Consider the following 72,089-nt stretch of genomic DNA (forward strand, 5'->3'; position numbering starts at 1 on the left):
AATATTAAATTAAAATTTATATTTAGAATTTTTCATTCTAAATTGGAAATTTTAAATAAATATATATTTAAAATAAATAAATTAAATAAAGAGAATCAAAGAAAATACAACTCACTTTAAATAATGAGCTTGATTATTATTAAGATATTCGATCTCCATTGTTGGTCTTACAAAAGTTAAATGTTTTCAATATAACCTCGAGACGCTAGACTTCGTCCCTCTATGGATGGTTATTCGTTGAACGATTTTAACACCGTAAGATTTCATTTGATAAGTGTTTTGTGAGTTTTCGTCTCTCCCCTACAGTGACTACTTAGAGATAAACTCATAAAACATGAAACAATGGTGGAAGCTCATAAAATAAGAATAACCTTGACTCTCGCCTACCGGGACAACGTTGGATTCTTATTTTGATCGAATAAAAGGTTGCTAGAATGGTTTCTATTTTAGATGAGCTGACAACTGTTGGAAATTATTTTACCAAGATCTAGATTTACTAACAAGTATGTTGGATTAACAACCTAATATGAATTCTAAAACAATGAAAATAAACACATATAAAGCTAGAAAACCTTACAGTGGGTGCAGCGGAATAATATGACTCCTTCCGTTCAGATCTCTAGCCCTTGATTCCTTTCTATAGCAGAGCATCACCAAGATCTGAACCTGGATCTTCTTTTCTCCTTCTTTGATGCAGAAATTCCATAGTCTTACATACTATGATTGAGATACCACTTGATGTGTGTGGGCACTACTCATCTCACAAGGATTTCGAAATTTTCTCTCTTGAATTTCGTGGCTTATGGCTTCCTTGAGAAGAGAACAAAGGTTGCTTTATATAGGGAGAAGGGAGAGCACAACTTTCCAAATAAAACAGTTTCCTTAATTACTGTGTAATCGATTAACTGCCTTATTTAGTGTGATCAACCACTTTCCTATTTTTGCTAGGCTTTGATTAGCAATTACATGGCAATTAAAATTGAAAATAATAATTGGGAAACACACAAAGAGGTGCCGGCCATAGGGTGATATGGGCCTCACATAGATTTTGCAGTTTCCTCAATTTTATTTCAATTTCTCCAAAAATGCCATTTTTTCCAATTCTAATCATTTAAATGCCAAAACTAATTATTTAATAACTAAAATAGATTATTAAATAATATTGTCATTTAAAATAATTATTAATTAGACATACAAAGTCTCTTAATTAATAATTAAACCTAGAAACCCTTTTCTTTACGATTTCATCCTTAAACTGTGAGAATTCATAAAATAGACATAGTCTAACTTTTAGAATTATAATTGATTAATTAAAATTAATTAACTGAGTCTTACAAGCAGTATGGTCTCAACTAGTATGGGGACCATGGGTCTATATAACCGAGCTTCCAATAAGTCAAACCGAATTTACAAAGTAAATTCCCTAACTTATTAATTCCTCATTGAATCCACACTTAGAGCTTGGAATTGCACTCTCAGTCATATAAAAACGCTCTATATGTTCCACGATATAGACACGTCATTAGTTATCCATTGTTATAACCCTAATGTGATCAATGATCCTCTATATAGATGATTTACACTGTACAGGGATTAAATTACCGTAACACCCTACAATGTATTTTATCCTTAAAACACTTAACCCTGTATAAATGATATTTCACCTAAGTGAAATGAGATCTCCACCATTTATCTTCGTTTGGTTAAGCTCGAAGGAAATCATCCTTTACTTCTATTTGCCAAATAGAAGCTATAGATTCCATATTTATGTTAGCGCTCCCACTTAATTGCATTACCGTGTTCCCAAAATGTACGTATCACCCTGATACAAAACTAGGCTTAACTAACAAATCAAAGAACACGAGTAACACTCTTGAAATTGAGCCTAACCATATCAGGATTGAGATCATTTGATCTAGGATCAACAGGTGATATTGAATTGAATAGATATTACGGTAAGTTTTAACATATCTAATCAAAGTTCAATATCGGTCCCTTCCGATGTATACTCCATACATCCGATACTGGTAAACTTTGCCAATGTCCTGGAAAGGACATAACACTTTTCCAAGGTGTAAGAATACCTATCGCTGATTATACCATGTCAGTCTAAATCCAGTGTTCTGACAAATCAGGGAATCAACTTTTGAACATATAATTTAAGATTATATTCCACTGTGCTGACAACACTATAATCTTTAACCAACTCATATGTTCTGGACTTAAAAAGAATTCATACATTATATACAGATAATCATGAAATAAATCATGTGAACCATGCAACATAAAATGTTATTTCTGATCTTTATTAATAAGTAAATCTGATTATATGAAATGAGTTTTATTTAGGGAATAAAACCCAACAAACTCCCACTTGCACTAATATAAAACAAAAAGTGCATTTCAAATAATCATTAACACCTTGATATACCAATCAAGTGTAATAGTAGTAAACTCCTCGTAATGGGATCTGACAGGTTGAATTAAACACAACCTCTTCTCCACCATTACTCTTCCTTAATCACAAAATCCTTGATAATGTGAAATTCCTCTCTATATGTCTACTTTCTTGGGATACTGGATTCTATACTTTTGGGCAACTACTCTTTGGTTATTCAGGAAGTAACCCTAGTAGTTAAGGCAAGTTGGAACGATGCCACAAATGTATAGAACTTTCCTTAGACTGAATAAGTATCTTTCCTGCAACTTTTAACATTCGATCTCTCGGTAGACCAAGAGATTTCAGATAGGTTTTTACACTTCTCCAAAATCGCTACTCCACCCCCAAAGTAATCACCATCTCATCAGCAGACTTTCTAGCACAAAGGCAAGTCTTGAAATCTGATGTGGTGTAGTCTAAGAGTTTTAAACAAACACCCTTATTGACTAACATATAGTTCCTCTTCTTAATCTTAAGATTTACTTGATTGTCTTCCAATGTTCCTCTCCTGGATTAATCTGATACTTACTCATTACTCCCACTCAACAGCAGGTGTCTGGTCTAAGGCATACTAAAGCATATCTGAGACCTCTCACTGTTGATTCAAGAAATTCTTTCATGGCTTTATCTTCTCTGGAATAGTTGAAACTTTTCCTTAGATAAATATAATCTATGCTTAGAAGTTGTGAAGCTTCTATAGATTTCCATTGGAAAGAAAATGCATCAGCATCTCATGCTTGCATTAGAGTAAGTAATTACCAGGTATACCACAAGCCATAGGTTTAGATAAACTCAAACCTACAATACTAGGAACAGGAAGTTTTGTTAAGTCCATTGAATAGACTTATTAACGAAAATTTCCTTTCATGTCCTTGTAATAGAAAACTTTAGGTTACTCCATGTGAATGGATCAAACCATAGTTCTATTGGCTTTCTTCTTAGTTTCTTATCTTGACAATCCATTACTTGTTTAAACTCACAATGGATTTTAATCACTAGTGTCTTCCAAGTCATAAGAAGGTAAAGTTCCTAGAAACTCTCCCACTACAACAAGGTACCGTGAACTATGTCAAAGAAAACTAAATGGTATAGACCTCTTCAGTTGTGTTAAGACAACAGAGGCAGTGGGATCATCTTGTAAAATAAGATGATAGAACACTTTTGGAATCAAGAAAAAATATCTCCTTTATTTGCTACTTTATTTTCAGACTTAGTCATTTTCTTAGAAAAAGTGGTATTTGTTTAAACAAACACTTTCTTATCTAATGACTATGGGATGCTCTACCCCTAATCACTTAGAATAGCTAACAAACATGCAAACCAGGGTTAGCAGTTCTAGCTTTTCTTAAGATTTCGATTAGGTCATCCATGAATCTAGTAATGATTTACATAAAGTATACAACCATTGTATCATTCTGAAATTATATTTCCATAGAAGGATTTAGGCAACGACTAGTAACTAATCATCAATATGCAACTCGAATTTCTGGGGAGTTAAATTTGGATATAATTCAAAATCAATTTAATTGTAACGCCCTAATGCTAAGGCACGCTACAGTGCTTTTTCAATAATTGTGCAATCTTTGCTAATCAAAGAAATTTCTCGAAAAACGTGTCAAATTAAAACTTTTGCATTAAACATTAAACTTTGTAATTTAATAAAATATTTACAAGTGCCGGGATCCCGATTTTTAAAACTTTACAAACTTTACTTTTTAAGCATACATTCCAAAATATACAGATTTACAGGTCGCACAGCGACTTTCAAAATACAACTCCCAGATGTCCCGAGACCGAACACTCCAGGTCGCGCTGCTTGACATGTACAATCTCACCCGAGCTCAGGTTCACTCCTGTTCAGCCTTCGCCTTTCCTTTACCTACACATGGAAGCAGAAACTGTGAGTCAACAGACTCAGTAAGAAATGCATATAACATATCATATAATTTCAGACCTGTAAATAGGCGCCCATACACCTATTTACAGAGCTTAACAGATGAGTATGAACGTTCTAACTGGGACACGACCATGTACCATGTACCACATACACTCATAATACCTTCGTATTAGTGTAGGTAAGGTATGACCGCACCCTGAGTACTATCTAGTGTTGTACCACAGACACCTTGTACCTTCCCGTACAAGTGCTGGTAACACTATGACGTACTTTCAAGCATCACACACCTTACCAATGCACTCCGTACCACAACTGTACAAGTGTTGGTAGTGTATGAATCACAACAAATAAGCATGTATACATATTAACACATACATACATTCAGATAATCACATCATACATTATACACAGTTCTTACCTGTTTTCCGAATTCAAGTGTGCTAGCCGACCTGAACGGAATTTCTGTGCTAGATGGATGCCCTAATCACATTTTGAAACCGGGTAAGTCACATGATTAAAACTCTAATCCCGGGAACCCAAAACCAAAACCCTAGGTTCTGCTATACTCTAAAGGGATTATTCTAACTCTGGAAATGGGGAAACACCCAACCGAGGTACCGAAATGGACAAAAATTGAGAAAACGAAGTGTTCGGGAATCCTGCCAAAACCGGCAAGCCGGTTTTTGGGGCATGGCAAACCGGCTTGCCGGTTTGCACCAGTATTCCCAAAACACTTCCTTCTTTGCTCAATTTTCCACCAAATGATACCAAACTCTCCAGAGCTCCTAATCAAGGCATACACAATAAAACCCAGCCAGTATTTCACAGAAAAACACAATAAATATCAACTTGCCATTAAAGCTTAAAGCTTGAACTCAAAGCTTAGAATTGCTCAAAACTAACAACCAATCTCTAAACCAGCTACCAAGAACTAGAATTAAGCTAAACAAACCCTAAAATTCGAACTAAGCAAACCTTAAACCCTAACAGCCCCTATAACCCAAAATCATTTCTAAAACCAACATACAACTTCATGAACTTGAAAGAGAAAGGAGCTAGGGTTACCTTAGTTATTTTTCCTTGAATCCTTGGATGGAAATACAGAAAATTATGAAGAAAATTCTGGGTTTTCCTTCTGGTTTGAGAGAGCCGAACCCCAAGAGAGAGAAAAGAGAAATGGTTCTTGATTTTCTCTAATTTTTTAATTTCTTTTTCAAAATAAAATCCCTTTTCACCCAATTATATTAACATGAAATAGGTGCCATCACCCAAGGCTGCCACCTAACCCTCATTTAACCACATAAGAAATGACTAAAAAGCCCTTAAGGTTAAAACTTGGTTAATTCTAAAGCTAGGGGTAAAATGGTCAATTCCATAACCCCGCTCAATCCCGATAAAATATTTTCTCTAAAATATTTCTCACTATGAAATAAGGTTCTAAACTTACCCATGTGATCAATCTAGCCATCCATCGCATTTTCCGTTGTCGCCAAACAAAAATTACAAAAATAACATATTACACATATAAGCTAGATAATACCCCTAGAGTTTAATAAAATCTCCGAAATTGAGAAATTATAACTCTAATATTTATTTCTAAATATTGGGGTCCACATTTAAATTTAATTCACAAATAATAGTAAAATGATAAAAATTAGTGCTAATTGCCTTTTCTAATCCATATTACTAGAGCGGTCATTACATTAATGATCTTTGAACTGCATATCTACTAACTTTTTCTCCACCCCTATCAGTTCGCAAGATCTTTAACCACTTACCTTCACCATTGCTAGAAATTCATGAAATTTTTCAAACATTTCAAATTTCCTTTGCATCAGGTAAAATCTAGAGTGATCGTTTTAAGAATACAACGAAAACTCATATCCACCCCTGAATGTACATCCATCTGCGAATGAGATGAAATTACTTTCAGTGGATATAGGCATATTAACTCTTTGCAGAGAATGATCTTGTCAAAACCACTATGAACAAGATACAAATGTCATAGATTTATAAAATATGTGGTTGTATCTTTTGATGACTTTAGTTTAGTTACATCAAAGAGTTCTTAGAATAGTGCAAGTGGATTCTGGTCACAGAATACTAAACTCATACAGTTTGAATCCATTGATAGAAAATGGTTATGAAACACTTGTGAAAGTGTAACTGTATAATTAGTCATTCTTTCTTGGACCACCACTACTAATCTAACTCTATGATTTGCCTATACAAGTAGGAGATATCTAAGATTGAGGATATATATCATTTTGGGATAGAATTCCGGGAATATAATCATATGCGTCATCTAATTTCTTAAGAGAAAATATGACTTTATATGATTTGTAGACCATTCATCCAATGATATGTCATTAAGCTGATTCGAAATGAATAAGCTAAGAGGAATTAGGATAATTTCATTTTAAATAAGAATCCAACGATGCTCCAATTAGCGAGAGTCAAAGTAATCTTATTTATACAATCTTCTTGTTTCATATTGTAAAACACTAGTCTCAGGTGTCATCAATTGATGAACAGCTAGATGTTGCATTTACAATATTTATCTTTCGAGATCTAACACTATTATGTTAGTCTAATGGTGAAAATCCATTAGGGATTTATCTCATTAGAAAAACAAGCTAAGTTAGACCAACAATGAAGATTCGAAATTAAACTACAATTTAATAACAGAAAATAACATGGTTCAATACAAATGCATACACAATTCAGAAATTATCAAGCATATAGCAAGTAGGAATGACAAGTGAAAATACTAAAACATACAATCCTAAATAATTTCCAAGGTTTTCAACAAACTGATATCAGTGTCCCGTTTAGGCGAGAGTCAAAGCTACCATTCATTGAATAGAGTTGTCAGCTCATCTAAAATGTCAAACATTCTAGCAACCTTTTATTCGATCAAGATGTGAATCCGCGTTGTCCCGTTTAGGCGAGAGTCAAGGCTATTCTATCTTATGAGCTTCCACCATTGTTTCATATTCTTGCAAGTCTTATACAGTCGCCACCATTAGGGTGGTCATAAACTATATAAAAAAAACTTACAAGATTAATTATCTTTCGAGATTAAACGGTGCTAACTTGCTAATGAATGTTCCTCCATTAGGGAGGATTACTCACACTACACCAAAAATGATGTATAATAACACTTCAAAATGTCACAATTATATAATTTTAGTAACATTTATAGCTTTTGTAACATTTATAAAAAATGTAAGATATAGCAATGTGAGGATAGATAAAGTTTTACTAAATAGTTTACTTTAATAACATTTCAAATGTGGCTAAAATAATAATTAATTACATTTGCAAATGTCACTAATAATGAATTTATATATTTATTTTTTATATTTAAAATAATTTTAATGACATTTTAAAATTGTTACTAAAATATTAGTGACATTTAACAAAAATGTTACTAAATTATAAATTTGTATATATATATATTTGAAATGATAATTTGGCTGATTTGATAAAAAAAAATGTATTAATAATTGATATAAAAGTGTCATTTGGTATTGTTCAAAAAAACAAATCATTTAGTTTTTTTTTTTTTTTTGGAAACTATTTCCATTTTCAATTTTATAGATATAAATTATTTAAAATATATTTACACAACTTTTACCTTATTATATATAAACAAATTTATTCTATTCTCAAAACAAAAATATATATTGTAAATTATAAATATTACATATGTCCCGAAATAAAATGTCAATGCATTTTTTAAACAACCAATAATACAATAGTATTCTTTGATAAACATAAAAATAAACAAATACAACACAAACAACACCAGTATTATGAAACTTCAGTTACAAAGACATTGAAATAAACATTAACAAAAAAAAATATTTACAAGAGTTTAGAATACTTATATAACAATTAATTAGTCACACCATCGAATCATAAAATGGTTTGTCTGATGCCAACGGAATCTGTAAAAAAATATTGAACATGTAAATATTTCTACACATAAAATGATATTAAATTAATAGAAAACAATTATTCTTAAGCTATATATATAAATATAAAAAAAAACCATACCAGAAATGCCGTTGGCCATGCAATAGATGCCCCAACAACTTGACCAATTGTCTTAAAAAGACCATAAGGTTTAATCAATTGTTCATCAGGCTTAATAGAAACTTTAACAATAACTTCAAAAAAAGAGGATCCAATCTTTTTTCCTCCAACTTCTTTTGATGGATCATTGCTACAAACGATACCAATAGCAATTGTTTCAGGCTCACTAGTAACACTCTTAATATTGACTAGTTCTCCAACCTGCACATAAAAATTATATATAGAGATATATATAAGAAATATTAATAGATACATTTAAATATTATTAGTATACAATAGTATGTAGTACTATTTACCTCAATAATTGGAGTATCATATTGTGAAGATGAGAACCATTGACTTCTAGTTTCTTTTGCAAGTGCAGTATTAACATTTGTGTCCTGCAAATATACAATAAATTAACAAAATTAGTATGTAGTTGATTTGTTATATCAAATTAAAGTTAATATAATAATAAAAAAAACTTAAACCAGATGTGAAGATGTAGCTTTATCACTATGATGTATAGCCTGCACCTACATATATAAATAAATTTCATTTAGTACATCTTACAGGTTAATATTTAAAATGATTTGAAGAAAAAAAATTAGTAATTTAACTTTAACCTGAAGTGAAGATGCGCCATTGCCATTGTTTTGGTTGTTCAAAATAGTTTTCAGATTTTGAACTTCAGATTCTAGATCATCTACTTTTGCCTCCAGAACATCTACATATTCATTTTGATTTCTTTTCCAAGTTGATTTATCCTTCCACACATCTGATGGACATACTCCAAATCCATACATCCGTACTGATCCATGCTTTTCTCTGCCCATGACTTCAGAAAAAGTATCATTCATAGTCTTCTCTTTTGATGCATCTTCATTCAATTGCTGTTTTTCTTGTAGTTGTAGCTAACATCAATTCAATTAAACATTTTAATTAAGATTAAATTAATTAAACTAGCTAACAAGAGATAACACATTATTTTAAAATAATTGTCTCATACCATAGCCTCTTTTGTCTTCTCACTTATAACACTCTTTTTTTTCTTTGCATAACAGATTTTGAACATAGTTGCACGTGTTGGGGTACTTGCACCATCTGGTTTCTACAAAAAGATATTATTTTAATTAAAATACAATAAAAATCTAATTTTAAAACAATATTTAACTTTTAATGATAAATACTTCTTCATTTTACCTGTAATGCTCTAAGTTGTGCAAAACTCTTTCTGCCAGTTGTATGATTGTATTCTTTTTTTGCACGACTACTCTTATTTTTAGCACTTTTTCTCTAGAACAACATTAAAGAGTAAATTTGTTCAAAATAAAGTAAATACATGGCAAGTTAATTAAAGTTTAAACAAAAATACCTTTGCATTATCTGTTGCCCAATATTTGATCAACTCTTCCCATTGATCACTATACACTCGTTTGTCCTTGCATTTTTTTTGCTCCTCAAATGATAAGTGGTCTAAATAATAAGTATTTTTAAGAAAACATTTCCACTCTCTAAGCTTTTTACCAAACAGTCTAAAAGTCCAAGTCTTAGCATTAAGAGGAATGTCAAATTTTTCCTGCAAGAATAATAACACTAATTTTTAACACATTTAAAATATAATGAAATATGATAAATATTAAAAATACATAAATTTGGAACCTAAAATTTCAAATTAAAATATAATTAATACCTGTACGATTTTCCACATTTCATATTTGTATTTAGCAGGTACCTTATGCCAATTTTTATAATTAATTGGAGCATTTTTCCCATCTCGTACTATTGTTCCAATAAAGCTTGAAAGTTTGTCTGCATTTTCATCATGTGGCTGTCCAAAACTATTACATGTAATTTTTATCTTCACATCATCGCGATTTCCCCAAATTTTATGCATTTGTGTAGGACCTCGAGTCTTCTTTTCACTACTTTCATTTGTCAACATGTCTGTAAAAGATTCTACAGTATCTTGAGAGGCTAATCTGTATCGCATGTATGGATCCATAGTTTCACTATTATGACAAAAAAGAATTAGTTATCCATGAAATGGTTCATTCTAAATCACATTTGGATTAATGACAATTCTATAACATGAATGAAAACTCACAGTACCACACACGCATATAATTGAAGTATATTTAGTTTAAAGCCTAATGTGATAAGTAAGTTGTATTGGTGAATTGCTTTTAACTTTTCATTATTTAAGAAATTCTCATGTATGGAATAATTTTAAAGATGATGTTATGAGAATAGCAGAATAAAGGTTACCTGCTCCATAATGTGTATATATATCAAGCAACAAGGATCAATCAAATGAATAAAAAAAATAAAAAAGCAATATTGGTACTCTAATCAATTTTATATTTTTCTAAAATATGTAATCTTAAATAATGAACATCAGTTATTTTTAATTTTTTTAAATCATGTCTATGAGATATTTTCCTTATAAATAATGCAAACATTCACCAAATTTGCATACATTTGTGGTTAGAAATAGTTTTAACACTACTTATGAAAATTGTATACAAGTCTAAATGCATATATGTATGTGCCGCGAGATTTCAAAATAACAAAATTACACCAAAAGAATAATGAATAAAACAACTAACTATTATAGAAGCATATATCTCATAATCTTATTAGAGTTTTACCTTTTCTATTACAGCTTACCAAATGAATTCGTTAACCGAGCAATCAATATCTATGCTAAAATATCAGTACGTACCTAACCTAATAGCTACCCCAAACTCTCGAGTGTAAATATAATCAAAGCTTCCCAAATGAATTTAATTATTAGCCATACAATCAATACCTATGCCAATAATCTCATATGTAATGCTCAGTGAGAGAAAGAAATTGTATCATAATGAAATTAAAATAAAATATACCTGTTAGTTATTGCTCAACTAGAATATTGATCATCAATTTTCTCTGTAATTGAATGTAAGTGGGTAGTGAAAGTGTATAGGTGAGACAGAGTAGTGAAAGTATATAAGTGAGAAAGAGTGGTAACTTCCATTTTTCATTAGGCGCTATTTTTTTTTAAAAAAAAAAGATGAAATCATTTTCTTTTACGCGCTCTTATATATATTATATATATATATATATTATAATATGAGTGAAATGCGTATTGTTCTAACAAAAATTGACTATATCAATTATATTTAAACAAAATTACTTTATAAAGAATTTAAATGATAGGTTTTTTTAAAAAAAAATAATAATTTAAATCACAATATCGTAGCAAAAAAATCTAGATACTATATATAATTTTTTTTTTTTAAAAGAAAAAAAGTCACTGGCGATTTTATTGTATAATTATTATTATTATTATTATTTAAATTAAAGATTTTTATTTTTAAATAAAGTTTCAAAAATGAAATCTTTGCAATTATATTAGATACAAACGAGTAATTTCTAACAACTTCAACAGAAACAAATTAGTATAAACAATAGGAGCCTCACCCTTTTGTTGGTACTATTCTCACTACCAAAAATATTTGCAAGATCTTGACTAAGAGAGAAAGCCTCCTCTGTTTAGAACTCATAAAAGAGCTTAAAAGGACAATCAATACATTAGACTAATGAGATTGAGAGAGATTGAAAATATAGAAGGTTACCATTCGATTTGTGTGACTTAGAACCTCCATTGATAATATAAATTGATCCTTGGATAGTGCAGCAACTAAGCTTCTCTCTGAGGTGAGCTCCATTGATTTTGCAAGCCCTTCTTGCTCTTCTCTTTGAGCTAAGTTTCTAGAATTTTCTTTGTAGATCTGAAACAAAATTAATTTAGGTCTTTTTTTTTTTTTTTGGTTGAATGCAGGACTTTCCCAAATAAAAATTTGTATTCCTTTTAATGAATGAACATATGTTTTGGTGTTTATTCCTCAACCACACGTTACACTAGTAAAAGTGTGAAAGGTCTTTTTTAACCTTGACAAGCTAAGAGTCACTCTTTTTTTTGCCTATTATTGGTAAGCTTCAATAATAATATATATGATTGAATTGAATGTATTTGTCATCTTGTTCAATTTTTTTTTAAAAAAATTAATAACTAGTTTCTTTTAATATTTTAATTTGATACTTTTTTTCTTATAGTTATAAATGGATAAGAGTTGGATGCACCATTCTAGATTAAGTGATTCATATGAAAAAGGAGTTAATTTTTTTCTTGATTTTGCATTTAAAAATGCAAGTCTCGAAGAAAAAATTATATGTCCTTGTGCAAAGTGTGGCCTTGTAACACCTGTCACTCGAATAATTGCATTTGAACATCTCATATGCAATGGATTTATGAAGGGTTACACTAAATGGATATTGCACGGAGAGACTTCTTCGCATGCTGCACAGAATATTGAGAGTTCTATTGATACTCGTGAGTCAAATTATACCATTGATATGGAAGGAATTATTCATGATGCATTTCAACATAATATTATTGGTGAAGAAGAAAATGATTTTGAAAATGACAGCCTTCATGGTGGAAGCAATGAACCAAATACAAAAGCAAAAGAATTTTACAATTTGGTGAAAGATGGTGAGACCGAACTTTATCCAGGTTGTACGAGTTTTACAAAGCTCTCATTTGTTATTCAATTATTTCATATTAAGTGCATAAGTGGATGGAGTGACATATCGTTTGAAAAAGTACTTAAGTTATTTAAAAGAGCATTACCAGAAGGTGAAACATTACCCAATTCTTTTTATGAGACAAAAAAAATTAATAACTGCCCTAGGACTTGATTATGAAAAAATTGATGCTTGTCCGAAAGATTGCATGTTGTATAGAAAGGAACATGCAAATGACATAGAATGTGAAGTTTGCTCTACACCAAGGTATGTTATTAAACACATAATATTTTTTATATATTTTTTTAATTCATAGATACTTGTTAAATTACAATAACACCATTTTATTTAACAAAATAGGAGTGAGGCTAAAGTGTTGCGCCATTTTCCTTTGATACCAAGATTACAAAGATTATTTATGTCATCAAAAACATCTGATTTTATGACTTGGCATCATAATAAAGATCGTAATAATGACGGTCGTATGAGACACCCAAGCGATTCTCCAGCATGGATGACTTTTGATCACAACCACAAGAATTTTGCAGCAGATCCTCGAAATGTTAGACTTGGGCTAGCCTCTGATGGAATGAACCCTTTCAAGACATTAAGTGTAAGTCACAGTACATGGCCAGTTATTTTGATACCATATAATCTTCCTCCATGGATGTGTATGAAACAACCAAATTTTATTATGTCCTTGCTCATACCTGGTCCAGAAGCACCTGGAAATAATATTGATGTATATTTGGAGCCATTAATTGAAGAGTTAAAGGATTTATGGGAAAATGGAGTTGAAACTTTTGATGCTTCTACAAAAAAAAACTTTAATTTACGGGCATCACTATTATGGACTATCAGTGATTTTCCAGCATATGCAAACTTATCAGGATGGAGCACAAAAGGAAAATATGCATGCCCATGTTGTCATCAAGACACTTATTCTTTGTGGTTGAAGTACAGTAAAAAACATTGCTATATGGGTCACCGTCGTTGGTTAGAAAATAACCACTCATTTAGAAACGATGAAAAGTCTTTTGATGGCACAAAAGAGCAAAGAATGGCTCCAACACTATTAACTGGTTCAATGATATTGGATATGTTAGAAGGCTACCAAATTAAATTTGGGAAGACAGTTGTTAATCCTCAATTGTCGTATGGTTGGAAGAAAAGGAGTATATTTTTTGAATTACCATATTGGAAGGATAATTTATTAAGACACAATCTTGATGTGATGCATATTGAAAAGAATGTATGCGAAAGTTTGATTGGGACTTTATTGAGTTTAGATACAAAAAATAAAGACAATTTGAATGCGCGTCTTGATTTAAAAGTTATGGGTATTAAATCTGAACTTCATCCAAAGGAGAGTGAATCTAAGAGAACTGTCATTCCGCCTGCTTGTTTTACATTAAGCAAAAATGAAAAAATTGTCTTTTGTCAATTTTTAGAGACAATTAAGGTCCCAGATGGATACGCTGCCAATATTTCTAGATGTGTTAATATAAAACAACAAAAAATTCATGGACTCAAAAGTCATGATTTTCAAATTATTATGACTCAATTACTACCACTAGCATTAAGAGGAATATCAAGTTCGCGTGTTCGTCTACATATAACTGCTTTAAGCAACTATTTTCGCATGATGTATACAAAAGTTGCTCGACCACAAGATTTTATGCAACTTGAACAGGAAATACCAGTCACTCTTTGTAATCTTGAGAAATTATTCCCTCCGTCATTTTTTGATATAATGGTTCATTTGGTGATACACTTAGCATATGAGGCAAGAATTGCTGGACCATCAGTTTATCGTTGCATGTACCCTATTGAAAGGTAAAATCTTAATTAATTTTTATTTTATTAAATTTGAACAAGTTTAATTATTTTTTCTAATGCTCATATGAATAAATATAGGTACTTGTCAAAGTTGAAATCATACGTTCGAAACAGAAGCAAACCAGAAGGTTGTATTGCCGAAGGATATTTAGCTGATGAATGTTTGACATTTTGCTCAAGATACATGGAAAGTGTGGAGACAAAATTTAATCGTAAGCCTAGAAATTATAGTAATATGGAAGCCAATGAAGAATTGCTTCCTATTTTCCAAATGACAGGTCGACCTTTGGGAAAAGCATATACTAAGAGTTTAAACGAGGATACTAAAACTAAGGCACATCGATATGTGCTATTCAATTGTAATGTCGTAGATTCATTCATTGAGTAAGTATATTATTTGTCATATCTCAAATAATAAAATCTTATTGTTCATATCATATATAATTATATGTATAATAATAATTCATTTTGTAGGGAACATTGTAATATTATTGCACAACAAAATTTTCGTCAAAGAACGATGACTATAGATCGGATTCATAGCCAGTCATTTTCATCATGGTTTGCCAAAAAGGTAAGTTGTATTTTAATATTATTCATAATTTTTAACTTAATAAATCATACACACATTAAATGTAGTTATTACTATTTGTTAAATCAGGTAGAAGAATTATATGATAATGGGGATAATCGAGTTTCTGATGATTTACGTTGTTTGGCTAGAGGACCAAACAATGTTTTCATTAAATTCAAAAAATATTTAATAAATGGTTTTAGATTCCACACAAAAGAAGTTGAGAAGAAGCTAAAAACTCAAAATAGTGGAATTATTATGACTGCCAAGACTCAAAGTTTTGCAAGTAGCAGCGATCCAAATCCTATTTTCGGAGATGTTACATTTTATGGGATATTAACTGATGTTATAGAATTAGATTATTTTTCGGGAAATCGTGTTGTGTTATTTAAGTGTGATTGGATTTCAAGAAGTGGTATTAAAAAGGAAAAAGATTGCACAAGAGTCAACCTTTCAAAATTGATGCGTGAAGATGAGCCATTTATACTAGCATCTGAAGCTGAACAAGTAATGTATGTGGAAGACCTCAAACACAAAGGATGGCATGTTGCTATAAAAATAAATCCTAGAGATTATTACAACATGAGTGTGCAATCACGTGATGAGAATGTGGAGTCTTATTTGCAAAGTGAGACTTGTAATACAACTTTTGATGTTGAGGATAGAGATATTAATTTAGTAAGAAATGATATCGAAGATATAACTATTGATACATCGGTGTCAATTAGTACAAATGACATGGATGAAGATGAAGAATCTTAGTGATTAATATAATTTTTATTATTAATATTTTACTTAAATTATATTTTTATTTTATCTTAATAATTTTATATACAGAGTACGTTAACTTTTTTATGCAAATTTTTTATTATTATAATCATCTATGTTATTATTCATTTACTTAATCTTTCATAAATGAAAACTTAAAAAGAATTCCTAAAATGAATTCGGGTACTTATCATATATACACATTTAAAATTTTACTATAAATGTTTGAAATAAATATAAATTTTATGAAAATTTTTAAAAATAATAATAAATTAAAAAAGTCACTATTTTTGTTTATAGTAACACTTTTAAAATGCCACTAAATTTAATATTGTGTATTTTTACAAATGTCACTATTAAGTATATTCTAGTGACATTTTTACAATGATACTAAGATAAATATTTACAAATTAATGACATTTTTTATCAAATGTCACTAAATATACTTGTAGTCACATTTTTTAAAAGTGTTACCAATTAAAATGTTATTTATTCTCACCAAAGTGACATTTTTGGCCAAATGTTATTAAGTTAGTATTATTGCAACATTTATTATAAACGTTACTAATTGAATTGTTACTAAAATCTAGTTATACTTACATTTTTTTTAAATGTTACTAAAAAACTTTTTTGGTGACATTTTAAAAATGTTATTAAATTCTAAGTTTAGAAATTATTATATATTTAGTTACATTTTTTTGCTAAATGTCACTAAATTAATATTTTTATAACATTTTTCACCAAATGTCACAAAATCAAATGTCACCTATTTCTATTTTTGGTGTAGTGTCACTAAAACAATAGCTATGTAAAACCAACAATGGAGATCGAATATCCTTATAATAATAAAGCTCATTATTTAATGAAGGGTTGTATTTTCTTCTAATATTTATTTTAATCAATTTATTTTAAATATATATATTTATTTAATTAAAATTTCCAATTTAGAAAGAAAAATTCTAAATATAAGTTTTAATGTAATATTTATAAATTATACTTAGATGGATATGAAAATAACGTGAATTATTTCCATCTTAGTAATAATTTCCATAAATATTTAGAAAATTATTCAATTTAAGTTGTTTCAAAATTAATTTAAATTAATTTACAACTCAAATTTAATTTTCTATAAATATATATTGCATTTTCGAAAATGCTTTTAAAATAAAAATAAATCCTAGAAAATTACTCTAATTTTATGTTGGCCCAAAATTAATAAAAATTAATTTTCAACAAAAAATATAATTTCCCTATTTAATTAAATATCTAAGAAAAATTTCAAATATTTAAGTATCATGATTAAAAAATCAACTTAAATATTAATTTTCTATTTAATTAAATATCACTAGAAAAATACTTCAAGCAAAACAGATAATATCTATCTAGATTTTCATAGACTAATTAATCCAATTTCTAATTATAATATATTTTAGTTCATTTATTTTAATTAACCATTAAATGAAAAAGTCACTGATTTAAGTTGGTCCAAAATTAAATAAATAATTTTCAACTTTAATCTATTTTTCAAATAAAATTGGAAATTTCTGCATTAAAAAAATGCAATTTCGAAATTTATGGAAATGATTAATAAAATAAAATAAAATATATTTTGAAAATTATTCAAACTTAAGTTATTCTGAAATAAGATTCCAAACTTAAAATAATTTTCAACTTTAATTAAATAACATGAAAATAACAATATTAAAGTATCATGATGAAAATCAACTTAGATATTGAAATTTTCAATTTAATTAAATGTATTAAATTCAAGAAACAAATAATTAAGTATAAAGGAAACTTAATTATTAATTCTAGTTTAATACTAGGAAAATATACTAAACTTAGATTGTACCAAAATTAATTAGGAAACAATTAATTTCACAATCTATGATATTTTCCTATTTAATATTAGAAATAATAACTAGTACTAGAAATAACTATCTAGAATATATCATTGACTAAGTGTTTTTCTAAAATTAACTTTAAAATATTACAATGAAAAATAAATTTCATATATTTTAAAAGTTAATTATATTGCTAATTCAATTTTAATTAGGTTAGACTAATATAATTAACCTAATACAATTATTTAAATAAGGCAAATGGGCCTTCACAATTGGGGTAGTTCATGTGAGGGGGAGCTGGGTTCAGTATGTCGTACCCACTTCTATGGCCCCCAACTCTCACACAAGGCCCAAAAGAGAGGAATTTAACCTTAAAATAAACAATTATTATTCATTGAATAAGCCCAAATCTAATTGGACCTAAATAAATTTCCTTATGTCAAAATTTATTTTAGCAACCTAGTCCATTTACTTAGTAAAAACTTAAATGGGCTTCCTATATGCATCTAAGCCCAAAAGCAAACATATAGGCTCACACAGGTCAAATGATTTGGATGGGCCCTATCATGTTACTAGGTTTACACAGATGAAAGAAGTACAAAATTTACCTGTTACAAATTATTTATAAGATCTATCGTCAATTAAACTATGATTAAAATCAGATCATTGGATCATGATCTGTCAACAAGTTAATCATAGCAATTTAGATCAGATAAATAATAGGTTTGTTAAAAAGTTTTGAATAAACAATATAAATAAACAAACATTGTCCATGTAACAGATGTGAATCAAGATATTAATATAATTAAATTATTATTCTTAAACTAACCAAATAAAGGAAACTAATTTTAAAATATCTAGGTTTATTTGAATCAAATTAAATTAAATATCTAATAAGATCAATGATTTAAAAGGAAAGAATCTCCAATATCACTTTCAGATCTTATAATTTAATAAAATAAACCAATTTTAAAATAGATTTGGTTAAATAATAATTACCATAATTATATGTCAAAATATCTCAAATTAAGCAATATTCAAATCTCTTCAAAAATATCTATGTTATTTAAATATTTAAGATATGATTTATAAATTTCTAATAAGGAAAAAATAATATATATAGAAAAAATATCATTTTTAAACTTATAATTTATAAATAATTAAATATTTAACAAAATAACAAATTTTTGAATTTGAAAACATTATGGTAAGTATATCTATAAAAATATCTATGTTAATTTCAAATTTATTAATTATTTAATTTGTCATATAAGATAATTTTAATATAATATTTTAAATAAAAAGACAAAGTTATCTTTTAATTTAAAATATCTTAAATATCAAAATATCTAATCTTATAATTAAATAACAAATAAATATTAAAGAACTTAACAAATTTTTAAATCTGACCATAATAGGAAATATTTAAAAATTGGAAACAATCCAAAATAGAAATATTTAAAATTGGAAAAATTCCAAATTGAAAATATTTAAAATTGGAAACATTTCAATTTAGAAATATTTAAGAAAGGAAAATTGAATTTTGGGAAACAATCCCATTAAAAAAATTGGATTTTTGGGGAAAAACCCCAAAACTCGCAACTTTTGGGAAACTGCCCAGAATTGGGCGTGAAACAGGCTGCACGCAGCCATCATGCGCGCGCGGATGGGGGGAACTGCCGAGAAATCTCGGCGCCTGCAGGGTGCCTGACCGAGAAATCTCGGTCAGCTGCAGGGTGATGGGCGCGCGCGTGCTTGGGTCGTCCGAGTGCCTGGTGCACTCGATGCACCCACTCGACAGCCATGGCATCCAAAATTAAAAAAAAAAACATAACTTTCTCAATTTTTATCGGAATCGAGTTCCGTAAAAATCAAAATTGCTTAATTTTTCACAAGGAATCCAAATAAAATATTTTCAAAAATTGAAAAAATATTTTTCATGGAAAACGAAACTGTACAACATCAACATTCATCAAACAACACATAAACCAACATGAAGCCATCCAAATCAACACAAAAACATGCAATCATCGTTTTAATTCATATTACATGAAAGTAAATCATTACCATGGCTCTGGTGCCAGTTGTTGGAAATTATTTTACCAGGATCTAGATTTACTAACAAGTATGTTGGATTAACAACCTAATATGAATTCTAAAACAATGAAAATAAACACATATAAAGTTAGAAAACCTTACAGTGGGTGCGGCGGAATAATATGACTCCTTCCGTTCAGATCTCTAGCCCTTGATTCCTTTCTGTAGCAGAGCATCACCAAGATCTGAACCTGGATCTTTTTTTCTCCTTCTTTGATGCAGAAATTCCATAGTCTTACATACTATGATTGAGATACCACTCGATGTGTGTGGGCACTACTCATCTCACAAGGATTTCGAAATTTTCTCTCTTGAATTTCGTGGCTTATGGCTTCCTTGAGAAGAGAACAAAGGTTGCTTTATATAGGGAGAAGGGAGAGCACAACTTTCCAAATAAAACAGTTTCCTTAATTACTGTGTAATCAATTAACTGCCTTATTTAGTGTGATCAACCACTTTCCTATTTTTGCTAGGCTTTGATTAGCAATTACATGGCAATTAAAATTGAAAATAATAATTGGGAAACACACAAAGAGGTGCCGGCCATAGGGTGATATGGGCCTCACTTGGATTTTGCAGTTTCCTCAATTTTATTTCAATTTCTCCATAAATGCCATTTTTCCAATTCTAATCATTTAAATGCCAAAACTAATTATTTAATAACTAAAATAGATTATTAAATAATATTGTCATTTAAAATAATTATTAATTAGATATACAAAGTCTCTTAATTAATAATTAAACGTAGAAACCCTTTTCTTTACGATTTCATCCTTAAACTGTGAGAATTCATAAAGTAGACATAGTCTAACTTTTAGAATTATAATTGATTAATTAAAATCAATTAACTGAGTCTTACAAGCAGTATGGTCTCAACTAGTATGGGGACCATGGGTCTATATAACCGAGCTTCCAATAAGTCAAACCGAATTTACCAAGTAAATTCCCTAACTTATTAATTCCTCATTGAATCCACACTTAGAGCTTGGAATTGCACTCTCAGTCATATAAAAACGCTCTATATGTTCCACGATATAGACACGTCATTAGTTATCCATTGTTATAACCCTAATGTGATCAATGATCCTCTATATAGATGATTTACACTGTACAGGGATTAAATTACCGTAACACCCTACAATGTATTTTATCCTTAAAACACTTAACCCTGTATAAATGATATTTCACCTAAGTGAAATGAGATCTCCACCATTTATCTTCGTTTGGTTAAGCTCGAAGGAAATCATCCTTTACTTCTATTTGCCAAATAGAAGCTATAGATTCCATATTTATGTTAGCGCTCCCACTTAATTGCATTACCGTGTTCCCAAAATGTACGTATCACCCTGATACAAAACTAGGCTTAACTAACAAATCAAAGAACACGAGTAACACTCTTGAAATTGAGCCTAACCATATCAGGATTGAGATCATTTGATCTAGGATCAACAGGTGATATTGAATTGAATAGATATTACGGTAAGTTTTAACATATCTAATCAAAGTTCAATATCGGTCCCTTCCGATGTATACTCCATACATCCGATACTGGTAAACTTTGCCAATGTCCTGGAAAGGACATAACACTTTTCCAAGGTGTAAGAATACCTATCGCTGATTATACCATGTCAGTCTAAATCCAGTGTTCTGACAAATCAGGGAATCAACTTTTGAACATATAATTTAAGATTATATTCCACTGTGTTGACAACACTATAATCTTTAACCAACTCATATGTTCTAGACTTAAAAAGAATTCATACATTATATACATATAATCATGAAATAAATCATGTGAACCATGCAACATAAAATGTTGTTTCTGATCTTTATTAATAAGTAAATCTGATTATACGAAATGAGTTTTATTTAGGGCATAAAACCCAACAACAACTCTATTCAATAAATGATACTTTGACTCTCGCCTACCGGGACACTGTATCAGTTTGTTGAAAACCTTGGAAATTATTTAGGATTGTATGTTTTAGTATTTTCACTAGTCATTCCTACTTGCTATATGTTTATAATTTCTGAATTGTGTATGAATTTATATTGAACCATGTTATTTTCTGTTATTAAGTTGTAGTTTAATTTCGAATCTTCATTGTTGGTCTAACATGTTTGTTTTTCTAATGAGATAAATTCCTAATGGATTTTCACCATTAGACATACATAATAGTGTAAGATCTCGAAAGATAAATATTGTATAGGCAACATCTAGCTGTTCATCAATTGATGACACCTTAGACTAGTATTTTTACAATATGAAACAAGAAGATTACATAAATAAGATTACTTTGTCTTTCGCTAATCGAAGCATCGTTGGATTCTTATTTATAAACGAAAGTATCCTAATTCCTCTTAGCTTATTCATTTCGAATTAGCTCAAAATATATCATTGGATGAATGGTCTATAAATCATTTCATGTCATTATATTTTCTCTTAAGAAATTAAATGACGCATATGATTATAATCCCGAAATTCTATTCCCAATTGATATAAATCCTCAATCTTAGAAATCTCCTACTTGTATGGGCAAATCTGACTTAGAGTTTGTATTAGTAGTGCTGGTCCAAGATAGAATTACTCATTATATTTGGTATAAATTTAAGTCTTTGACTTTAATTTTAGATTCCAAATAGAAATTTTCTTATATTTCTAATTCCAGAATACAATACAATTACACTTTCTCAAGTGTTTAATATTCATCTTCTATTAATGGATTAAAACTGTATGGAATATGAGTTAGGTATTCTGTGACCAGGATCCACTTGCAGTATTCTAAGAACTCTTTGATGTAACTAAACCTATGTCATCAATAGACACTACCACATTTTTTTTAATCTATGGCATTTGTATCTTGTTCATAGTGGATTTGACAAGATCAATCTCTGCAAAGAGTTAAGATGCCTATATCCACTGAAAGTAGTTCATCTCATTCGCAAATGGATGTACATTCAGGGGTGGATATGAGTTTTTCGTTGTATTCTTAAAACGATAACTCTAGATTATACCTTTTAGCACAGAAATTTGAAATGTTTGAAAAATTTCATTAATTTCTAGCAATGGTTAAAACCATTAAGGTAAGTGGTTAAAGATCTTGCGAACTGATAGGGGTGGAAAAATAGTTAGTAGATATGCAGTTCAAAGATCATTAAATTGATTTTTGAATTATATCCAAACTTACCTCCCCAAAAATTTCGAGTTGCATATTGATGATTAGTTACTAGTCGTTGCCTAAATCCTTCTATGGTAATACAATTTCAGAATGATGTAATGGTTGGGTACTTAATGTAAATCATTACTAAATTCATGGATGACCTAATCAAAATCTTAAGAAAAGCTAGAACTGTTAACCATGGTTTGTTAGCTATTCTAAGTGATTAGGGGTGGACCATCCCATTGTCAATAGATAAGAAAGTGTTTGTTCAAACAAATACTACTTTTCTAAGATAATGACTAAGTCTGAAAACAAGTAGCAAATAAAGGAGATATTTAATTCTTGATTCCAAAAGTGTTCTATCATCTTATTTGATATATGATGATCCCACTGCCTCTGTTGTCTTGTCACAACCGAAGAGATCAATACCATTTAGTTTTCTAAGACATAATTCACGATACCTCGTCGTAGTGGGAGAGTTTCTAGGAACTCACCTTCTTATGACTTGGGAGACACTAGTGATTAAAATCCATTGTGAGTTTAAACAAGCAATGGATTGTCAAGATAAGAAACTAAGAAGAAAAGCCAATAGAACTATGGTTTAATCCATTCCCATGGAATAACCTAAAGTTTTCTATTACAAGGACATAAAAGGAAATTTTAGTTAATAAGTCTATTCTATGGACTTAACAAACTTCCTGTTCCTAGTATTATAGGTTTGAGTTTATTTAAACCTATGGCTTGTGGTATACCTGGTAATTACTTACTCTAATGCAAGCAACTTACTTTAGTAAGATGCTGAAGCATTTTCTTTCTAATGGTAATCTATAGAAGCTTCACAACTTCTTAGGTATAGATTTTATTTATCTAAGGAAAAGTCTCAACTATTCCAGAAAAGATAAAGCCATGAAAAAATTTCTTAAATCAATAGTGAGAGGTCTTAGATATGCTTTTGTATGCCTTAGACCAGACACCTGCTGTTGAGTGGGAGTAATGAGTAGGTATCAGATTAATCCAGGAGAAGAACATTGGAACACAATCAAGTAAATCCTAAGATTAAGAAGAGGAACTATATGTTAGTCTATAAGGGTGTGTTTAAAACTCTTAGACTATACCATATCAGATTTCGAAATTTGCCTTTGTGCTAGTAAATCTTTCTGATAAGATGGTGGTTACTCTAGGGGTGGAATAGTGATTTTGGAGAAGTGTAAAAACCTATCTGAAGTCTCTAGGTCTACCAGAGAGGGACTGAATGTTAAAGTTGCAGGAAAGGTACTTATTCAATCTAAGGAAAGTTCTATACATTTTTGGCACCATTCCAAATTGCCTAAACTACTAGTGTTAATTTCCTGATTAACCAAAAGTAGTTGCCAAAGGTATAAGAATCCAGTATCCCAAGAGAGTAGACATATAGAGAGGAATTTTACATTATCAATGATTTTGTGATTAAGGAAGAGTAATAGTGGAGGAAAGGTTGTGGTTAATTCAACCTTTCAGATCCTATTACGAGGAGTTTACTAGTACTACACTTGATTTGTATATCGAGGTGGTGAGATTATTTGAAACGCACTTTTTGTTTTATATTAGTGCAAGTGGGAGTTTGTTGGGTTTTATGCCCTAAATAAAACTCATTTCAACATAATCAGATTTACTTATTAATATAGATCAGAAATAACATTTAATGTTGCATGGTTCACATGATTTATTTCATGATTATATGTACATAATGTATAAATTCATCTGAAACCCTTTTCACATACTTGATCCTGTTTATTGTGCCGTCAACACATTGGAAAGTAAACATGACTATGTGAATAAAGTTTCCTAGATTTATCAGACATAGGGTTTTACTGACATGATAATCTACAACAGAGTTTACTTGCATTTGGAGAAATGCTATGTTCTTTCCAGAGCATTGGTTAAAGTAAAGCTCAGGTTGGATGCATGGAGTATGCATCGGAAGGGACCGATATTGAACTTTGACTTAGATTTATTAAACTTACCGTAATATCTATTCAAGTCAATATCGCCTAGTTGATCCTAGATCAAATGTTCTTAATCCTGTTATGATTAGGCTCAATCTTGAAAGGCTATTCGTGTTCTTTGATTTGTTAGTTAAGCTTACTTTTAGGTCAGGGTGATACGTACATTTTGGGAACACGGTAGTGCAATTGAGTGGGAGCGCTATCATAAACATGGAATCTATAGCTTCTATCTGGCGAATAGTAAGCAAAGGATGATCTCCTTCGAGCTTGACCAAATGAACATAAATGGTGGAGTACTCATTTCACATAAGCTGAAATATCATTTATACGGGGTCAAGTGTTTTAAGGATAAAATACATTGTAGGGTGTAACGGTAATCTAATCCTTTTACAGTGTAGATCATTCATATAGAGGATCATTGATCACATTAGGATTATAACAATGGATAACTAATGATGCGTCTATATGGTGGAACATATAGAGCATTATATATACTGAGAGTGCAATTCTAAGTTCTATGCGTGGATTCAACGAAGAATTAATAAGTTAGTGAATTTTAGTGCTAAATTCTTGATCTACTTATTGGAAGCTCGGTTATATGGACCCATGGTCCCCGCACTAGTTGAGATAATATTGCTTGTAAGACTCATATAATTGGTTTTGATTAATCAATTATAATTCTCAAATTAGACTATGTCTATTTGTGAATTTTTCACTAAGTAAGGGCGAAATTGTAAAGAAAGAGTTAATAGGGGCATATTTGTTAATTATGATACTTTGTATGGTTCAATTAATAAATATGATAAATGACAATATTATTTAATAATTATTTACAGTTATTAAATAGTTAGAATTGACATTTAAATGGTTGAATTAGAAAATTAGCGTTTTTGAGAAAATCAGATGCAGAAAGGATAAAACTGCAAAATTACAAAAAGTGAGGCCCAAATCCACTAGTATAGGGCCAACCACTTTTGTAGGAAATTTAAACTGATATTTTCATTATTTTAGTGCCAAATAATTCAAACCTAACCCTAGTGGAATGCTATAAATAGATAGTGAAGGCTTCAGGAAAATTACACTTAAATTTTCTATTTTTCCTTCAGAGAAAAACCTGAGCCTTCTCTCTCCATATCTTTGGCCGAATCCACTCTCTTTCTCTTCCTCATTTAGATTTTGAAATTCTTAGTGTATGAGTAGTGCCCACACACAGCAAGTGATACCTCAATCATAGTGAGGAAGATCGTGAAGAAAGATCATCAGCAAAGGAGTTTCAACATCAAAGATTCAGAGAAAGAGATCCAGGTTCAGATATTGATAATGCTCTGCTACAGAAAGGAATCAAGGGCTAGATATCTGAACGGAAGGAGTCATTATATTCCGCTGCACCCAATGTAAGGTTTCCTAAACTTTATATGTGTTTATTTCATCGTTTTAGAAAGTTCATATTTAGGGCGTTAATCAACATACTTGTGAGTAGATCTAAGATCCTGGTAAAATAATTTCCAACACCACCCACTTCAATCAGATTGTTAATATTGAGTCTTCCATGAGTCTTGTGTTCATAGGTCTCGATTAAGATTTCACCTAGAAATCCTTCGCTATATTTTTATCCACACACTATTGAGAGCATAACTCTGGTGTGTCAGAGATAATCAACAAAAACTAAAGTAGACGTAGCCCCATTACCATTGCGACATGTGGGGTGAACTACTATAAATCCTTGGTGTCCATTTGATTTATTGCGGTTTTATTTAGTTAAATTAATTCATCGTAGTCCTCTTTACTATTACGATCTTCTTAGATCAGTTGATGAAAAACTGCGTCAACACATTCCTTTCTACGTTGTAACAACATTACATTTACGTACTAATTTATTGTTTATTTTTTTGTATAAATACTTACACCTATATTTATTCATGTGATATTCAACTATAATATATAGTTTTAAAAAATTCTACAATTCACCCCTTAAAATGGTGCACTAATACACTTTTATATATTCGAAAAAAAATTAGTCTAATTTTTTCTCATGGTCGTGTATGTTGTAGTCATTTAAGACATCCTGCAAAATTTTAAAAAATTCGAAAAAATTTAACACCGCGAAAGCATAATTCAAACAGTCGGTTACACACGTGATTATTTTATTTTATATGCGTGTGGAATAGACTATTTGAACACTATTTTTTATATTTTAAATTATTTTGTATTTTTCAAAATTCTATCAGATGTCCTAAACAACTATAACGTACATGAATATAAAAAAATTAAACTAAAATATTTTTTTGAATACCGAGTGCATCTCTTTTAATTGGGTACATTATTGAAGCATCTATAGTTTTTCTCAAGTAAATACAACTAGGCATATTGCTGCACGTGTGTATAGTTCACACGTATCCTCTAACATACATTTGTTTCTAGCCAAGCTACATACATAGACTTTTCGCCAATATATATATACATATTTATATATATAATATAATAATATATATAATTTAATAAATAAAAAATAATATGGTGGAATTGGTCCTATTTGTTTACGAATGAGCATTGTTATTTGATACTAGTGGTACTCAACACCTTATTGATATTCTCTAAAATTTATTTTCTTAAATTATATTAGATTCGATATTTAATTACACTAATAACGGCATGACACCAAATAAAGTACTAGGCACAATAATACCTTTTAGCAATTCTCTTTACAACAAACACATATATATATGTGTGACTATTCAATGGTTACATTTTTATTGTAACCATATGGTTATATTTTATTTTTGACCTGTAATAGCAGGTTATCAATAAGTAAAAATTTCATTTTTAGAATTAATTAATTACAATTAACTATTTTTAAAGTAATTAAATAAATATTTAAGAAGACCTTTTTTAATAATTAAAATTTATAAATAACTTTTTTTATTTATATATAAATCCCTTAGCTTAATTATTTTAACAATTAAGCTATTTAATTATGAAATTATATGTGTATAATTTTAAATTATTAAGAGTTTTATTATAAAAATTAAAATAATTTAAGTGTAAAAAAAATAAATTACTAAAAGATTCTTATTTAATAATATATTGCAAAAAATTAATTAATAATTATACTTAATTTAATTTTAAAATATAATTAATCTTAATTAAAATTTTAAAAAGAAATTAATTAACAGGTTAATATCAGGTTACATGTCATTTTTTTTACTTTTTTTTATTTAATTTCTAAATTATTCAGAACCATTTAATAGTGATCCAATGACTAAAAAATATGTAACCATAATGCTTACAATAAAAATGTAACCATTAGAACCTCCTTCATATATAATTTCTATTAGTTTTTATTTTCTTTTGCTGTTAATTAAGTAATATTTTTAAACTCTACCTTGTTTATCACTCTACACCAATCAATAACGAGAAAATAAAAAGGAACCAAATTATAGCTTACTAAATATTTTTATATAATAATCGAAACAAAATGTGTAGTGATTGTGCTAATAAATTGAAATCAAAGTTACACTTTTTTAGAAAATTATATTTATATAGCTTACGAATGATCTTAAAATTTGTTAAAAGAAGTCCAATAAAAGCATCCTCAATAATTATAGTTTATTTTTTTTTTATGAATTATAGATTAATTAAATTAGGGTTTTCTTAAGAAATTAATAATGGGTAAAAGTGGTGCGACCATTTGTGGGTGTTTTCTTTTTTCTAGGAAAATTAAAATAGTTATATTTTGAGAAGATTACCAGTATACAAAAATGAAGAAGAAACTAATACTGTACATATACATTTTTTTTTTTTGAGAAAATATAATAACATTATTTATATTGTTAATGCCTGCTGTCACGAGTTTAAATCCATGTTTAAATTTTAAAGAAATTTTAGATGATTAATTAGACTGTTTCAAAAAAAAAAAAATTAAACATAATTTTGTCAAAAAAAAAAAAATAAATAATGACGGTGCCCTCCTTTCCAACAACGTGGCTATAAATTTCACCAATTTTAAAAACGACGCCGTATTTGCTATCCATTGCAACTTTACAAAGATAACCCTGGCGTTTCATATATCTCCCCTTCATCTTATCCAGAATCCCAGAATATCTCATAGGTTAGTTTCAGAAAATTAGGCCAAAAATAAGGGTATTTTCGTAACTTGACGGCTTTATATATCTACCACCCTCGAAAGTTCATCCAGAGTTTGAAAAAAATTAGAAAAAGAAAATAATAACAAGGGCGAGCGGAGCAGAGGAGTTTCCGTTATCCATTCAATTTTCTCTCTCTTCAAAAATTTTCTTTAGGGGTTTTTGGGGCAAATCTTCGAATCCAATTGTTGACAGCAGCCATGGTTTCAGATTCGGTCGCTAACGCTTCAATTCCTTCGGTTCAGCACAACTCTAAGGATTTGGGGAAGAAGAAGAGGGTAAGAGATTTCAATTTTCTTTTAAAGATTTGTTTTTTTCCCCCTTATTTGTTAGGTTTCTGAAATTCTTGTTGTTATTAATAATATTTATGTTATCTTTATTCAACTGTTCTGGTTGGATTTTTTTTGTTTCCTTTCTTTAGGCTAGGACGGCCAAATTGAAGCAGTGCAAGCTTGATGTTCGTCGTGAGCAATGGCTTTCGCAAGGTATGTTTATGATCTCTCTGTTGTATTTTGTAAATGGGTTTGTCTGGTTATGTTTGTGTAGTTACATATCCGCGTGGATATTTGGAGTCTGCATGATTACTCGTTGGATTCTTTGGTTATGGTTCTGTAATTTACTTTGATTTATTTGGATTTATTGGAATTAGTTGCTGTCAAGAACAAGTGTTGCAAGGAGGAAATGGATGGTGTTCAACCAGCCAAGGAGAGAAACCGTCCTTTAGGGAATTTAGAGACGTTACCGAGAGGGGGAGAAAACGACGGATCCAACCACCATAATGATAGCGATTCAGATTCACCTTCAAACAGTCCTACTAGTTTGACTAGTAGTGTTCTGGGAAGCCATGGTTCGGGGACAAACTTTACTGGGTCAAGCAGTAGCAGTAGTTCCAGCAGTAGCAGTGGTGGCTGTTGCTCAGGGAGTATTACCGAGGAGGAGGAAGATGATGGATGCTTGGATGACTGGGAGGCCGTGGCTGATGCTTTGGCGGCCAATGACAAGTCAGAAACCCCGTGTACAGAATCTCCTCCGGATTGTGAAGTAGTTCCCCAATTGGTTTCCTCTTGTCAAGAAACTAATGGGTCAGGTTTAGATGTTGAAAGCACTAAATCTGATTTGACAACGGCAGTCCCAAAAGGTTCAGGGAGTACCAGAGCATGGAGGCCTGATGACGCATTTCGTCCTCAGTGTTTGCCTAATTTATCCAAGCAGCTTAGCCTGCCTAATTCAAACAGGCAGCATTATGGCTTTGGAGTTGTCCCTTGGACCCACAACACCATTCCGCCATCCAACTGTCCAATTTGCTGTGAAGATTTGGATTTGACGGACACAAGTTTTTTGCCTTGTTTGTGTGGTTTTAGGCTCTGCCTCTTCTGTCATAATAAGATTCTTGAGGCTGATAGACGCTGTCCTGGATGCCGGAAGCCTTACGACTGTGCTCCTGTGAAGGCGGAGGCGGAGGCCATCGTCCAAGGAGGTAGCCTTACAGTCCGCTTGGGTCGTTCTTGCAGTATGGTTACAAGGTCTTAGGTCTCTGTTTTTACGAGTTATGTATGTTGGGATTTTGCTTTCTTTATTTTGTTAAGTTTTACATGTGTCTCGTGTTGCTTTGCAAGACTCTTGGTTTCAATAGTTAGATATGGGCATATAGTTTTGAGCACCCGAGAGTTGAACTGCTTCTCTTTTGACTATGGTTCGTATCTTTATGGTGCATGTGCTAATGTAGAGGACTAAATATTCGTATGTGAATAGATATGGTGGTATAGAAATTCAATACAATGAAAGAGTAATAATACACTACGTTATGACATACTTTTAAGTTTTTGGTTTCATAATATTTTATGTTGGAATTATACTATTCATTCACGACCTTGCCAATAAGAGCTGTTAACTTTATGTAGAAATCCCTGGTTAGAAATCATGATCTATTTTGAATCCTTGAATTGCCACTAAATACTTAGTTAAGTGTTACGACACATCTATTTTCTTCACCATTATATGCGGTAAACCTACATGCTTTCTAAGTTGTGTTGTGGCCTTTAGGCCTTTTCAGAGTTTCAACTGGGAAGACTTGGGAGAAATATGTCAGGTTTGGTGCTTTAGTTTCTATTTTACTTGATTTAACAATAATGTCAGGAGGGTCTTATCATGGTTCGTTAGTTGCGGTTTTTACAATTTTCATCAATATTAACTCATATTTTTAATTTGTTTTGAGTGTCCAATGACAGTAGAGCCTGACAGTCTGACAGATGAATGTAGGTAGTAGAACGCTTTGTGCAGTTTCTACAGTCTTTATTAATGTTGGAATATGAGCTCTCCTTTCTTAGAGTAAGCACTCACACTCAGGGAGTTACTTATTTATCATCATCAGAATACTGTAGGAGGAGAACTTGATTTTCTTTACTTGTTGATTGAAACACAATATTTTTAGTTAGTATTATTGTTTCAAAATATGTTAATAGGAATTTATAGTTAGCCTTATTGTCGTAATTGGCATCCAAATGGCTATAGATTGTGATTGGAATAAGAGCAAGCAGCTTGCAGTAGATATCGGTAATGTGGCAGGTTCGATGGTGTGTGCTTGAATAGCCACCGTTAAGAATGATATCTAGCCAAAAGGTCATTTAGTCTGTATTGAATAAATTGTCTTTGGTAAATTATATTTGCACCCCATAAAATTATAAATACACTCCATTACTAAAAAAAATATAAACTTAAAATAATTTTTAAAAATCACTCTTAATATTTTTTAAATTTTTTTCCTCACATTATTTTATGTTAATTTCAATACTTATTTTGATTTTATTTTTATAATTTTTTCTAACTCATGTATATATTTTTTTATTTTTTTCTAAGAAAATTTCATATAATTTTTTATTTTTAATTTTTTTGTCATAATTTTTAAAATGTAATTTAATTTTGTTTGATAGGTATATTTTTTAAGAATATAAATTGAAAGAAAAAAGTTAAAAATACTTAGTAAAATTAAAGATATAAATTTTATATGAAATAAAAATTATTAAAATGGGGTGTACTTGAAAATTTTTGGGGTGTAAATATAACTCCCCATTGTCTTTTAGCTGCTGTTTAGGCTTTGTAAATTGGAGGCATTCATGAGTTTGTCTTGCTAAAGTACGAAGAACCAATTAGTAGCTAACATAACAATAGCATCGAAGGTTGTATCTTGACAAAATGTGTGTGCTTTTCTTTTTTTTTTTTTAATTTTATAATGTCTTGTTTTTACTAACAAACCTTTTGACTGCTGTCTTTTCTTCAAAAAGCAAAGGAACAGAAAAATCATAAAAAAAACAATACTATGTTTGAATATTTAATATTGTTTACGGAGAGCTGTTCAGGAATTCAAAGCATTAATGTCCTCTCTGCATGATTAAATTTCTTTTATAAAGAGTTTTTTCTTCCAGCTACAAAAATGGAAGTGTTGGGACTACATTCAATTTAGCCTGGTTATGTCTTGTATCATTGGGTCAGGTTACTCTGGTATTAAAGCTGTGTAACGGTATTTATTCAGACACTGATATTCATCTTTATGCAGTAACAACACTTTGGATGATTTAGCCAGATGGGGACTTTGTTTTTGTATTTTCATCTTAATGGGATTTTAAGGCGAATGTGCTTTGAAAATGTTTAGGTTGATGTAATCTGATGGAACATCTTGATTTTGTACTTACCAACGGATACCATGATTCTAGAGAATTCCTTAAAAATATCTTTTTAAAAAGGACACATAGCTTTTTTCTTTGATTGATCCCTCCCAATTGTGCTCAATTTTTTCGGTGTTGTATAACTCTCTGATGAATTAGTTGATACAATTAAAATAGATTCTTCTCTTATAAAGTACAACCAATCACTTGTATTTTACCACTGGTGGTGGTGTGAGCATAGTCGTAAAAAAATGACGGACCAAACCTTTTTCTCAATTAGCGCCTGTTTGGTAGGCTAAATAATAAATAACATTATGTTTGAATAAAATATTGTATTGTATTAATTATTACGATCATAAATTTTAATACAATGTGATTCGAATTATGTAATACATAATAAATGACTTGTGCTTGTATTATAATGTTTACAAAGTGTTCGGGTCTAGCCCCGAACCTCGGGTCCATACTCATACCCTGACCGTGGATTCAAACCTAGACTCAGACCTGAACGTTGACCCAAACGTCGACCTTGACTTGGACCAAGACCTGGACCATAGACTTGGACCCAGAACCCTAGCCTTGAACATTGGACTCAGACCCTCGACTCAAACCTCGACCCCAGCCCTAAACACCGGACACAGCCCCAGACCGCGGACCTAGACCCCAAACTCGGACTTCGACCCCGTTTCTGAAATCGGACTCGTTACCCAAACCTAGAACTTGGACCCAAACCCAAGGCTTGGGGTCTGGGTCCCAATTCAAGTTCGAGTCACTGTTTCGGGTTTGGGTTCGAGATTTGGGTTCAAGTTAAGGTTGGGGTTCTGTCCAAGTTTGAGTTCAGGGTAAGATCCGAATTCGAGTCTGGGGTCTAGGTTCGAGTTTGGTTGCGAGGGATGTTCTGGGGTTTGGGTCCAAGTCCAGACCGTGATTGGAGTTGGGGTCAAGTTTATTGTAAAGAATTTATAATTTTACACAATCTATTAGTATAAGTCAATATCAAATATAATATTGTATTAAATAATATTAATACAATCCAACACAATATTATACAATACAATACATCACAAGCCCTTAAAGATTAATTTTTCATGTAATAAAGTTGAATTTTTTTTTCTTAACATAAAGTTGAAATTGTTACTCTTTTTTTTTTTTTTTTTTTTTTTTATGTTGCTCCTATTGCTTGGTAGACATTGGCATAGCAATCCGTTATATTCCAAGTAGATTCTTCCTGGATTGAAGCATGAGGACTTCTCCAAAAATAAAATAAATAAATAAATGAATAATCTTTTTGTTAATTTTTTTTGAGTGATGACAGGGATAAGGTAGTTATCAATCCGAAATGTGTGCAAATAAATATAGAAATCGGTTCTTTTTTAAATTTAGTTGGAACATGAAAGAGTTTATTTCAATTATTTGATTAATGTATTTTTGTAGTTTTAATTGTTTGATCAATAAATCCTCTAATACTTGGTGATGCAATTCGAGAGGGGTGCATAAATGAGAAACACCTAGCAATAACACTACTTAGAAATGTTATACATAAGAGTAATTTGCAGTTAAATCTTCTGAACTCTCAATTCACTTGTGATTATCTCTCTAAATTCAAATTTTAGAAGTAAAATCCTTCAAACTACTAAACTGTGTACAAATCTAAGAGTAATGTTATGTGCTTAGCACTACTTAACTGTTGGCCGTCAATGTTAGCACTTAATTGTGATAAATGCATATCACTTTAAATTTGCTAACAGTTTAATAGTTTGAAGAGTTTTAGCACCAAAATTTAAGTGTAGAAAATTAATTGTAAGTGCAGTGAAAGTTCAAAAAATTTACCAGCAAATTACTCTACATGTAATCAAGTATTTTTACGTAATTTAATTAAATAATTATATATAATATTCATAACCATTTATCGAATGCCACCTCTAATAATAATGCTGTGCAAAAATTTATTTGTCCAACTAATCATAATTGTAATAATTCACTTGTTTGTAGCTTATTCGTCCCTTTATGGTTTTGCCAAGTGGTTTGGAGATTGAAGCATGAAACAAACTCGTTTATTTGCTATATTTGAACCATTTAAAGCATTGATCATAATATATTTGTCATGACAATAATGAAAGTCTATTCGGAACCATGGACGAGTTGCCTAATGTCATCTGACCTGATTTCGGGTTTAAGGGTATTCCACCATTTAACAAAGGTGGAATTACTTAAGAATACATCCTTTCCAATAACATTGTCTTTCTTCCATTGCAAAACCCGTTCTTGAATCTTCTTAGCTTTATCATCCTCGTTCCCATGAGTACAGAGCTCCTCCACCTCTGCCCAAAAACAGGACTCACCACAATCACCTTCTCTCGTCTGTTTGTCATGCTCGTACCATCGTTGAGGGTACTTGTAACGTTTTGGTCTTCCTCCTGCCATGTATGGTCCGGTGTCTTCATTCTTCAGGTGTCTGTAGTAGTTGGCTATGTCTAGTGGCTCGACAAGGCGGCGGTGTTGAGTTCCTAGCTCTATCCACTTAGCTTGGCCCTCGAATTCGTCTGGAAGTTTGTACCCTTTCAACAATTCAAGAATCTCATCCCAAATGCCTGCTAGTACCAGCCTTTGGATATTGGCTTTGAAATCCTCCTGCCTCTTTTGAAGCTTGAAGGAATCGTAGTACCCGAGTTTGTGAAGCTCACACTCATTCTTGTAACGCTCTATATTTTCCAATGCCTTTTCCATTTCCCTTACCTTTGATTCAACTGTTTTTTTAAGGTTTGTCTTCTTTCGCACCTCTGCCTCTCCTGCCGCGAGCAGGCACAATCTGCCGCTTGTACTCTGCAAATTCATTGTCTTGTGATATTCCAAACATGACTGAAGAGCTTAATTGTTACAAAAGGTTTGAACACAAGTGATGGAGAAAGAGAACTTTACCAGTGCAAAGGCATCCGCAGCCTTGTTTACTGTGTCGATTTCGTAAGTATCTGATCTTGGTTCACCAACTGAGAAGCAGTCTTTATGATAGGTCTGCAGTGTAGATTCGTAGGCATAGTGATCTGCTAAGCTTCTTTTGGCAATCTCCAAAATTTCAGCCTCCACACTCGGCTGACAAGTGTAAAACAAGAGCTGCAAGACAGCGTTGGAGTTGTCCAAAGTGATAAGCTTTTCTTGCCCATTGAAGAAGGCATAAACCCCAAAAGGTCTGTAAGGACTTAGCTCGATGAAGCTCGTCACGGTTTCCAGCAGCAGATTTGTGCTTTCCATGAGCTTACAAGCAACATGGCTTGTAAGAGTCAACACATTCCTCATTACTTCGACGAAGTAATCTTGAACCAAAGCGTTTGGTGCTCCTTGTGATTGTCCACTCAAGGATTTGAGGATTGTTTTAAACTCTTCTTCTTTGGTGGGAAGAGGAGCAAGAAAGACCCTAGGGGCAATGTCGAATATCGAAACGAAATGGATGAAGTAGTTGGACCAATTCTCTCTCCGGAGAGCATGAGCAAAGATATGGCTTCCTACTAAAGGAGATCCAAAAGTGACACATAATGGAGGTGTTGAGAATTTGATGTTTTGTTTTCTATTTTCTTCCAACAACCAGATTGTGGCTAGAACTGCGATTGGGCCCCCAGAAGAATGCCCAGTAAATACTATTTTCTTGTTCTCCCTTGCAGCATTTTTTACCTGAGTAGAAAGAACAATACAACAAAATGGTACCACTTGTGAGAAAACATGTCTGCAACTCATACAAATCCCAGTATGAAGTTTTTACAAACCCCAGATGTCATTTTTCTATTTTCTAACCAAGGAATTTAATTATCAATCAAATTATCTAAATTTAAACCAATTAACAACTACATGTACAGCACATACCTTATCTTTAAGATCTGATTTCGCCAATATTGATTGGAATCTACTCTCAAAAGCTTCATTGACTAGTGCTTTTTCCTCGTTGCCTATGCTTCTCATAGAAGGAAATAATTGAAGATTAATTTCCTTTTCTCCAAAGGGTCTTGTTCTGTTACCATACCAACTTGTGACAGACCAAGATCCCGGAAAGCTGTAAATAACTTCTGAATCTGAGGGTGAACTACTAGCTTTTCTCAGGAATTGCTTTTCTGGAGACTTGTGAGCCTTCATGGCCTCAGAGAGAGCTCTCTTGATGAGTTCATTCCTGACTAACAAAGTTTCAGGCTTTACATTAGCCATCATCTTCCCCAACACAGATTTTTCTCTTCAGGCTCAAAAGATGCTTGCTTTGCTTTTTCAGCTGGTGAAATATGATGATCGATCAGGCTGTGTTTCAAGAAAATACCCTTTATATAGTATGGATTTTGGGGAGCTAACTATGCATTACAGATGTAATTATAGTCTATTATATGACCCTTTTTGTCATTAGCTCATCATGGACTGAAACATTATTAGTAGACTTGTATGTCTCTTTATTTTTATTTTTGGTGGGGGAGACTTTAGTTGTAGATGGTTGACTTGCTTGATAATAGTAATATTACTAGAATACCACAAATACCGAAATACGTACTGTTATTTAGTTTTTACTTTAAATATAAGGTCACTTTTTATAATTTTTCGTTTGGAAATTTCTTATGTGCTACTTTAAGGGGAAAAGTAGTGAGAATTTCAAGGGAATAATCTTTAAAGAGACTAGTAAAATATGTGTTCATAGTATGAACCACATAAATTTGTCAATGGATATCATATGGTAATTTCTTGGCATTCGTAATGTATTTTTCCCAGTAGCTTCTTAAAAAAAAAAAAAAAAAAAAAAAAGCTGAAATGACCCAAATATTTCTTGGTACTGAATAATAATAGGAAAAATTCTTCCCAAATAATTGCGTTTCTTTTACCTCAATTTTGTTGCAATTATTTCAATTATTTAAGTTAAAAAAAATAATTGTTTAAAGATGTTTAAAGATATTTACTTATTAACAAACTGTATAAAATTAATTAATAATTATTAGTAATTTAATTTTAAATATAATTAATTTTAATTAAATTTTTATAAAGAAATAAAGTATCAAGTTACAAGTTATTTATTATTTATTTTTCTTTTAATTTTTTAAATTAATCATAACCATTCAACAATAATCTAATGGTTAAAATAAATATAATTGTGATGGTTACATTTAATGTAACCATTAAAAGAGATTTTTTCTATTATAGACCAAAAATAGATGAAATTTACATTTATGGCCCTAAAAAAGGATTTAAACAAAAGTGGAAACTAAAAAGTTGGTAATTACAAAAATACCGGCTGAGAAAACGGAAACCACCATTCTCAACAATTTTTCTTCCAAACAGCCGATCCTTCTTCGTGACCCAGCCGTCCAACCCCAACAACCCAATCTCAACCATTTTTCTTCCAAAACCAGCAAAATCAAAATCTAAAAAAATGTAGAACTCCTAGGAAACCAGCTGAATCCCGAAAATCCAAAATCAAAAACGAAAAGGAAAAAAAAAAACCAGGAAACCTCCATTGATGTACAAAAAAAACTCAAAAACAACAATCATTGAACAAAGAAATCGCGATCAGAGGAGAAGAACCGAGTAGAAGGAGAGCTGGAAATCAAAGAAACTCACCCATGATTGAATCAGAAGGAGAATTGAAGGTAAACAAATTTTTTCATGAACGTGAAAAAAAAATTTTAGTGTAGATGAATAGAAATTTGATATTAATTGATGAAAACCGGATTAAATTGAAATAATAATGAAATATTGATGAAGCTGAGAAAAAAACAACAACGGTTTGCATGAAAATAAACATTAACGCATATAAATAGTTGCTACAGTGTTTTATTCTGAAACTGTTGTTTACAAGTTGTTTTACAGTGGAATAATAGTTGTTTGGGATCTACAAACTGGAAAATATGAATCTATTGTTATTAATTACTGATCAGTTTTAAAATAGTTGTTTGATAGTTGATTTAACCTATATAAATAGTCGGCCAGCTGAAAGTGTTAGATGCATAAGTTATTGGTGGAAAGAGTTGTTTATTGGTTGTTTTGGCAGATTAAAATAGTTGTTTGCAACTACAAAAACTGAACCAAGTAAATAATTTACATTATTTCAGGAAACGGAACCATTACAAATATTGGTGCAGAGCAATGGGCATTGGGATGACAATAAAAACTATGTTGATTATGAATCAAGTGGAGAATTAATTTCGACTAAATGCACTTTTGAGGAACTAATGAGAATAATGATGGAAGAACTCCAATGCAACCATGAATCAACACAACTACAACTGAAATATCAACTGAAGGAAGGAGGCCAACCACTACAAATCAAGGATGACAAAAGTCTGTTGTTCTACATAAAGCTATTAACGAAGGAGGTTGATTTCACAAGGTACCCATTGTGTGTGAACAAAACCATTAACACGGCACCACCTAACCAAATAATGGTGTGGAACAATATGATCATGGAATCGTATGAGAACAACGCAGCACAGGAAGACTTGCAGCAACCTGGAAACAACACGGCAACAACTTCCAAGCAACAACTATCTGCGCAGACGATGGGATCTGGTGAAGTTGATACATTTTTCCTAGAAACAAGAACAGTGTCATCAGAATCAACCATACAACAACCAGAAAACAACAGAGAAAAAACTACAGCAGTAGATGAAGATTTCGACTTGATCGACTATGCAAAGCTTGTGGCTGCAGAAATGGTACAGCAACTCGAAAACAACTAGGAAGAAGAAGAGGAAGTGGACAACACAGAAATGATTATCATCAATGACAAACGACATGAAACAATAGAGAAGGGGCAAATTTACAAGGACAAAGAAACATTGATAAGTACACTATGCTACTTTGCAATCAAGAAGACATTTCAATACAAAGTAGTGAAATCTTGCACAAAAGAATACAACATAGTGTGTTTGGACACAAACTGCAAATGGAGTTTAAAGGCTACAAAAAATGGAAACACAGAAACATTCATAATAAGGAGCTACGAAGAAGAACACACATGTGCAGTTACAATAAGATTTGGAGATCAACGACAAGCTACATCAAAGTTGATAGCAGATTTTGTAAAACCAAAATTCTTGAACACGAAAACAAAGTGCGGCCTGCGTACATAAAGACAGAAATGAAAGACAAATACGGAATAAAGATGAATTACATGAAAGCATGGCGTAGTAAAGAGCGAGCACAAACCCAGCTACATGGAAATGCTAAAGAGTCGTACAATCTCTTGCCAAGATACCTGTACATGCTACAGAAAACAAATCCAGGTAAAAAAAATTTAAAAATTTTACTTTGAAAATATTTGTGAAAAAACAGTTGTTTTTGCGTTGTTATTTCGTTGCGTACATGTTGTTTGACAAAATCCTGTTTGATTAAAATTCAGGAACATTAATAGACATAGAGAAAGATGATGATGACAGTTTCAAATATGCATTTGTTGCATTGAATGCTGCTATAAAAGGTTGGCCAAACTGCAAACCAATCATCGTGGTAGACAGTACATTCCTAAAGGCCGCGTATGGAGGCACGTTGCTCACTGCCAACACACAAGATGCAGAATCGAAAATTTTTCCACTAGCATACTGCATAGTTGATTCTGAGAACGATAAATCGTGGGAGTGGTTCTTAAAAAAAATAAAAGAAGCATTCGGGGTTCGAGAATGTCAATGCCTAATATCGAACGTACATGAAAGCATCATCAAAGCAACTAGGAAAGTGTTCCCTGAAATAACACATGGCTACTGCATCTTCCACCTCTTGTCGAACCTCAAAACAAAATTCAAGAAAAATGCAAAGCATTTCGAGTGCCATTCTTTGCGCAAAAGCTTACACAGAAATGGAGTTTGAATTCCATATGAGGGAGCTAGACAACTTGGATAAGCGCATAAGACCGTACCTGGAGAAAATTGGCCATGAAAAATGGTCAAGGTATCATTCAAAAAACAACAGGTGAAAACTAATAAGAAGGATAAAATTAATGATATATTCACATATTTAGAGCGTTGTATTTGCGTTGCGTTTGAGTTTTTTTTCAAAAGTAGAACTATGACAGAAACTGTCCAAATTATAGGTACTCTACCATGACATCAAACATAGCTGAGGCACTGAACTCAGCAAATTTAGCAGCAAGGGAAACACCAGTGACAACATTAATGGAGTGCTTGAGGGCACAAATGCAAGAGTGGACATACAATAATAGAAAGGAGGCACAAAAATGCACAACAAGGCTGACACCATCATCTGAGAAAAAACTCATAGGGAACTATGTACAGTCATTGCGACTAACAGTAAGTTAAGATTATCGTTCGCATAAAGTAAAATGAAAACAGTTGTTTTTGCATAGTTTTTTGGTTGTTTTAAAGTTGGTTTAAAACATGCAGGTGAAACCAGCAAACCAGAACCTGTTTGAGGTGATAGATGAAGACAGAACAAGAATAGTAAACTTGAAGGAGAAGACGTGCACATGCAATAGATTTCAAAAAGATGAAATGCCATGTAACCATGCAGTCGCCGTCATGAAGGACTTGAACATAAACACATACAACTACTGTGCACAATACTACACATCAAAAGCATGGCTGCAAACATATGAAGAAACAGTATACCCAGTTGGAAACGTAAGAGAATGGGAACTTCCAGAATTTTTTGAAGACATCATAGTGTTGCCTCCAAAGGAGAGAATCAAGTCTGGAAGGCCGAGGAAAAGAAGAATGGCAGCAGCTTGGGAAACAAAGAAACAAAACAAGTGTGGCAAGTGTGGACAAAAGGGACATAACAAAAAGACCTGCAGAAGAATTACAGCATAGAAGTGGAAACAACTACACATCAACCAAAAAACAACTATATTAAAACATTTAGAAAACACTTACTGCATATTACGATTGGTTGTTACATACATTTTTTTATTGTGATTTTTTATGTGGAGAGATATTGATAATAGGGAATTGGTATTATTATCATTAATATACAAAGGAACATCAAATATTATAGTTAAATAATTAAATGAGTGGAAGAAGGTTGAAATTAATAAGAAGGAAAAAAAAACTACATAAAGTGATTACAAATGCAATTTAGTTGTTTGTCAGATGGTTGTAATAAGGTTGTTAATAGTATGCTGTCATGAGTTAGAGTAAATATAAAAATTAAAAATCCAAAAATATGAACAAATTAAAAACCAATTCCAATTAAGAAAAAAACATGATAGAAACAACAACTTGTCTATGATTATGAACATAATCTGGTAATAGAAAAAACAAAAGCTAAATAAAAAAAAGTAGTATTTCCAACAACAACCAATAGATAACTAAGACAAATTCTTCTTTGGACCCTTTGGAGGAGCCTCCTCTTCACTATCAATAAAATCCACTTCTTTCATGCGAGCATACTTATAGAACAACACAGCAAGCCTATCACGGTGTTTCTCAACATCAAATATGGGAGGAATCGGTTTCATATCAATAAAGTATTCGGCGAACGATGCAACGAAACAACCACAGTCACTGCAAAACAACCAAAAAACAACAGCAGAAAAACTTAAAAAAGGAAAATAACATACAAAATTTTAAAAACATTTGAAAATAAAAAATAAAAACAACTTACTTCGAGGTTTGTTGAGGCAAACCATCAACCTTAACAACTTCGAAAGGGTCTAAACAAACCGGTTTGTTTTTCTTTTTTAACTCATCAAACAAAGCAAAAAAGTGGGGCAACAACACCGCAAATGGCTGACAAGCTTTGATAGCAGCACTATCTTTCATAGTAGTCGACAAGGAGTTGTACATGTACATACGCCTTTCCTCAATATTCAATCGACCAAGAATCCAATGTGATTCAGTCTCCATATGGATGATAAACAAAACATGATCGCACAAATGCCAAGGGGAACCACATAACATTTTTCTACCTCTTATATAATCAGCAATGGCATGCTGGGCAGTTATCAAAGAAAGATTTTTTTTCTGTGCAATAAATTTTTCATACAAAGCATGAATGGTTTTGAAGAATAAGCAATCGGTAGTTGTGAACTTAACCTTTGGCTCCTTTGCATACTTTCCTTTTTTACGTAGATAGTAAAAAATGATGTCCAGATGCTAAACAATAAAAAATGAGAAATGTTCGAAAATCAGAAAATGAATTATATTTCAACAACTAACAAACAACCAACAAACAACCTGAAGAAAACTATAGACTGAAATTTTTGAAAAAAATCAAAAGAAAAAATAAATTAACTTACACAATTAGTTAAACATTGGCCAGGATATGCAAGCTTGTGGAACCACATCTTGGTTGCAACATCTTCCACGCCAAAACGAAAAGGGGGAACAATCTTATCCTTACCCTTCAAGTAAACCTTGTCCTTGTCATGCCTAACATTTAAAAAAAAAAATGAAACATAAATAGTAAAGTAAAAAACAAAAAATACAAAAACACAACAAAAATGTTGAAAATAAACACTTACGGATCTTTCTTCAATCGGCGTCCTTCACCAAGCCACAAGTCAAAATCATTCTCGTCCTTATGTTCTACATCTTCACCAATCTTATCATCGAGAGGACACAACCCAGCCACATACTTAACAACTCCATAACCAGAACCATCTTTAGAACTATAAATGGAAGAGTCATACTCCATAAACGGAGACGTCAGCGCTATGGGTTTCTTAGATTTCCTCTTGTCAACAAGAGGAGTTTCTTCAACGGGAATTGGGTCATCTTCAAGTTCAATGTTAGAATCAACATTGAGACCTGTTGCACCCATCTAATATATTTTTTCCACAAAAATGAAAGAAAATAGACAGTGTTAAACACAAAAAGTATGAAGAAACTAAAAAACAACCAAAAAAAAAAATATACCTCAAAACAAACAAGACGACGATCCGTAACCTCAACCTTTTCAGAAACTGAAATCTGTTTACAAGGATCACCACCAATTCCATCTGAAGACATCTGTTTATATATGGTATTAAAAAGTAATTAGAGCATGGGTAAAAAATAACAACCTTTACACAACCAAAAAACAACACAAAAGCAACATTACCATAATCTCAACTGCTTTTACACCGGACTGAACAGTAGCCTCAACATCTATTTGAGTAGGCCCGTCATTGAAATCAACGAAATTCTTGATACAGAAAATAAAGGAAAAAGAAAATGGAAAAAAAGTGAAGTTATTTTTTGTGAAAGACTTCAACAACTAAAAAAAACTACATAACAACTTAAAAACAAAATAAAAACAACAAGTAAAATAAGAAGACCAACAATAAATTGCGAACAACATAATCTATAAACACAGCCATATAAATAACATAATAAATACAAATAAATAGTCTGAAAAATAGTTGCAAATTTCTGAAAAATAAAACATAACAAGAGACATAACAATAACATAGAATTACAAGACCACTACCTAAAACGGACTTACAACAAAATAATTACACAAAGTAACTAAAACCTAGTTACATTGTCTACTTATCTACCTTCTCCTCACTATCAGTGGATTCATCATCACTGCCCTTATCATTTTTTTCTTTTGAGTCAGAATCTTCATCGGCTTGACCATCCTTCTCTTCACCTTCACTACCCTCCCCTTCTTCATCACCCATAACATTCTCTTCTTCATTTTCATCAGATTCTTCAGATTCATTTAAATCAAAATCTGCTTTATCACCACTTCCATCATCATCATTGGAAGAGTCACTGCCTTTTTCCTATATTGAAATTACAAATTAAATTAGTATAAAACAACTTAAAAAAAACCGAAAAACAACTATTGAAAAACTAAAATACCTTGGCATAGGAATCGGCAAAAACAGTAGAAAACTGTGTCTGCATTGAAGCCATCTGAGCACCAAAAGAAACAAAGCGTGCGTACACAAACTCTTTCAACTCAACCAAATCGGATGAAATCTTCGTTGGGAAGTATGCAACGAATCGATCTTGACCTCCAACCCATGAAATTTCTCAGAAAAGGCATCGAAGCTTGACGAAATGTCACTGCGAGCAACGATTGGCTCTTCGGGAACGGGAAGACTCTTGTAAGAGTTGTAGTCGGTGTCGAACTTGAAACCGCTCGCTTCAAAGCTTTGAACTCACCAGCCGTGGGCCTCATATTTGAAAGTTGCAGCTGATCAAAAAACACCAAAATAAAAATTTCAATTATGAAGATTATTAATAATGAAAAACAACACAAAAACAACTACTGAAAAACCAAATTACAACAAACAGATATACCTTATCTTTGGAAACATCAAAGATAGTAGTCTTCAAAACTTTGAAAGTAGGCTGACTATTGCATGTCCACTGAGTGATCCTTGGAATACGAGAGTTTTCCTTTTGGCAGTACTTACCTTTCATGTACTTACAACACTCGTAGAACCAAACTTGAAGAACATGAGGACAACCAATCAAAGTGTAAAAAACACTCGGCCTCTTTCCCGAACTCCTTGCCTTCCTAACACCCTCAACCCAACTATCAAGCTTACCCTTCAATGAGGAAATAGTCAATTCAAAAGAACTCCGGCCCCAAGCAAATTCATTGTACCTCCCACTATCTACAACATCTAAAATAGACTTGGGTACATTTTTATGCTTAGTGCCACTAAGCAAGAACCACTCCACAAAATACAAAACTGCCAACTTCACAGCATCCTCATCAGAATCACCCCACCTCTTGGTGGTAAAATATTCCCTAACACATTCCTTAGTGATAGAGGACGAAGTTGGCCAATATCTTTCACAAAGACTATTAACCTCTTGCTTAAAATCTAAGACACTACAGTCACCTTCACAGTCTAACCCAATAATCAATGCAAATTCCTCAATGCTAAACCTAAGCCTAACACCGCGTATCATTACCCACAACTCAGCATCATTAGGTTGCTGAACCTCCCGGAGCAACAACCCATGAAACACTTGGGGTTGAACTTTAAAATCAGGAAGGTTAAGGAAATGACCAAAACAGGTTTTCGAAAACATTTCAAGCTGTACATCTGAAAGACAAGACTTAATGTTCTCTATCACCTGGAAAGTAGCAGTGGAAAAGGCTTTCGCAATGAATAGATTCTTCTGGTCATAAATATAATCCCATTCCTGTATCAATTGAAACAAAATAAATCAGGACAAAAACAAAAAAAAACTAAAACAAAAACAGAAAACAAATAATAAAAATAATTTTTTTTTTTAAAAAAAGGACACCTTAGGGGGATTTTTCTTTGGTAGGTCAAATCCTTCAACCTTCACTGAGGTCCTAGCATGGACCTGCAAAAAAAAAGTAAAACATAAGCAACAAATCTTAGATACAATAACAATGAATATATAAAAATGTAGTAACCAAATTACAACCAATAAAAAACCTAAAAACAACGTTTATGAAACCCTTACAGTATGATAAATGTAAGAGATAAACAACTTTCAAAAAAATACAGTAACAACACTGTCACAACTTATAAAAAAACAACTAAAATATTAACAACACTGTACAAGCTCGTTGTTATGAAATTTCGAAAATGGTAGTCGATAATAGTAGTGTGACAAACAACCGAGAAAAAACTGACAATAAACATATACAAAACTAAAGAATAAACAACACTGAAAGATCTTGTTGCAATTGAAATTAGTAAAATGCTTCTCAATACTAATAGTGTGTAAAACAACCGAAAACAAATTCACAATAAACATATAAACAACCAATGGGGAAAAGCAATTCAAAACTGTAACAAAATACGAATTGAACTGGGCAATTTTTCAACAACCAAACAACAACTGAATAAAAACAACAAAACAACATCAACCACAATACATGACAGAAATACATAAAGAACACCAAAAAAACATAAAAACATCCTAATAAACACCTAAACCAGTGACCTAAAAAGCTCATGTAAAAATTAACACAATAAAATGAAACCAAGCAAATTTAAATTACCTTCGATGCAACTTTGGGCTTTTGGTCCTCAACATGCACTTCATCCTCAAAATCAGAATCTGAGGAAACCTAGAACAAAAAATGGGGAAAACTTTAAATCATCAAATGCAACACCACAAATAAAACAACCAGAAAAAAACTAAAGAAAAATTTAAAAACAACAAAGAGAAACTTACATCGCGTGCAGACTTGGAAATTTTTGCTCTCTTAGTCTTAGGAGCATCGGCTTTAACAGGAGGGGCTCTTTTCTTAGTGCCCGATGTCTCTGGAACATCAGCCACTAAATTTTTAGCAATTTTTTTTAACCCCATCTTAGGTTCGACTTTGGAAGTAACAGTTGGAGGCTTCTTCGATTTTTTAGAAAGTTTCTTCGCCGGAGATGGTGATTTCGAACCACTTCTAGTGGTTGCCATTTATATAGAGAAAATATAGTGGAGGATGACAATGTAGGTTGAGGAAAACGTGGGTGAGGGCTTGGAGAAGGTGATCGTGGGAAGAAGAAATGGGTTAGGGCTTGATAATGGTGATCGTGGGAAGCTCGGTTTGAAGAGTGGAAGAATCAGATAAATGAAAAATTCAAAAAAAAAAAAAATAAGAAAGGAGTTATGAGGTGGCGTGCGTGTACGTGTGTAAGGAAGAAGGGAAAAGGTAAAATTGTAATTATTAAACTTTTTGAAAAGTAAAATTGAAAAATGTAAAAGTTAAAAAAGTTTAAAAAACCGTGTATTGATAAAAATGTAAAAAAGGTGTCAATTTTAACATGAGGTGTAAAAATCTCCCATTAAAACCTCATTTTTATATATATATATATATTATATAGATATATTTGCAAAAGTGTCCGTGAAATAATTACCAATAACTCATGTACAACTTTTACTACCAAATTGCTTTTTGAAAATAAAAATATCATTGACTCTAAGAAAAATTATTACCAAATATCAATGACAAAAGATTGGGGATTTATCAAAGGGATAATTGCACTGTAAATATTTTGGGTAGTTAACTTGAATACCTTGCTAATCTTAATTAAACAAATGTAATGACCATTTAGCATTATTATGAGAGTTAGTAAATAATTAGAGTTTAATTTAGAATTAGACTCTTAATTATTATTTATGCAATTATGGAGATATATTTGAATTTTAAGTGTGTTAATTATGTTATATGTGAAATTTCATGATTTTTATATTTTGCGAGTAACAATGGAATGTGGCGTGTGGCCTATAGAGTCACTTTATTTTAATTTAGTATTTTAGATATAGCAGGGTAATTTATTTAGATATTTGAAATGTCGAGTTATTTTTGGAGGAATGGTCTAAGACCATTTTACCCCTAAGTATGTTAAATACCATATGTTTTAGTAAAGGGTAATTAGGTCATTTCATCTTAGTTTGTCTTATTTGGTGTAGATAATTACAATAATCCTTTTTATTATTTTATTTTATGCTGAAAGTCTATTTGATTACATTTGTGTTAGTTGATTAAATTATGTTCATTGCAATTTCACTAGGTGGTCTGGAGAGTTGGAAATGATTTGGGGTTAAATTGAGATGTTGGTGAGGTTTTTTAGGGTTTCTGCAGGAACCGGCCGGTTAACCAGTTCGAGCTAGTTCTGTAGAACCAATTAACCATTTCTCCTGGCAGAAACCTTGAGAATTAGTTTTTCTTTTTGAGAATTCGATTTACCGGTTCTAGCAGTTTTGGAACCCTAGTTTTACATGTTTTAGCGATACTTAGAGTATTGTCATGCTATTCATCATCGAGAAACTTCTAGTTTTGATTTTAAGTCACTGAAAAGTGATTTAGCGTATCACTTATCAATTTTACAAAAATTGTGATTTAGGGGCTTATAAACCGTCTAGCAGTAGTTCCACTCAAGTTGACTATGTTAGAACTTATTTTACCAGGATCTAGAGTCACTAACATGTATGTTGATTATAATCTATAATCTAACACTCTTAATATGAATTTTCTGATACGATAAAATAAACACATATAAAGTTTAGAAAACCTTACATTGATGGCAGCGAAATAATATGCTTCCTTCCACTTAGATATCTAACCCTTGTTCCTTTTTGTTGCAGAGTAATAAACAGATCTGAGCTTGGATCTCCTTCTCCTTTAGTTTGGTTAACCACCATCTTCTGCACTATGATTGAGTACTTGACTTGCTACGTGTGGGCTTGGTACTCTATCACTGAATGCTTGAATTTGATAGAAGAACAGCAAGAGGAATTCGAAATCACTATGAATGAGTCTCTCATCTATTAGTTATCTGACAAAGTTAGAAAATTAGGTTTAGAATGGTTGAAGTAGGTTGGATGAGAGTAGAGTATCATGTTCTTTTTATAGTATTTCAATAAGGTTTTAGGATTTAATTATATGGATTAAAAAAAGATAAAATAATGGACAAAAATCAAGTAGTGGCCGGCCACTTAATGTGGGTCTCACTAGTTACAATTTTGCCATTTTATTTCAACCATTTATCTTTCTTTCATAATGATATATTTTCTAATTTCAATCATATAAATGTCAAAATTATATATTAAACAATTATAATTAATTATCAAATAAAATTGCCATTTATCTTATTTATTAATTAGACCATACAAAGTCCCTTAATTAACAAATAAACTCCAAAATTTCTTTTCTTCACAATTAAGCAATTGCTTGGTGAAAATTCACAAATAAGACATAGTCTAATTTTAGAATTATAATTGATTAATTAAAACCAATTAACTGAGTCTGCAAGCAGTATTATCTCAACTAGTGTGAGGATCATGGGCCTATATAATCAAGCTTCCAATAAGCAGAACTAGAATTTACCAAGTAAATTCTCTATCTTATTAATTTCTCTTTGCGCCACTATAGATTTGGAATTACACTCTTAATTATATAGAACGCTCTATATGTACCAAGATATAGATACGCTCTGAATATCTGTTGTTATAATTCAAATAGTCAAAGATCCTCTATAGATGATCTACATCAAACAGGGACAAATTTAGCTTTCTATCCTTCAATATATTTTATCCTTAAACACTTAGCTACCTATAAATGATATTTCAGTAAGCTTTCAAAATTCTCATTTCATAAACTTTCTAGTAATATTTTTCAATCAATGAAACGAAAAGGGCGCAAACTTTAATTCCCGTATGAAAAATCAAACTTTCAATCCTAATAATCAATGTATACAACATCAAATTTTAAGTTCTCAAAATTTATAAAAATAAATAATAAATAAAAACAGATTTTATAAACACAAACTCAAACATTAGAACTCCAGTAAAACACTAAAACTCAAATATTAAAAACCCACACAATAAAATTCGAGTACATAACTTAACACATATATATCAAAATAAAAATTAAACCATAAATGAGAATTTGTGTTACAATTTTTCGAATTTCGGTATTTATTAGCAATAAATTTAATATTTTAAGTATTTATGTCACACATTTTTAATAGTAAAGTTAAAATTTTAATATAATTTTATTAAGTAATTATTATTAATTATATATAATTTAAAATATTTTATATATCCGCCGGAAAACGCGAGTATTTAAATGAATCAATGTGATGAAACCTAATAGAAATATTAAATTCTGTAAATGTATAAATTTAAGAGATAAAATTGCTAATTATTCAACTTTTTATTTTATTTTTTTTTGAAGAAATTAATCAACTTTATTAATTGCAATCACTCGAGATTACATGAAGCAATTCAGTAGAAACATCATTGCTTGTAAGAGTACGATCAGCAACAAAATAGGATGCCCTCGCAAAGGAGTGAGCAACACTATTAGCAGACCGTCTAATGAAATTAACAGAAACATCACCAATTTGTTCTAAAAACAATTTGCAATCAGAAATAACACTTCCAAAATAGGATAACAAAGGAAGATTACTACGAATTGCTTGAATTACGGAGAGACAATCGGATCCCACCACTACACCATGCCACGCCTTTTTCTTCACCCAACTTAAAGCCTCCCGAACCCCCATGGCTTCGGCCAAAGCCGGTTGAACTGTACCTGCCCGACAGCATGTTAGTGCCTCCATCAAACACCCATTTTCATCTCTTGCTACACATACAAAAGAATAAGTTCCATAGCTGTCAAAAGTTGCAGCGTCTACATTTATTTTTATCCTTGTAGCAGCTAGTTTCATCCATTTCACTAGTCCATCAGCATCTGTTAAATAAGCTGGTGTGGGAACACAGCTTCGGTCTTGAGCTTGAGACCAGTTGGAAAGGGTAGTATGAGCAAGGACCATTACACTCTCAGCCGTGGTGTTTTTCTCAGACCAGACCAGATCGTTCCTGGTCTTCCAAATCGCCCAGCAGGTGGCTGCAATTAGTTCTTTTGTAGCTGTGTCTACTCTCTTAAATATGGCTTCCAACCAACTAGCAAAGGTTATAACCCCCTGAATATGAGTCCTTATTCCACCAGAATCCCAACAGAGAGAAGCAAAAGGACAAGTGACTAAACAATGTAAGGGTGTGTCAAGATGATCAATGCACCTAGGACATTGATTAGCAATCAGCACATGTCTAGATTGCAACCTTGTTTTCGTGGGAAGACAATTCGAGGTTGCACGCCATAACAGATCCTTTATTTTGGGAGGAACACGTAGCTTCCAAATAGACTTCCACACTTCCAACTCATTCAAGATCACCCCAGCCTCCTTCTTCAATTGCAGAAATTTATATGTTGATTTCACAGAAAAATGTCCAGTATTTTCCAAATGCCAATATCATGAATCACAAACCCGACTTGAAGATAAAGGAATACTAAGTATTAAACTAGCGTCCCTGTTATTAAACAAATCTCGCACCAAGTCAACATCCCAAGCTATTTCTCCCGTAACCATCAACACAGAAACATTTTGATTCACCACTTTTTATTTTATTTGTTTATTTATTTTTGTATAAACGTTCTAAATTCTAATCCAATTTTTGATCGTGGTGCAACTGAATTAGTTTGGATGGTATAATGTAGTAGGATTGCTCGAAAAAGAAAGAAAGAATCTTAAACTTGTTTGGAAAAGAAGTGTCGAAGTTCTTAGACTAATGAATTACTACGTACATTTACATACATTTTACGTTACATCATCATCATCATGGACTCTGCTTCAGAAATCTTCGTCCGAATCACTACTTGAAGATGTCATGGACATATCCGACATGAAGTTCGAATGGAAGTTTTGAAATTTGTTCCGACTCAACATTGATGGCGGCGACAGCGGAGGCGATAACGAACCCCCTGCCGTACTGTTCTTCGTTGCGTTTTTCTTTTGAATCCTTCGACATGTTTCTACGCATACCTGATCGATCATGTCGAGAAAATCCTTCACGATCACGAAAAGCCCAAATGGGTTTTGAACCCCTTTCACTTTCGAAGCTCCCGCTTGGTAATAATACTCTGTCGTCTTCTTCACCAGCTCCAAAACCCTAATTTGTTCCTCTCGGACAACCTTGATCTCCTCCTCGCATTCCTCTAAGAACCCTTTCATTTCTCTAGCGAACCAGCACTTGTCCTCGTCGTTTGTGCAGAACGAGAGTCGTTTTCGAATATCCGAGACTCGGCCTCCGAGGGAGCTGCAGACATTGACGAAGCTATCCGATTCGACTGTGGCTGCTTTCTTTACATTCGAGAGTTCACTACTTAGAGATTCCAACAATGGCAAACCTAGCAAAAGGTACTCTTTTTCCCTCTCTTCTGCTGTGAGATTATCATAATTTGCAAAAATGGCTAGTTGGGGTTTTTGGGTATTGGTTCTTTTACTAATTAGGATTTGATTTCTGTTCTTTACGTTACGTTTACCTTCTGATCGAGCTACTTGCTCAACAACGAAGTGGAGCAAAGTGGTCTTTCCATCATTGCTTCTGATATCTGAGAGCTTTTTAAGAGCGTTAAGGTTGAAACCTTGGGCATTGCCTCTGGCAGTGCCGGCATTCATTCGGTTGCCAGCTTTGAGAATGGCTTCCAGGAGTTTGAGGAAGAGACCTCGAGCTCTTAGCTCCTTGCAGCCTAGTTCAAGAGTTTGAAGAGACTCCTTGAACTGAAGGATTTCTGGGTCGTAATTTGCTTTGAAAAGCATGGCGTCGAATCGGGTGAATGCCGAAGGAACAACTTTGAGGATATGGTAGAGGAAGGACTCTGCGTCTGCAAGTCTACTTGGGTTGCCGCTGAATTGCAGGATTTTGGCCACTTCTTCTTGGGTTGGAGAGATTTTGGTAAGCTTTTCAAGGGTGTCCGTAGCGAGTTCCTGGCCCTGGCCCTCGGTGAGGGCATCAAGAATTTCCCTGCGGGAAATGGCTAGTGATCTTAGGACAATTGCGGTGTTCTGTGATTTTCTGGGATCCAGTAAGAAAATTTGAGTTGGAGGGCCTGAGTTCATTTTGCTGAAAGCTGAGAAAAGGTTGCTTCTTTCATAAGATTGGGTGTTGGTAGTAGAGTATCCAAATAGATTTTCCATAAGTTCATCGTCGAATCTGTTTAAAGTGTATGAGAAACGATTAATGAACATAGGTTAATGACCATGAAAATCATGAAATTTGTTATCATAGTTATTAGTTAAGACATGGTTACCTGAGTGAACCGTCATTAATTTCATCCCAGACCGTGGAATGATCAACATCTGCCGTAACCTTGTCCCAGTGCAGTGGTTTCAGCTTCGTTTGCCCAGCCATAGTAGGGTTTGAGCTTTCCTCCCTGGACTTTTCTTCTATGTTTTTTGTTGTCATCCCTGTATGTCCAGCTTGGGTTCGTCTTGATGTATTCAAACCACCCGTAGGCACTTGTGGTGGTAGGGCAGGTCTTGGTTTTACTGGGAGAGGTGGTGGTGGTGGAGGTGGCAGAGAAGGAGGAGGAGGAGGATATTGTGGTGGTGGTGGCCGGGCTGTGATGCTATTATTTGTCGGACCAGGTTGTGGAGATGGGGTCAGCTTTTTCGGGACCACTGGTGGAGTTTGTCTAAATGAGGTTCGTGGATGTGGTGGCAGCCTATGTTGCATTTGTAGTACTGAAACTGGAGCTGGTAGATTTTGGTTCTGCTGAAATGGTTTCCCCATTTTATCAGAAACTATCTGATCAGATGATGGTTCATGAAGCAGTGGAGCTTCACGAGGTTCAAACTTTTCGTGTTTCTCTTCTTCAGCATCCACTCTCTTCTCTTCTGCTTCTTCCTCTTCTTCCTCTTCTTTGTAACTCGGGTTAAACACAAACTTAGGAAAATTATTCTTAAGCTGATCATCTTCTAGTTTTCTCATACTAACAGCATCCCTTCCATTTCCATAACCCCTCAGATCTTTGACATTTCTGCTAGGCTGCTTGAACTCTTCACAAGTCATCATAACCTCTTCTCGCCGAAAACTAGCCTTAACCTTATAATTCTCTCGGCGACGAGCATTATAAAATTTGTAGTAGAAAAAGATGAAGATGACCGTAAAAACTAGGGTGATTGCAGCCGTGATGACTATGGTCCTAACAATTATTCTGTTATGTGGAGAAGACATTGCTGGAAAAAAACTAGTCAAGTACCTTAGATATGAAGTGTGCTAGTCAAGTATCATAGAGCTTTAGATTGAGGTATAGAGCCAACAAGAAGATGCAATCAGAGTGAAGAAAAGTACCAAAAACTGCCATAGATCATCAAACCCCATAAAGAAAATGTTTGGGCAAACGTGTTAGGCACTGAAGTTTATGTCTTCTTTTTTTTCTTTTTCTTAGTAAGAAAGAGAGTAAACTCCATCTGATTTACTTAGGTACAGATGTTTGTTGACAGTTATCAATGGAGGTAGTTGTTACAGGTGGAATTTGTTTTAAGCTTGTTGGACCTTTTGTCCTGTGAAATTACTATCACTAGAATATGTATATTCAGAAAGTGGGTGTGAAAGTTTCAATTGATTATTGCCGTCCTTGCTTTTATGGCATTTTACGGCAAGTGCTAGGCTACTAGGAAATGGGGTTATATCTAATTTATATATTTGCTATTTATTATTATTATTATTATTATAATTGTTTGGCTGTAAAAATCCTAGACCAGCTGTTTGAGTTGTGGAGTTTGTTGGCTTCATTTAATCAGGGAATTCATGTAATTTAGTAAAGTCAGTAGCCGTTATTAATGAGGAGGATATTATAGGTAATAGTGTACAATAGTATTAAAAAGGTTGGGGTTCCTTGTAATTACATTGTCACGGTTTGGTTGTTGGACTTTTAATTGAAATACAAGGATTTTCAATTATTGTTTGCATTGTGATTGGAATAACATTTTTTTTCTTCAGTACAATACAAATGACCAATTGGCAAGAAGAGAAAAACATAACAAGTCCATACAATTAACCAATTTGCCGGCAAAACTAAGGATACAACTACAGTGCAGCAAATAGGTTTTGCTTTTGTACAATTTCATATGCTTACATTTAATCATTCCCTTCATTTTGTTCAAAAGCACCGTTTGTACTGATAATGTGGTACTGCAACAAATTATAGAGTAGTAATTTCACCTCTTTTAAGAGAAAAAATTGATTATAAGGTAGAATAAGTGAAGAAGAACAGATTTTTTTTTTTTTTATTATTATATTACATAATAAAATAAAATAAAATAAAAATTAGAAGACAATTTCAAAAAATATATATATAAATATTTCACAACCCTTTTAAAAAAAGCCAGATTTAATAAAAATAATTTCATTACAATAATCTCAATTATTTTTTTCTTGCCAGTTCAAAATAGAAAGTATAGGGTTCTATAGAAAATGATTCGACAGTAAAATCTTCTTTTTCTTTGGCCAGTTTCAAATTGGTAGTGTTATTGTCAGTTGTATAGAGGGTTTTTTTTTTTTTTTTTAAAAAAAAAAGAAAATCTAAACTTATTTGATTTAGTTTTAGGTCCTTATTATTTGCTTTTAAGCTTTTTATTTACTGTTATAAACGTGTTTTTTTTTTTTTTTTTTTTTTTTTTGAAGATTATATAAGTTTTCAACTATTTATGTATAATGCCACATCATAATTCATGATGCCGAGTGTTGACGGTGAAAACTCGTCAACCAAACCGTAACCGGAAAATTGAAACTTGGATGTAAGACTTAGGACAAAGATGAAGCTATGGAGATATAAAAACTTAAAGAAAAAAAGTAGAATAACTATGGAGAAAGATAAAAACACATATTTCTCTAGGTTAAGTGTTACAATGATTTTTCAACCCCTTCTTTTATATGAGAATGGAGTATTTATAGGCTCTAATGGCCTGAGATGCACTTGTGGTCCCGAAGAGACAAGTTGGTCTTATGTGGCTGCGAGTTACAGGTGTAGGAGGTCGTCTTGCGTCTTGTATTATTGTCGGGTGTCAGGCGGTCTTGAGTTGCAGGAGTAGTGGTTGAAGAGTACTTGTTGTCGAGACATCAAGGGTTGAAGACAATGCGTCTCCACTACTTGTGCCAACAAGTCATGTTGAGGATGTGGTCCTACTCGTTCTCGTACCTCTTCGCGTGCAAGCTTTGTCCTTTGATTCTTTCCTTAACGATCTCATTTTCAACACGTATCCAAATTCTCCCTTCACTTCACATTGTTCATACCATATACACACTCACGGGCTCGCACGCTAGCCCCTCACTCACCACGGGCTCGTATGCGAGTCACACACACACATGGGCTTGCATGCGAGCCCTCACACACTATGGGCTTGCATGCGAGCCCTCACACACACACATTTAGAAGGGTTCGCACGCGATCCTACACACACCCATTCACATGGGCTCACACGTGACCCCACACACACACATTCACATGGGCTCGCATGCGAGCCCTTCACACACCATGGGCTCGCACGCAACCCCACACACATTCACATGGGCTCGCATGCGAGCCCCTTACATACCATGGGCTCGCATGCCACCTCCCCCCCCCCCCCCCACACACACACACATGCGCTCATGCAAAGACCCACTCACGAGTTATTACGGGGTTGATCTCTGAGTTATGTAGATATATCTCGAGAATTACAAGCATCGATTCTCGGGATTAAGGAGCCCCTAGCCATATATGTTGATTCAGCCATTTCTCAGCTGACTTTTAAAGTTGATGTCTCTCGCTTCCTGAGACTAATTATTGGCTTAATCTCAAGAATCAACACTATGGATTTTTGAGGTTAACACTACATTATTAATTTAATAATCAATTTGAAGACGGAATGACTATATTACTCCAATTGGTATATTTGATAGGGTATTTTTAACAAGGTTGGTGGGATTTAAAGTGAGGAAAGTTGAGATAGATGCTTCAATTGTTTGTAACTGGGTTAATTTTCTTGATTCTAATATTGTGTTCAAACGTATTATTGATGAGATTTTTTTTTTAATAGCTGCAGTTAGTGGTGGTTCTTGTTGTGTCATTTTGCGGGTTACAAATGGTGTGGCCCATGCTTTAACTAATTCTGTTACTAGTTTGGTAGGAGTTCGTGTTTGGACAGACCCTTGTCATAGATTCTTAAGTGCTCCTGTAACAGTTGATTTGGTTTAATATATTACCACATTTTCCTTCAAAAAAAAAAATAATAAAAAAAAGGAACACAACAGTATAATGTCATCTTCATAGAAAAATAGTGTCATAAGTAGAGGGACAGAAAAAGTTAATTATTCATTTTAAAAAGGACTTTTACACTAATAGCATGTTTACTAAAGGGGAATAGGAATCAATTGTATGTGATTGATTCTCGTTCATTTGTTTACTAAATTTTGGAATGGGAGAAACTAGTGGGGTCCACATAAATTAAGGAAAAAACAAAGGGAAAGGTTCTCTCCATATTTTTATAAGGAATACATTTTTCTTTTCTTAAATTACTTTATATTAATTATATTTTTATTAATTAAAAATAAAAAAAAGACAAATATGCCCTTCAAAAATATATAAATAAAAAATAATTACATGTTCTAACAATGGTAATTTAGTTAAATTAAGTCATGCCGATTATCTTTCTTAATTATGTAAATAAAATAAAATGATTCTAATTTCCTTTCCAATTAGTTTAGTAAACAACAAAATAAAATAATGTTTCCGATTATTTTATATTTTAACCCGATTCATTTTTTTCCATTGATTATTCTGATTCTAATTACAGTTTAATAAACGTGTCATAAAAGTAATATAATAAAGTCTTATGCTTGCTAAATTTGGTATAATTGTATTATTGTTGTAGTGGCATTACTTTTGTTTATTTTTTATTTTTTATATTGGGGAATGAAGATTTGAACTTAGAACCTCCTCTTTATGAGAAGAAATGTAAAACTAGACTACGCGTATGACCAATAGCATTACTCTTGTTAAAGAATTCTATTTTTAATTTTGGGATATTAGCGGCTAAACTACCTGAACTTTACGTTGTGTAAGAGTCAACCACAAAAACTGAAATTTTGGCTCAAAACTACCTAAATCCTGGTTCCGTTTTGCTCTGCACCCCTCCGTCCAAAAATCACAGTTAAGTGCCACGGTGGACTGTCCACGTGTACACACTTGTACACGTGACAAATTTTTAGTGGTCCACATAATATTAGTTTTAAAAAAAAATTAAAAAATTAGATTAAAAAAATTATTTTATGTTTCTTTTTTATTTTTTTTTAATTTAAATTAATTAAAATTATTTTTTTTTTTATTTTCTTTTTTTTTTTTCTTCTTCTCTTCTTTCTTCTTCTTTTTCTGCAAAACCCCTCCCAGCCCTCTTTTTCTCTCTCGTCTCACCACCGGAGCCAAAGCACCCAGATCGGAGGTGGAGGCGGAGTTGGTCGACGTCGCACAAACCCTCTCTCTCTCGTCTCTTCTCTCTCTCTCTTCGTGGTGGTCGCCGGAGTTGGTCGATGTAGCACAAGGGGGTCGGTGGTGGTCGGGGGTGGCCGCCGGGGTTGGTCGACGTTGCACAAGGGGTCGAGGGTGGTCGCCGAGGTTGGTCGACGTCGCACAAGGGGGCACAAGGGGGTCGAGTTTGGTAGGTTTTTTAGTGAAGAAGAAGAAAAAAAGAAAAAGGAAAGAGAAAAAAAAGAAAAGAAAATAAAATAAAAAAATAAAAAAATAATTTTTTTTATAATTTTTAAATTATTTTTTTAAAAAGAAAAAGAAAAAAAAAAGTAAAAAAAAATATTTTTAATTTTTTTTTTCTGATTTTTTATTTTCTTTAAATATTTATAATTATTTTTTAAAATTAATATTATGTGGACCATTGAAAATTTGCCACGTGTACAAGTGTGTACACGTGGACATTCCACTGTGGCACTTAACTGTGATTTTTGGACGGAGGTGTACAGAGCAAAACGGAATGGGAGTTCAGTAGGTTTTGCCGCCAAAATTTTGATTTTTGTAGTTAAGTGTTACAAAACTTAAAGTTCAAGTAGCTTAGCCGCTAATATCCCTTTAATTTTTATTCAATAGAAAGGCACTAAATATATAAAAAAAAAATGCCATTAAAAAAAAAAGGAAAAAAATCATTTCCACAGGACAATAGATAAAGGTTATTGAAGCTTCATTTTTTTTTTTAAATCAAAGTATAACTGTTGCGAGGCTCGTGAACCATAATTTTATCTCAATAACATTCAATTTAATTGTTGCATTAAGAATAGGCACTATAAAATTCCAAAAATAGTTAGATATGGAGTTAATTTAGTAGTTGGGACTCTCATAACAAATCCAACTAACCAAACTATATCTTCTCACATGTCTTTTCATATAGGGAGTCCACACCAAGAGCACCTTTTTTATGAAGAAAAAAAGTATCTTTATAAATCACAACAACAACACAAAGAACAAAAGCCAGAAACCTTACATTGAACAAACTCTTAACAAGAGACCACATGCTTGAAGGCGGTCATTATGAAGAAGGAAGCATAGGTTTTGCTAATGAATACCAATATTTTAGAGGAGAATCACTCTCTCATTCAACCAGTCTAATGGTTGGATATGAACAACCTCTAAAAATGCCAAAATGCAAATCAGTACTTAAATAAAAAAAAAAAATAAAATTATTGATAAATGGAGTAATGTGCAATGTATAGTACCTATGCACTTGATGTTGGAAATTATTTTACCAGGATCTTAGATCTACTCACAAGTATGTTTATTAACATCCTAAATATGAACTTTCTAAAACGATGAAATAAACACATATAAAGTTAAAGAAACCTTACATTGGGTGCAGCGGAATATAATGACTCCTACCGTTCAGATATCTAGCCCTTGATTCCTTTCTGTAGCAGAGCATTATCAATATCTGAACCTGGATCTCTTTCTCTGAATCCTTGATGCTGAATCTCCTTTGCTGATGATCTTTCTTCACGATCTTCCTCACTATGATTGAGGTATCACTTGATGTGTGTGGGCACTACTCTAATCACTAAGGATTTCGAAATTCAAAGGAAGAAGAAAGAAGAAGTGGTAGCTAAAGATAGGGAGAGAGAAGGCTCAGCTTTTCTGATTCAGAGAGTGTCAGAAGAAAAGTCTAATTTTTCTGAAGCCTTCACTATCTATTTATAGCATTCCACTAGGGTTAGGTTTGAATTATATGGCATTAAAATAATGAAAAAATCAATTTAAAACACACACAGTAGGTGGCCGGCCATGCCTTAGTGGATTGGGCCTTGGGTTTTGCAATTTTGCAATTTTAACACCTTTTGTATCTGATTTTCTCAAAAATGCCAATTTCCTAATTCAACCATTTAAATGCCAATTCTAACTATTTAATAACTATAAATAATTATTAAATAATATTTTCATTTATCATATTTATTAATTGAACCATACAAAGTATCATAATTAACAAATATGCCCCTATAAACTCTTTCTTTACAATTTCGCCCTTACTTAGTGAAAAATTCACAAATAGACATAGTCTGATTTGAGAATTATAATTGATTAATCAAAACCAATTACATGAGTCTTACAAGCAATATTATCTCAACTAGTGGGGGGACCATGGGTCTATATAACCGAGCTTCCAATAAGTAGATCAAGAATTTAGCACTAAAATTCACTAACTTATTAATTCTTCGTTGAATCCACGCATAGAACTTAGAATTGCACTCTCAGTATATAGAATGCTCTATATGTTCCACCATATAGACACATCATTAGTTATCCATTGTTATAATCCTAATGTGATCAATGATCCTCTATATGAATGATCTACACTGTAAAGGGATTAAATTACCGTTACACCCTACAATGTATTTATTCCTTAAAACACTTGACCCCGTATAAATGATATTTCAGCTTATGTGAAATGAGTACTCCACCATTTATGTTCGTTTGGTCAAGCTCGAAGGAGATCATGTTAGGTTTTATGCCCTAAATAAAACTCTTTACAATCTGATTAGTTATCAATATAAGAAATTTGAAGTGATTGATGTTTGCATGAATTTTACATGCTAATGGTTTAATATGTTTAATATGTTTATTACATTCATACACACAAAATCAGTTAAATCCAGATCATATGTTTATTCACAATTACAGTATCGTCAACACAGTGGAATGTGATTGTGATCATATGAATCAAAAGTTTTGGTCCCTGTTTCATCAGTGTTATTGGATTTACACTAATGTGATAATCAGCGATGATGTGTACTTACACTTGGAGTAAGTGTTATGTTCTTTCCAGGACATTAGTAAAGTATACTAGTTTCGAATGTATGGAGTATACATTGGACTGGACCGATATTGCAACTAAGTTAAGATATTACAAACTTACCGTTATACATATCTTTCCAAGTCAATATCAGTAGTTGATCTTAAGATTGAAAAGAATCTAAATCCTGATATGCTTGGGCTCAACTCAGGAGTGTTATTCATGTTCTTTGATTTATTAGTTAAGCCTACTTTTGGGTCAGGGTGATACGTATATTTTGGGAACATGATAGTATGATTGAGTGGGAGTGCTGAACATAAATATGGAATCTATAGCTTCTACCGGTGTATAGAAGTTAAGTGATGATTCCCTTCGAGCTTAGCAAATAGAAGTAAATGGATGAGCTCTTGTTTAACTGACTAATTATTAGATCATTAAACACCATTTACAGGTAGCTAAGTGTTTTAAGGGGCAAAATACATTGAGGGGTGAGAACGGTAAAGAAATCCCATCTCGATGTAAATCATCTATATAGAGGATCTTTAAATCACAATAAGATTATAACAATGGTTAAATGAGATAGTATATTGGTATCGTGAAACATACAATATGCTCTATATAAGTCTGAGAGTGCAATTCTAAGTTCTAAGAGTGGATTCAACGAAGAATTAATAAGTAGGAATTTACTTGGTAAATTTGGTTCACTTATTGGAAGCTCAGCATATAGATCCATGGTCCCCATTCTAGTTGAGAACATTCTGCTTGTAAGACTCATTAATTGATTTGTGATTGATCAATTATAATTCTAAAGTTAGACTATGTCTGATTTTATGAATTTTCACTAAGCAGGGGTGAAATTGTAAGGAAAAGAGTTTTCTAGGTTTATTTATTTATTAATAGACTTTATATGTCTAATTAATAATTAAATTAAATGACAATATTATTTAATAATGTATTTTAATTATTAAATAATTAGTTTTGGCATTTAAAAGGTTAGAATTGGAAAATTGGCATTTTTGAGAAAATAGAGATAAAATTGCAAAATTAAGTGAGGCCCATTAACACCATATGGCCGGCCACTTAATATGATTTTTCAAATTATTATTTTTATTATTTTAATGCCAAATAATTCTAAACCTAAACCTAGTAAGTTGCCTATAAATAGAAAGTGATGGCTCAGTCAAAATACAAGTTTTCATTAGCTTTTCTGACAGAAATTTCTCTCTTCAGAAAATTGAGCCTTCCTCACTCTCTAACTTGGCCGAAACCTCTCTCCCTCTTTTCCTTCATCTTTTTCGTGACCCTAGTGAAAGAGTAAGTGCCCACACACAGCAAGCAGTAACTCAATCATAGATTGGAAGACTGTGAAGGATCAAAGCTTGAAGAAGAAGGAGATTCGGGCTCAGATCTTGATTATACTCTGCTACAGAAAGGAATCAAGGGTTAGAGATCTGAGTGGAAGGAGACATTTATTCCGCTGCATCAATGTAAGGTTTTCTTAACTTTATATGTGTTTATTTTATCGTTTTAGAAAGTTCATATTTAGGATGTTAATAAACATACTTGTGAGTAGATCTAAGATCCTGGTAAAATAATTCCCAACAACTGGCCTCAGAGCCATGGTAATTGATTTACTTGCATGTAATTTGGACTTTAAAACGATTGTTTGTATGTTCTTTGGATGGTATCATGTTGTATTGAGTGTTATTTGATGATTGATTGATGATTATGAAATTTTCGTGAAAAATAATTGTTATTTCGGTTCTGGAATTATTTTTATTGGATAGTATGGAAAAAATTAAGCAAGTTAGCCTTTTACAGAACTCAATTTGGATTTTATTTGAATTAGTTATGATTTTTTGAAGATTTGACAAAATCGGAAATTTTGTCTTGATAGTTTCATGATCGCAGAACTGTCCGTACAGTTTCGAATTTTTTCAATTTTCTTCAATTTTTCATACTTTTTCATGGAATTAACTTCCAATTTTTTGTATGGTTTTATATATATACTATTACTATTCCTAATTCAATTCTAATTATCATTTTGAATTAATTTAATTTTTTTAATTTAATTCAAGATATTAGTGTAATTTGAATTTGAATAGAACTAGTATTTATCTTTTTGCTTAAAAATCTATCTTATTTTTAAATTTGATTATATTTTTTTTTAAATTTAAGGTCAGATTTTTTTTGGATATTTAAAATATCTTTTAAGATATTTATAATATCTTTTAAGATATTTAAAAATATCTTATCTTTTAAGATATTTATAATATCTTTTAAAGATATTTATAATATCTTTTAAGATATTTAAAAATATCCTATCTTTTAAGATATTTTAAAAATATCTTATCTATTAAGATTTTTTAAATCTTTTTAGATATTTTGACCTTATTTAAATTTAAAATAAGATATTTATAATCATGTAATTTTAAATAGATATAAGATATTTTGCTAATTTTTTAAATTTTGTTATTTTATTTATTTAAATTAAATTTAAAATCTGAAAAGATATTTTATTTATCTTTTCTAATTTTTATTTAATTTTTATTTTTAAAATAACATTTAATTTTTAAAAGTAGTTAGCAAATTTTGAAATGATATTTAGGTTGGTTGAAACCTAATTTTTCAAATAGTAGGTTTAATTTTAAATATTTATTTTTAAAAATAATTTCGAAATTTTAAATTTATTTTATTTTCGAAATTAATTAAATTTTTTTTATTTTTCGAAATTAATTAAAATATTTTTTTAATTATTTATTTTTTCGAAATTATTTATTTAAAATTAAATAAATCCTACTTCCAACTATCCAGCTAACCTTGTTGCAGGAGTATGTGTTTTTAGCTTGTATGTAAGTTTTAAAAACCTATTATTACTTGATTGCAAATAGCCATGGTTACTTTTTGCCAGATCTAATGATCTGATGGCTCCCTTGGTCAAGTAAATAATTTGTAACAGGTAAATTTTACAATTTTCTTTCATCTGTGTATGACCTAGCAACATGATAGGATCCATCCAAAGTGTGCCTGTGTGAGCCTATATGTTTATTTTATTATATAGATGCATATAGGTTGTTGCTAAATAAAATGTCACACCATGATAGATTTTATTTAGGTCCATTTAGTTATTGGACCTATTCAATTAATAACAATTATTCATTTTAAGGTTAAATTCCTCTCTTTTGGGCCTTGTGTGAGAGTTGGGTGCCATAGAAGTGGGTACGACATACTGAACCCAGCACCCCCTCACATGAACTACCCCAATTGTGAAGGCCCATTTGCCTGATTTGAATAACTGTACTAGGTTAATTATATTAGTTTGACCTAATAAAATTGAATTAGCAACATAATTAACTTTTAAAATATATGAAAATTTATTTTCATTTTAATATTTTAAAGTTAATTTTAAGAAAAAAATTTTTAGTTTTAGATATTATTTCTAGATAAACTATTTGTATTTTTCTTGTATTTAATTAAATATAGAATTTTAACTAACTAAGATTCTTTCTGGAGCTTATTTAATTAAATATTCCTATTTAAGTTATAAATTAGTTGTATCAACTGATTTTTCTTAACTAACTTAAATTTGAATATTTGATTTAAATTTTAAATCAAGTTGATGAATCTTAGGCATTAGTTATTAAAGATTCTTAAGATATTTTTTAAGTTAATATCTTTTCAAATATTAACTTGAAATGGAATATCTTAGATATTTTTTGGTTAATATCTTTTCAAATATTAACTTTAAAAGATATCTTCAAATTAAGTGGTTACAACTTAATTTGTGATATTTAATTAAATCTAGATTTGAAATTATTTAAGTTTTAGATTTTTTCTATACAACTTAAATTAGATATTTTTCAAATTTTGAAAAGATACTTAGTCAAATAAGATATTTTCTAGATAGTAATTTCTAGACTACTTATTACTTCTAATATTTAAATAGGAAAATATTATACTTTTGTGAAATTAATTATTTAAATAATTAATTTTGGTACAATTTTATTAAGTATATTTTTCCTAGTATTAAATAGAAATAAATAATTAAGCCTTCTTTACACTTAATTATTATTTCTTGAATTTAATACATTTAATTAAGTTGAAAAATCTAAATATCTAAGTTGATTTTAATAATGATACTTAAATATTTATTGATTTTTCATGACACTTAATTAAATAGAAAATTATTTTTAGGTTGAAATTTAATTTTTCAACTTAAATTTTAAATAATTTTCAATATATATATTTTTTCTTTATTTCATTAATCAATTTCGAAATTTGCATTTTAATTATGCAATATTTTCGAATTTTTTTTGAAAAATAGATTGAGTTGTAAATTAATTAATTATTTTAATTAATTCTTGGACCAACTCAAGTCAATGATTTTTTCATTTAATAGATTAATTTAAAATAAGTGAATTTAAAATATATACATCATTAGAAATTGAATTAACTAGTCAAAAGAATATCTAGATAGGTGATATTTTTGCTTGAAGTATTTCTTTTCTATTTTTATTATTTTTCGAAAATTGTATAGTTTTTTTTTATACTTAATTTTCGAACCCAATAAATATATTCTCAAAGGAAATTTTTAAGTTGCTAATTATTTATTTAATTCATCTTAAATTAATTTCCTTAATATTTATATTTAAGATTATTACTAAGATGGAAATAATTAATTTTATTTCAATCACCATCTAGTATAATTTTATAAATAGTATATTAAATTCTTATTTTTGAATTTTAATTCTTAAATAGAATTTAATGAGATTTATTTATTAGAATAATAAGAAAATACATTTTAAACAATGAGCTTTATTATTATTAAGATATTCGATCTCCATTGTGGGTTTTACACCGCGTTTGTTTTAGTGAGTAATCCTCCCTAATGGAGGAACGTTCATTAGCAATTTCGCACCGTTTAATCTCGCATGATAAGTGGTTTGTAAGTGTTTTATATGGTATAGATCACCCTAATGGTGGCGACCATATTTGACTTGCAAATTGCGAAACAATGGTAGAAGCTCATAAGATAGAATAGCCTTGACTCTCGCCTAAACGGGACAACGCTGGATTCTGATCTTGATCGAATAAAAGGTTGCTAGAATGTTTAACATTTTAGATGAGCTGACAACTCTATTCAATGGATGATAGCTTTGACTCTCGCCTAAACGGGACACTGATATCAGTTTGTTGAAAACCTTGGAAATTATTTAGGATTGATTTTTTTTTAAGTATTTTCTCATATCATTCCTACTTGCTATGTGCTTATAATTTCTGAATTGATTTTGTGTGTTAAACCATTATTAATTTCTATTTGTTGATTTCTATTATTTTGTAGTATCCTGTTTGTCAAAATGAATCCCATGTTATCACTGTTGACTGAAAATAAGCTGAATGGATCTAACTTTAATAAATGGAATGAGAACATTAATATTGCTCTCATAGGAGAAAGTGCCTTGTTTGTTTTAACTGAGCCGTCACCGAAGTGCACAGGGATAATGCATCCAAAGCCGTGAAAGAAAAGTATGAGCGTTGGCGGAAGGCAAATGACAAAGCTCTATACTTTATGCTTTCTAGCATGGTTGACACCCTCAAAACTCGGTTTTCTAAAGGCGAGAAGGCCGCGAAGTTATGACGAAGTTAAATGAGCTATTCGGTAAGGCATCACTTCAGTCACGCTTTGACGCGACTAAGAAGTACATTAACGCACGGATGGAACCTCATCAAAACGTGCGTGATCATGTTCTCCTCATGTCCAGTTATTTCCAAGAAGCTCAGGATCATGGTGCTGAAATGGACAGTGCTACTCAAGTAAGTCTTATCTTGAACAGCCTGACTCCAGCATTTCTACCATACACATCAAATTATGTCATGAATAAGAAGGAAATTGACTTTCATGAATTAGTCAATGACCTTCAAACTTATGAAAATTTGATTGGAGGACCCAAGAAGAAAGGGAGTAAACCTCATCCTGGTAATGGTAATGGGACGATGAAACCTGAAGCAAATGTTGCATCTGCTTCAAAGCCCAAATCGAAGAAGAAGTGGAAGAACACCAAGAAGCGAACAAAAGTCATGAAAAAGGCTGTTCCTTCTGGTGATGCTACACTTAAAGGAAAGTGTTTCTACTGCAATGAGAAAGGTCATTGGAAACCCCAGTGTCCTAAACTTCTTGCAAAGAAACAAGGTATTTCCATTTATAAACTTTAAGAGTTTAGTGAATTGTTATCCAATTGGATTTATGATTCTGGACTAAATTTTGTTTATTTGTTTTCTTCTTCTGATAGGCCAAGCTACTTGAACTCAATTGAGTTGGATCAGCAAGCTGGACCAAGGGTGAAATCGTCCAGATGAAGATGAAGCTCTTCAATTTTTTGAATTAATTGTTTTGGTTTAAAACAATTTGGATTTCAAATTTTAGTTAGGGATATTTATCCCTGTTTCTCTCATATTGTTGCAATACATTTTTTTAATATTAATAAAGTTTTTTTTCGAAATTCCCTATTGCAAATTATGAGATTGAGCTTCATTTAATTTATCTTCATCAATTATTACTACATTATATTTGTATGTTTGTATGTGTAAGTGTTTTTATTATTGATGCAAATTCTATAATATTTACAACTCTTCATAGAGTTATATTATATAAACATTAGAAATTATTTCTATGTTTATCAATAATTGTTAATTCTCATACAATTATTAAGAATTTGTTTAATAAAAGGATCTTATGATCTGATAGGGGTGGAGAAAAGTTAAGAAAACTATGCAGTTCAACGATCTTTTATATCTAATGAACTCTGGATAGTATTCAACTCCACATAAACTCTATCACACAGAGAATCATGATCTTTACAACCTTTAGGGGTGGATCATAATCTCTATATACTTAGGGGTGGAGATTTTCCATAGTACCCTATATGTATATTCTTAGGGGTGGAGTCTATTCCACAATTCCCTATGAAACACATATCTTGTTTAAACATAGAAGTAATATAATGAGTCAGCTATTGTCAATATAAATTCTTGATCTTGATTGTATGTTCCATTTCGTTTTTACGGTTGTAAGTAAAAGTATGATACCTTTGAAAGTTCTTTGTTAAAGTTTCACACTACCTTAATTGAGTGGGAGAATTTTAAAGTTCTATACCCATCTTCATTAGGTTGATAATTGTGATAGGTACTTAAGAACACTACTGAAAAGCAAATCTATCCATTCACATGGATAGATATAGCTTATCAGAATTATGAGAATAAGATAAAGAACTCTAGTTCAGTCCATTCGAATGACTTGAACCAAGAATTCTTAATCCTCATAAAATTTTATGGTATCTTAATTTTGATTACTTTAATCTCTGGCATGTATTTTTCACTTCAAATACTAGTACGCTAAGTTGATGACTTAGTCTTGACTTAAAGTTTCGTACTAATACAAAAGTCACAACTAGGTAACTCTCTAAACAATCGCAGGTTAAAAGTATTATTTAACCAGACATCTGCTATTGAGTGGGAGCTATCTGAGATGTAATCAAATAGGGAACATTAGAAGATATTCAAGAAGGATTTATGAAAGTGATCTATATGTCAGATATTAAGGAACTGTGTATCAGTTGTCTTTGTATCACACCATCTAATTTCGAAATTCTTAAGATGGTGCTTACTTTGGGGGTGGAGGAATTATTGTATAATAATTCAAGCTCTACCAGAGAAGAACTATAACTTGGTCTATTCGAAAATACCAGAAAGTTATATCACCGGAAGAAAAGTCTACACCGTATTATCTCAATTACATATTTTAAAATATGAGAGATATGTCCTCTGTTAATTCGTATGTACTTTTAAAACGGTAAAGATTTCGGTATCCCTTGATGAGTAAAGCATATAGTAAAGGATGTTTCATCAGAGTATTTATGAACTAGTTTCCGAAGTTTGGGTGGATTCAAATATACTACACTTGATGCGAAGATCAAGACATCGAATTGACCTATTTGCGCGGTTGTTTTATATTAGTGCAAGTGGGAGTTTGTTAGGTTTTATGCCCTAAATAAAACTCTTTACAATCTGATTAGTTATCAATATAAGAAATTTGAAGTGATTGATGTTTGCATGAATTTTACATGCTAATGGTTTAATATGTTTAATATGTTTATTACATTCATACACACAAAATCGGTTAAATCCGGATCATATGTTTATTCACACTTACGGTATCGTCAACACAGTGGAATGTGATTGTGATCATATGAATCAAAAGTTTTGGTCCCTGTTTCATCAGTGTTATTGGATTTACACTAATGTGATAATCAGCGATGATGTGTACTTACACTTGGAGTAAGTGTTATGTTCTTTCCAGGATATTAGTAAAGTATACTAGTTTCGAATGTATGGAGTATACATTGGACTGGACCGATATTGCAACTAAGTTAAGATATTACAAACTTACCGTTATACATATCTTTCCAAGTCAATATCAGTAGTTGATCTTAAGATTGAAAAGAATCTAAATCCTGATATGCTTGGGCTCAACTCAGGAGTGTTATTCATGTTCTTTGATTTATTAGTTAAGCCTACTTTTGGGTCAGGGTGATACGTATATTTTGGGAACATGATAGTATGATTGAGTGGGAGTGCTGAACATAAATATGGAATCTATAGCTTCTACCGGTGTATAGAAGTTAAGTGATGATTCCCTTCGAGCTTAGCAAATAGAAGTAAATGGATGAGCTCTTGTTTAACTGACTAATTATTAGATCATTAAACACCATTTACAGGTAGCTAAGTGTTTTAAGGGGCAAAATACATTGAGGGGTGAGAACGGTAAAGAAATCCCATCTCGATGTAAATCATCTATATAGAGGATCTTTAAATCACAATAAGATTATAACAATGGTTAAATGAGATAGTATATTGGTATCGTGAAACATACAATATGCTCTATATAAGTCTGAGAGTGCAATTCTAAGTTCTAAGAGTGGATTCAACGAAGAATTAATAAGTAGGAATTTACTTGGTAAATTTGGTTCACTTATTAGAAGCTCAGCATATAGATCCATGGTCCCCATTCTAGTTGAGAACATTCTGGTTGTAAGACTCATTAATTGATTTGTGATTGATCAATTATAATTCTAAAGTTAGACTATGTCTGATTTTATGAATTTTCACTAAGCAGGGGTGAAATTGTAAGGAAAAGAATTTTCTAGGTTTATTTATTTATTAATAGACTTTATATGTCTAATTAATAATTAAATTAAATGACAATATTATTTAATAATGTATTTTAATTATTAAATAATTAGTTTTGGCATTTAAAAGGTTAGAATTGGAAAATTGGCATTTTTGAGAAAATAGAGATAAAATTTGATAAAATTGCAAAATTAAGTGAGGCCCATTAACACCATATGGCCGGCCACTTAATATGATTTTTCAAATTATTATTTTTATTATTTTAATGCCAAATAATTCTAAACCTAAACCTAGTAAGTTGCCTATAAATAGAAAGTGATGGCTCAGTCAAAATACAAGTTTTCATTAGCTTTTCTGACAGAAATTTCTCTCTTCAGAAAATTGAGCCTTCCTCACTCTCTAACTTGGCCGAAACCTCTCTCCCTCTTTTCCTTCATCTTTTTCGTGACCCTAGTGAAAGAGTAAGTGCCCACACACAGCAAGCAGTAACTCAATCATAGATTGGAAGACTGTGAAGGATCAAAGCTTGAAGAAGAAGGAGATTCGGGCTCAGATCTTGATTATACTCTGCTACAGAAAGAAATCAAGGGTTAGAGATCTGAGTGGAAGGAGACATTTATTCCGCTGCATCAATGTAAGGTTTTCTTAACTTTATATGTGTTTATTTTATCGTTTTAGAAAGTTCATATTTAGGATGTTAATAAACATACTTGTGAATAGATCTAAGATCCTGGTAAAATAATTCCCAACAGATCATCCTTTGCTTACTATTCGCCAGATAGAAGCTATAGATTCCATGTTTATGATAGCGCTCCCACTCCATTGCACTACCGTGTTCCCAAAAAGTACGTATCACCCTGACCAAAAGGTAGGCTTAACTAACAATTCAAGGAACACGAATAGCCTTTCAAGATTGAGCCTAATCGTAACAGGATTAAGATCATTTGATCTAGGATCAACTAGGCGATATTGACTTGAATAGATTTTACGGTAAGTTTAATTAAATCTAAGTCAAAGTTCAATATTGGTCCCTTCCGATGCATACTCCATTCATCCAACCTGAGCTTTACTTTAACCAATGCTCTGGAAAGAACATAGCACTTCTCCAAATGCAAGTAAACTCTTGTTGTAGATTATCATATCAGTAAAACCCTGTGTCTGATAAATCTAGGAAACTTTATTCACATAGTCATGTTTACTTTCCAATGTGTTGACGGCACAATAAATAGGATCAAGTATGTGAAAAGGGTTTCAGATGAATTTATACATTATGTACATATAATCATGAAATAAATCATGTGAACCATGCAACATTAAATGTTATTTATGATC

General features: G+C 31.7%; 7 protein-coding genes across 14 annotated transcripts; 3 read left to right on the plus strand and 4 right to left on the minus strand.

Annotated features, from left to right (window-relative positions):
• Positions 1–8,090: 8,090 nt before the first annotated feature.
• On the minus strand, positions 8,091–12,251 carry LOC115715614 (uncharacterized). Of its 8 annotated transcripts, none has more exons than XM_061112100.1 (11): positions 12,038–12,250; positions 11,883–11,950; positions 10,153–10,399; positions 9,793–9,996; positions 9,621–9,713; positions 9,427–9,528; positions 9,044–9,331; positions 8,909–8,953; positions 8,735–8,818; positions 8,400–8,639; positions 8,091–8,290 (listed from the first exon to the last, which is right to left on the minus strand). In XM_061112100.1, the coding sequence occupies exons 1-11, from the start codon at positions 12,128–12,130 to the stop codon at positions 8,246–8,248; spliced, it is 1,509 nt and encodes a 502-aa protein (XP_060968083.1). In that variant the 5' UTR covers positions 12,131–12,250; the 3' UTR covers positions 8,091–8,245. The 8 variants fall into 8 exon arrangements, with proteins under 8 accessions (XP_060968083.1, XP_060968081.1, XP_060968080.1 ...); XM_061112098.1 differs by having other exon boundaries at positions 8,909–8,947; positions 10,111–10,399; XM_061112097.1 differs by having other exon boundaries at positions 10,111–10,399.
• Positions 12,252–29,434: 17,183 nt separating this feature from the next.
• LOC115711425 (suppressor protein SRP40) lies at positions 29,435–31,211 on the plus strand. Its single transcript, XM_030639761.2, has 3 exons — positions 29,435–29,677; positions 29,821–29,884; positions 30,049–31,211. Exons 1-3 carry the CDS (start codon positions 29,600–29,602, stop codon positions 30,927–30,929), a joined length of 1,023 nt encoding a protein of 340 aa, XP_030495621.2. The 5' UTR covers positions 29,435–29,599; the 3' UTR covers positions 30,930–31,211.
• A 3,890-nt stretch (positions 31,212–35,101) lies between these two features.
• Positions 35,102–37,450, minus strand: LOC115711424 (protein EDS1). The gene is made up of 3 exons (XM_030639760.2): positions 36,917–37,450; positions 35,981–36,727; positions 35,102–35,884 (listed from the first exon to the last, which is right to left on the minus strand). The coding sequence occupies exons 1-3, from the start codon at positions 37,253–37,255 to the stop codon at positions 35,183–35,185; spliced, it is 1,788 nt and encodes a 595-aa protein (XP_030495620.2). The 5' UTR covers positions 37,256–37,450; the 3' UTR covers positions 35,102–35,182.
• Positions 37,451–39,965: 2,515 nt separating this feature from the next.
• LOC133036162 (uncharacterized) lies at positions 39,966–40,885 on the plus strand. The gene is made up of 2 exons (XM_061112662.1): positions 39,966–40,305; positions 40,422–40,885. The coding sequence occupies exons 1-2, from the start codon at positions 39,966–39,968 to the stop codon at positions 40,883–40,885; spliced, it is 804 nt and encodes a 267-aa protein (XP_060968645.1).
• Positions 40,886–41,019: 134 nt separating this feature from the next.
• LOC133035802 (uncharacterized) lies at positions 41,020–41,897 on the plus strand. Its single transcript, XM_061112105.1, has 2 exons — positions 41,020–41,325; positions 41,419–41,897. The coding sequence occupies exons 1-2, from the start codon at positions 41,119–41,121 to the stop codon at positions 41,842–41,844; spliced, it is 633 nt and encodes a 210-aa protein (XP_060968088.1). The 5' UTR covers positions 41,020–41,118; the 3' UTR covers positions 41,845–41,897.
• A 265-nt stretch (positions 41,898–42,162) lies between these two features.
• LOC115697133 (uncharacterized) lies at positions 42,163–42,933 on the minus strand. The gene is made up of 2 exons (XM_061112106.1): positions 42,638–42,933; positions 42,163–42,537 (listed from the first exon to the last, which is right to left on the minus strand). Exons 1-2 carry the CDS (start codon positions 42,931–42,933, stop codon positions 42,342–42,344), a joined length of 492 nt encoding a protein of 163 aa, XP_060968089.1. The 3' UTR covers positions 42,163–42,341.
• Positions 42,934–51,949: 9,016 nt separating this feature from the next.
• LOC115709775 (formin-like protein 4) lies at positions 51,950–55,225 on the minus strand. The gene is made up of 2 exons (XM_030637983.2): positions 53,555–55,225; positions 51,950–53,457 (listed from the first exon to the last, which is right to left on the minus strand). The coding sequence occupies exons 1-2, from the start codon at positions 54,478–54,480 to the stop codon at positions 52,095–52,097; spliced, it is 2,289 nt and encodes a 762-aa protein (XP_030493843.2). The 5' UTR covers positions 54,481–55,225; the 3' UTR covers positions 51,950–52,094.
• Positions 55,226–72,089: the final 16,864 nt, after the last annotated feature.

The sequence above is a fragment of the Cannabis sativa genome, chromosome 3, assembly GCF_029168945.1.
Source record: "Cannabis sativa cultivar Pink pepper isolate KNU-18-1 chromosome 3, ASM2916894v1, whole genome shotgun sequence".
Lineage (NCBI taxonomy): Eukaryota > Viridiplantae > Streptophyta > Magnoliopsida > Rosales > Cannabaceae > Cannabis > Cannabis sativa.

Bases quoted from the DNA above. Each gene is read 5' to 3' on its own strand.
- LOC115715614 (XM_061112097.1), bottom strand. From the start codon at position 12,130: ATGGAGCTCACCTCAGAGAGAAGCTTAGTTGCTGCACTATCCAAGGAT. The intron at 9,332-9,426 runs GTATGAGACAAT...AATTGATGTTAG, and splicing joins AGAAGACAAAAGAGGCTATG to CTACAACTACAAGAAAAACA. The intron at 8,640-8,734 runs GTAAATAGTACT...TTTTATGTGCAG, and splicing joins ATGATACTCCAATTATTGAG to GTTGGAGAACTAGTCAATAT.
- LOC115711425 (XM_030639761.2), top strand. From the start codon at position 29,600: ATGGTTTCAGATTCGGTCGCTAACGCTTCAATTCCTTCGGTTCAGCAC. The intron at 29,678-29,820 runs GTAAGAGATTTC...TCCTTTCTTTAG, and splicing joins ATTTGGGGAAGAAGAAGAGG to GCTAGGACGGCCAAATTGAA. The intron at 29,885-30,048 runs GTATGTTTATGA...TATTGGAATTAG, and splicing joins TGAGCAATGGCTTTCGCAAG to TTGCTGTCAAGAACAAGTGT.
- LOC115711424 (XM_030639760.2), bottom strand. From the start codon at position 37,255: ATGATGGCTAATGTAAAGCCTGAAACTTTGTTAGTCAGGAATGAACTC. The intron at 36,728-36,916 runs GTATGTGCTGTA...CTTTCTACTCAG, and splicing joins AATCAGATCTTAAAGATAAG to GTAAAAAATGCTGCAAGGGA. The intron at 35,885-35,980 runs GTAAAGTTCTCT...ATGAATTTGCAG, and splicing joins CTGCGGATGCCTTTGCACTG to AGTACAAGCGGCAGATTGTG.
- LOC133036162 (XM_061112662.1), top strand. From the start codon at position 39,966: ATGGAGTTTAAAGGCTACAAAAAATGGAAACACAGAAACATTCATAAT. The intron at 40,306-40,421 runs GTAAAAAAAATT...ATTAAAATTCAG, and splicing joins GCTACAGAAAACAAATCCAG to GAACATTAATAGACATAGAG.
- LOC133035802 (XM_061112105.1), top strand. From the start codon at position 41,119: ATGACATCAAACATAGCTGAGGCACTGAACTCAGCAAATTTAGCAGCA. The intron at 41,326-41,418 runs GTAAGTTAAGAT...TAAAACATGCAG, and splicing joins TACAGTCATTGCGACTAACA to GTGAAACCAGCAAACCAGAA.
- LOC115697133 (XM_061112106.1), bottom strand. From the start codon at position 42,933: ATGTTATGTGGTTCCCCTTGGCATTTGTGCGATCATGTTTTGTTTATC. The intron at 42,538-42,637 runs GTAAGTTGTTTT...GTTGTTTTGCAG, and splicing joins TTGCCTCAACAAACCTCGAA to TGACTGTGGTTGTTTCGTTG.
- LOC115709775 (XM_030637983.2), bottom strand. From the start codon at position 54,480: ATGTCTTCTCCACATAACAGAATAATTGTTAGGACCATAGTCATCACG. The intron at 53,458-53,554 runs GTAACCATGTCT...CACTTTAAACAG, and splicing joins ATTAATGACGGTTCACTCAG to ATTCGACGATGAACTTATGG.